We start from the raw sequence: 55,432 nt of genomic DNA on the forward strand, positions 1-55,432 counted from the left end.
ATCGGAGGTCAATCGGTGTTGAGCGATGAACCCAAATTTGGGGGGATTTTGCCCAATTTTGCCCCAATTCCAACCAATTTTTGAGCCTAAAAGACCCAAATTTGGTCAATCTTTCCTCCTGACCTCAAATCTGCCCTAAAAGTGGAGGTCAAAGGTGATTTTGGGGCAAAAAAGGGCGAATTTTGGTCATTTGGATGCGTTTGCGTTGGCCCTTCCAGTCTTCAAAGCCATTCTGTAGAAAAAAGGGTGAAATTCGGGGTGATTTCGCCCCTTTTTGGTGTAAATCAGGGTTGGGATTCGGAGGTCAATCGGTGTTGAGCCATGAACCCAAATTTGGGGGGATTTTGCCCATTTTTGCCCCAATTCCAACCAATTTTTGAGCCTAAAAGACCCAATTTTGGTCAATCTTTCCCCTTCATGTCAACTCTGCCCTACAAGTGGAGGTCAAAGGTGATTTTGGGGCCAAAAAGGGCGATTTTGGGGCATTTGGATGCGTTGCGTTGGCCCTTCCAGTCTTCAAAGCCATTCTGTAGAAAAAAGGGTGAAATTTTGGGGTGATTTCGGCCCTTTTTGGTGTAAATCAGGGTTGGGATTCGGAGGTCAATCGGTGTTGAGCAACGAACCCAAATTTGGGGGGATTTTGCCCATTTTTGCCCCAATTCCAACCAATTTTTGAGCCTAAAAGACCCAATTTTGGTCAATCTTTCCTCCTGACATCAAATCTGCCCTACAAGTGGAGGTCAAAGGTGATTTTGGGGTTTGATTTGGGGTGAAATCCGAAGATTTTGGGGCAAAATGGGGCAAAATGGGGAAAAAACGTGATTTTTTGTCATTTTTTGAAGGGAGGTGGGGGGAAAATTGGGGTAAATTCAGCCAAAATTGGGCAATGTTGGGGATTCAGATGTCTGGGGTTCTTGGTTGTTCGTAAGGATCGGATTTTGGTCGATTTTTGGGGTGAAATCCCAAGATTTTGGGGCAAAATGGGGGGAAAATGGGGGAAAAATGCGATTTTTTATCGTTTTTTGATGGAGGGGGGTGAAAATTGGGGTAAATTGACCCAAAATTGGCCAAATTTGGGTTTTCTGAGGCCTGCAGTCCATCGGTTGAAGCCAAGATTCGAATGAGGCCCAAATTTTGGGTTGAAATCCCAACATTTTGGGAACAAGGTTGGAAAATGGGTGGAAAATCCCAACTTCCATCACTCAGAATCACAAAAATCATCGAATCCACCCAAAATTTGCCCAAAATTGGTCAAATTTGGGTTTTTTGAGGCCTGTAGTCATCGGTTGAACCTAAGAGTGAAATCAGGCCCAAGTTTTGGGGGTGAAATCCCAACATTTTGGGAAAAAGGCTGGAAAAATGGGTGGAAAATCCCAACTTTCATCACTCAGAATCACAAAAATCAACGAAATCCACCCAAAATTGACCCAAAATTGACCCAAAATTGACCCAAAATGGCCAAATTTGGGTTTTCTGAGGCCTGCAGTCATCGGTTGAGCCTAAGAGTCAAATCAGGCCCAAATTTTGGGGTGAAATCCCAACATTTTGGGAACAAGGTTGGAAAATGAGTGGAAAATCCCCAATTTCATCACTCAGAATCACAAAAATCACCAAAATCCACCCAAAATTGACCCAAAATTGACCCAAATTGGCCAAATTTGGGATTTTTGAGGCCCTGTAGTCATTGGTTGAACCTAAGAGGCGAATGAGGCCCAAATTTTGGGTTGAAATCCCAACATTTTGGGAACAAGGTTGGAAAATGGGTGGAAAATCCCAACTTTCATCATCAGAATCACAAAAATCATCGAAATCCATCCAAAATTGACCCAAAATTGACCCAAAATTGGACAAATTTCGGATTTTTGAGGCCTGCAGTCATCGGTTGAAGCCAAGACTCAATGAGGCCCAAATTTTGGGTTGAAATCCCAACATTTTGGGAAAAAGGGTTGGAAAATGGGTGGAAAATCCCAACTTTCATCACCCAGAATCACAAAAATCACCGAAATCCACCCAAAATGACCCAAAATTGACCCAAAATTGGCCAAATTTGGGATTTTTGAGGCCTGCAGTCATCGGTTGAAGCCAAGACTCAAATCAGGCCCAAATTTTGGGGTGAAATCCCAACATTTTGGGAAAAAGGTGGGAAAATGGGTGGAAAATCCCAACTTTCAGCACTCAGAATCACAAAAATCACTGAAATCCACCCAAAATTGACCCAAAATCGGCCAAATTTGGGATTTCTGAGGCCTTCTGTCATCGGTTGAAGCCAAGACTCAAATCAGGCCCAAATTTTGGGTTGAAATCCCAACATTTTGAGGAAAAGGTTGGAAAATGGGTGGAAAATCCCAACTTTCATCACCCAGAATCACAAAAATCACCGAAATCCACCCAAAATTGACCCAAAATTGACCCAAAATTGGCCAAATTTGGGATTTTTGAGGCCTGTAGTCATTGGTTGACACTAAGAGGCAAATCAGGCCCAAATTTTGGGGTGAAATCCGAACATTTTGGGAACAAGGTTGGAAAATGGGTGGAAAATCCCAACTTTCATCACTCAGAATCACAAAAATCACCAAAATCCACCCAAAATTGACCCAAAATTGGCCAAATTTGGCCAAATTTGAGTTTTTTGAGGCCTGTAGTCATCGGTTGAAGCCAAGACTCAAATCAGGCTCAAATTTTGGGGTGAAATCCCAACATTTTGGGGAAAAAGGTTGGAAAATGGGTGGAAAATCCCAACTTTCATCACTCAGAATCACAAAAATCACCAAAATCCACCCAAAATTGACTCAAAATTGGCCAAATTTGGGTTTTCCGAGGCCTGTAGTCATCGGTTGTCATCGGTTGAACCTAAGAGCCAAATGAGGCCCAAATTTTGGGTTGAAATCCCATGATTTTGGGGAAAAGGTTGGAAAATGGGGTGGAAAATCCCAACTTTCATCACTCAGGATCACAAAAATCACCAAAATTGACCCAAAATTTGCCCAAAATTGGCCAAATTTGGGATTTTTGAGGCCTGCAGTCATCGGTTGACACTAAGAGCCGAATCAGGCCCAAATTTTGGGTTGAAATCCCAACATTTTGGGAACAAGGTTGGAAAATGGGTGGAAATCCCTACTTTCATCACCCAGAATCACAAAAATCACCCAAATCCACCCAAAATTGACCCAAAATTGACCCAAAATTGGCCAAATTTGGGATTTTGTGGCCTGCAGTCATCGGTTGAACCTAAGAGTGAAATCAGGCCCAAATTTTGGGGTAAAATCCCAACATTTTGGGAAAAAGGTTGGAAAATGGGTGGAAAATCCCAACTTTCATCACCCAGAATCACAAAAATCATCGAAATCCCCACCCAAAATTTGCCCAAAATTGGCCAAATTTGGGTTTTTTTGAGGCCTGCAGTCATCGGTTGAACCTAAGAGTCAAATCAGGCCCAAATTTTGGGGTGAAATCCCAACATTTTGGGAACAAGGTTGGAAAATGGGTGGAAAATCCCAACTTTCATCACTCAGGATCACAAAAATCACCCAAATCCACCAAAATTGACCCAAAATTGACCCAAAATTGGCCAAAATTTAGTTTTTCTGAGGCCTGTAGTCATCGGTTGACCTAAGAGTGAAATCAGGCCCAAATTTTGGGGTAAAATCCCAACATTTTGGGAACAAGGTTGGAAAATGTTTGGAAAATCCCAACTTTCGTCACAAAAATCACAAAAATCACCGAAATCCACCCAAAATTGACCCAAAATTGGCCAAATTTGGCCAAATTTGAGTTTTTTGAGGCCTGTAGTCATCGGTTGAAGCAAGACTCAATCAGGCTCAAATTTTGGGGTGAAATCCCAACATTTTGGGGAAAAAGGTTGGAAAATGGGTGGAAAATCCCAACTTTCATCACTCAGAATCACAAAAATCACCGAAATCCACCCAAAATTGACCCAAAATGACCAAATTGTGATTTCTGAGGCCTGCAGTCATCGGTTGAACCTAAGAGCCAAATGAGGCCCAAATTTTGGGGTGAAATCCCAACATTTTCGGAACAAGGTTGGAAAATGGGTGGAAAAATCCCAACTTTCATCACTCAGAATCACAAAAATCACCAAAATCCACCCAAAATTGACCCAAAATTGACCCAAATTGGTCAAATTTGAGATTTTTGAGGCCTGCAGTCATTGGTTGAACCTAAGAGGCGAATGAGGCCCAAATTTTGGGGTGAAATCCGAACATTTTGGGAACAAGGTTGGAAAATGGGTGGAAAATCCCAACTTTCATCACCCAGAATCACAAAAATCACCAAAATCCACCCAAAATTGACCCAAAATTGACCCAAAATTGACCCAAAATTGGCCAAATTTGGGTTTTTTGAGGCCTGTAGTCATCGGTTGAACTTGAGGTGAAATCAGGCCCAAATTTTGGGGTGAAACCCCATGATTTTGGAAAAAAGTGGAAAAATGGATGGAAAATCCCAACTTTCATCACCCAGAATCACAAAAATCATCGAAATTCACCCAAAATTGACCCAAAATTGACCCAAAATCGGCCAAATTTTGGGGCTAAAATCCATCATTTTTGGTTTCTTCCAGCCCTCCCCATCCGCCCCACGCTTCTGCTGGACCCCCCATCCGGGGTATTATGGGATGGCCAAGGGGTGACGTTGACCTGTGAGGCCAATGGGAGCGTCGCTGGGCGGAGTTTTCCTTCTATCGCGACGGAGAGCCGCTATTGGTCGACGGGTCGGACGGCGACATGTCGCGATATCGGGTGGACAAAGGAGGGGGGAATTTCAGCTGCAGTTACCAGGAGGAGGTGGGGGGGACGTGGGTGACGTCGCCCCACAGCGCCAGGAGGGAGGTGGTGATGAAGGGTGAGATGGGGGGGGAAAGGGGGATTTGGGGGGAGAAAGGGGGATTTTGGGGTCAGAAAGGGGGATTTTTGGGGTCAGAAAAGGGGATTTTGGGGCAAAAATGGGGGATTTTGGGGTCAGAAAGGGGGATTTGGAAGCTATGAAGGGGGATTTTTGGGTCAGAAATGGGATTTTGGGGATAAAAAGGGGATTTTGGGGGAGAAAAGGGGGGATTTTAGGAGCGGAAAGGGGGATTTGGGGGCTATAAAGGGGATTTTGGGGGTGAAAAATGGGGATTTTTGGGTCAGAAATGGGGGATTTTGGGGTAAAAAATGGGGATATGGGGGGGGAAATGGGGATTTGGGGGAGAATATGGGGATTTTGGGGTCAGAAAGGGGGATTTTGGGGCTATAAAGGGGGATCTTGGGGTCAGAAAGGGGGGTTTTGGGGCCATAAATGGGGATTTTTGGGGTAAGAAAGTGGGATTTTGGGGTCAGAAAGGGGGATTTTGGGGTCAGAAAGGGGGATTTTGGGGCCATAAAGGGGATTTTAGGGGCGGAAAGGGGGATTTTGGGGTGAAAAATGGGGATTTTTGGGGGAGAAAATGGGGATTATGGTGTCAGAAAGGGGGATTTTGGGGGTCAGAAAGGGGGATTTTGGGGCTATAAAGGGGATTTTGGGGTCAGAAAGGGGATTTTGGGGGGGAGAAAGGGGGATTGTGGGGCCATAAAGGGGATTTTGGGGAAAGAAATGGGGATTTTGGGGGAGAAAGAGGGATTTGGGGGCAAAAATGGGGATTTGGGGGTCAGAAAGGGGGATTTTGGGTGAAAAATGGGGATATGGGGGGACAAATGGGGATTTTGGGGCCAGAAATGGGGATTTTGGGGGAGAAAAGGGGGATTTTGGGGCAAAAATGGGGGATTTTGGGGCTATAAAGGGGGATTTTGGGGTCAGAAAGGGGATTTTGGGGTGAAAAATGGGGATTTTGGGGTCAGAAATGGGGATTTGGGGGAGAATATGGGGATTTTGGGGGAGAAAAGGGGGATTTTGGGGCAGAAAGGGGGATTTTTGGGGCTATAAAGGGCATTTTGGGGGAGAAAAGGGGATTTGGGGGCTATAAAGGGGGATTTTGGGGGGAGAAAGGGGGATTTTGGGGACAGAAATGGGGATATGGGGGGGAAAAAATGGGATTATGGGGCAAAAATGGAGATTTTGGGGGTGAAAAATGGGGATTTGGGGGCGGAAAGGAGGATTTTTGGGGTCAGAAATGGGGATTTTGGGGTAAAAAAATGGGGATATGGGGGGGTTTGGGGGGAAAAATTGGGGATTTTGGGGTGAAAAATGGGGATATGGGGGGGGGAAAATGGGGATTTGGGGGAGAAAAGGGGGATTTTGGGTCAGAAAGGGGATTTTGGGGCCAGAAAGGGGATTTTGGGGTCAGAAAGGGGGATTTTGGGGTCAGAAAGGGGATTTTGGGGGCAAAAATAGGGATATGGGGGGAGAAAATGGGGATTTTGGGGGAGAAATGAGGGTTTTGGGGCCATAAAGGGGGATTTTGGGTCAGAAAGGGGGATTTTGGGGATAACAAAGGGGATTTTGGGGGAGAAAAGGGGGATTTTGGGTCAGAATGGGGGATTTTGGGGGAGAAAAGGGGGATTATGGGGAGAAAAGGGGGATTTTGGGGTCAGAAAGGCGGATTATGGGGTGAAAAATAGGGATTTTGGGGTAAAAAATGGGGCTATAAAGGGGGGATTTTCGGAGGACAGAAAGGGGGATTTTGGGGGTCATAAAGGGGATTTTGGGGTCAGAAAGGGGGATTTTGGGGGCGGAAAGGGGGATTTTGGGGTCAGAAAGGGGGGATTTTGGGGGCGGAAAGGGGGATTTTGGGGCCAAAAATGGGGATTTTGGGGTCAGAAAGGGGGATTTTGGGGCCAAAAATGGGGATTTTGGGGTCCATAAAGGGGATTTTGGGGGCAGAAAGGGGGATTTTGGGGCTATAAAGGGGGATTGTGGGGGAGAAAGAGGGGATTTTTAGGGGCAAAAATGGGGATATGGGGGGGAAAAATTGGGATTTTGGGGAGAAAAATGGGGATTATGGTGTCAGAAAGGGGGATTTGGGGGTCAGAAAGGGGGATTTTGGGGTCAGAAAGGGGGATTTTGGGGTCAGAAAGGGGGATTTTGGGGGCAGAAATGAGGGTTTTGCGGCTATAAAGGGGGATTTTGGGGCCAGAAAGGGGATTTTGGGGTCAGAAAGGGGGATTTTGGGGTTATAAAGGGGGATTTTGGGGTCAGAAAGGGGGATTTTGGGGGGAGAAAAGGGGATTTGGGGGCTATAAAAAGGATTTTGGGTGAAAAATTGGGATATGGGGGGAGAAATGGGGATTTGGGGGAGGAAAGGAGGATTTTGGCGTGAAAAATGGGGCTATAAAGGGGGATTTTGGGGACAGAAAGGGAGATTTGGGGGCTATAAAGGGGATTTTGGGGTGAGAAAGGGGGATTTTAGGGGAGAAAATGGGGATTTTGGGGCCATAAAGGGGGATTTGGGGGGTCAGAAAGTGGGATTTTGGGGTCAGAAATGGGGATTTTGGGGGGAGAAATGGGGATTATGGTGTCATAAAGGGGGATTTTGGGGCCATAAAGGGGATTTTGGGGTCAGAAAGGGGATTTTGGGGTGAGAAATGGGGATTTTGGGGGAGAAAATGGGGATTTTGGGGGCAGAAAGGGGGATTTGGGGGAGAAAAGGGGGCTATAAAGGGGGATTTTGGGGTCAGAAAGTGGGATTTTGGGGCTATAAAGGGGATTTTGGGGTGAAAACTGTGGATTTTCGTGCTATAAAGGGGGATTTTGGGGGAGAAAAGGGGGATTTTGGGGGGAGAAATGGGGATATGTGGGGGAGAATTGGGATTTTGGGGCTATAAAGGGGGATTTTGGGGTCAGAAAGGAGGATTTTGGGGTCAGAAAGGGGGATTTTGGGGGCAGAAATGAGGGTTTTGCGGCTATAAAGGGGGATTTTGGGGCCAGAAAGGGGGATTTTGGGGCCATAAAGGGGATTTTGGGGTCAGAAAGGGGGATTTTGGGGTTATAAAGGGGGATTTTGGGGTCAGAAAGGGGGATTTTGGAGGTGAAAAATGGGGATTTGGGGGGAGAAATTGGGATTTTGGGGGAGGAAAGGGGGATTTTGGGGTGCAAAATGGGGCTATAAAGGGGATTTTGGGGCCATAAAGGGGATTTTGGGGTCAGAAAGGGGGATTTGGGGGTCATAAACGGGGGATTTTGGGGGAGAAAATGGGGATTTTGGGGTCAGAAAGGGGGATTTTGGGGCCATAAAGGGGGATTTTGGGGCAAAAATGGGGGATTTTGGGGTAAAAAATGGGGATTTTGGGGTGAAAAATTGGGGGTTTTGGGGCCAAAAATGGGGATTTTGGGGTCAAACATGGGGCAACCATGGGGATTTGGGGTGGAAAGTGGGGATTTTGGGGCCAGAAATGGGGATTTTGGGGCTATAAAGGGGGATTTTGGGGTGAAAAATAGGGATTTGGGGGCCAAAAATGGGGATTTTGGGGTGAAAAATGGGGATTTTTGGGGCAGTGGATGGTGGCTCTGATCCCGACTCCCTTTTTGAGGTAAAAAAGGCCGATTTCCATCCATCGCTTTGGGCTGTGGGGCGGCCGGAGCCGCTGTGCTGCTGTTGGTTTCCATCGGCCTCATTTCTTACTGCAAACGACGCCGAGGTGGGTGAGAATCAACCAAAGAGCCCCAAAAATCCCCAAATCCCCCCAAATTTACCCCAAATCCCCCCATTTCCACCCCCAAGACCCCAAATCCCCCCATATTTACCCCAAATCCCCCCAAATTTACCCCCAAAATCAACCAAAGACCCCCAAAGGACCCCAAATCCCCCCCAAATTCCCCCCCAAGACCCCCAAATCCCCCCATATTTACCCCAAAATCTCCCCAATTCCAACCCAAAAACAACAAATCCCCCCAAATTTACCACAAAAATCAACCAAAAACCCCAAAGGACCCCAAAATTTAACCCCAAAAGCCCCAAATCCCCCCAAATTTACCCCAAAAACCCCAAATCCCCCCATATTTACCCCAAAATCAACGAAAGACCCTCAAAGGACCCCAAATCCCCCCAAATTTACCCCAAATCCCCCCATATTTACCCCTAAATCCCCCCAATTCCCCCCCAAGACCCAAATCCCCCCAAATTTACCCCCAAAATCAACCAAAGACCCCCAAAGGACCCCAAAATCCCCCCAAATTTACCCCAAATCCCCCCATTTTACCCCAAATTTACCCCAAATCCCCCCAATTCCCCCCCCAAGACCCCAAATCCCCCCAAATTTACCCCAAAAATCAACCAAAAACCCCAAAGGACCCCAAAATCCCCCCATATTTACCCCCAAATTCCCCCAAACCCCCCTCAAGACCCCAAATCCCCCCAATTCCAACCCCAAAACCCCAAATCCCCCCAATTCCCCCCCCAAGACCCCAAATCCCCCCTATTTACTCCTAAATCAACCCAAGACCCCCAAATCCCCCCAAATTTACCCCAAATCTCCCCAATACAACCCCAAAACCCCACAATCCCCCCATATTTACCCCCAAAATCAACCAAAGACCCCCAGAGGACCCCAAATCCCCCCAAATTTACCCCTAAATCCCCCCAATTCCCCCCAAGACCCCAAAATCCCCCCAAATTTACCCCAAATCCCCCCATATTTACCCCAAAAAACCCCAAATCCCCCCATATTTACCCCCAATTCCCCCCAATTCCCTTTTAAGACCCCAAATCCCCCCATATTTACCCCAAAAATCAACCACAGACCCCAAAACCCAAAATCCCCCCATATTTACCCCAAATCCCCCCCAAATTTACCCCTAAATCCCCCACAAAAACCCCCAATCCCCCCATATTTACCCCAAAATCAACCAAAGACCCCAAAGGACCCCAAAATCCCCCCATATTTACCCCCAAATCCCCCCAATTCCACCCCAAGACCCCAAATCCCCCCATATTTACCCCAAAAATCAACCAAATCCCCCCAAAAACCCCAAATCCCCCCAAATTTACCCCAAATCCCCCCAATTCCACCCCAAGACCCCAAATCCCCCCAAATTTACCCCCAAATCCCCCCATATTTACCCCAAAAATCAACCAAAAACCCCAAATCCCCCCAAATTTACCCCAAAATCAACCAAAGACACCAAAGGACCCCAAATCCTCCCAAATTTACCCCAAATCCCCCCCAAAAACCCCAGATCCCCCCATATTTACCCCAAAAATCAACCAAAGACCCCCAAATCCCCCCAATTCCACCCATATTTAGCCCAAGTCCCCCCAAATTCACCCCCAATTCCCCCCATTTCCACCCCCAAGACCCCAAATCCCCCCATATTTACCCCCAAAATCAACCAAAGACCCCAAAGGACCCCAAATCCCCCCAAATTTACCCCAAAATCCCCCCATATTTACCCCCAAAACCCCAAATCCCCCCATATTTACCCCAAAATCAACCAAAGACCCCAAAGGACCCCCAAATCCCCCCCAAATTTACCCCAAAATCCCCCCCTAAAACCTCAAATCCCCCCATATTTACCCCAAAAATCAACCAAAAACCCCAAAGGACCCCAAATACCCCCCAAATTTACCCCTAAATCCCCCCAATTCCCCCCCAAGACCCCAATTCCCCCCCAGGACCCCCAAATTCCCCCCATATTTACCCCAAAAATCAACCAAAGACCCCCAAATTTACCCCAAATCCCCCCAGTTCCAACCCCAAGACCCCAAATCCCCCCAAAAACCCCAAATCCCCCCAAATTTACCCCCAAATCCCCCCAATTCCCCCCCTAAGACCCCAAATCCCCCCATTTTACCCCAAAATCAACCACAGACCCCCAAAGGACCCCAAATCCCCCCCAAATTCCCCCCCAAGACCCCAAAATCCCCCCAAATTTACCCCAAATCCCCCCATATTTACCCCAAAAAAACCCCAAATCCCCCCATATTTACCCCAAAATTCAACCAAAAACCCCCAAAGGACCCCAAAATCCCCCCAAATTTACCCCCAAATCTCCCCAATTCCCCCTCAAGACCCCAAATCCCCCCATATTTACCCCAAAATCAACCAAATCCCCCCAAATTTACCCCTAAATCCCCCCAATTCCACCTCAAAAACTCCTAAATCCCCCCATATTTACCCCTAAATCCCCCCAATTCCCCCCCAAGACCCCAAAATCCCCCTAAATTTACCCCCAAATCCCCCATTTCCCCCCTCAAGACCCCAAATCCCCCCATATTTACCCCCAAAACCAACCAAAGACCCCCAAAGGACCCCAAAATCCCCCCAAATTTACCCCTAAATCCCCTCAATTCCACCCCCAAAACCCCAAATCCCCCCATATTTACTCCAAAATCAACCAAAGACCCCCAAAGGACCCCAAATCCCCCCCATATTTACCCCTAAATCCCCCCAAATCCACCCCAAGACCCCAAAATGCCCCCATATTTACCCCAAAAATCAACCAAAAACCCCCAAAGGACCCCAAAATCCCCCCAAATTTACCCCAAAATCCCCCCCAAAAACCTCAAATCCCCCCATATTTACCCCAAAAATCAACCAAAGACCCCAAAGGACCCCAAATCCCCCCCAAATCCCCCCCAAAAACCCCAAATCCCCCCATATTTACCCCCAAATCCCCCGAAATCCGCCCCAAAACCCCAAATCCCCCCATATTTACCCCAAAAATCAACCAAAGACCCCCCCAAAACCCCAAATCCCCCCAAATTTACCCCAAATCCCCCCTAAATTTACCCCTAAATCCCCCCATTTCCCCCCCAAAATCCCAAATCCCCCCATATTTACCCCAAAATCAACCACAGACCCCCAAAGGACCCCAAAATCCCCCTAAATTTACCCCAAATCCCCCCCCAAAACCCCAAATCCCCCCAAATTTACCCCAAATCCCCCCCCAAAACCCCAAATCCCCCCAAATTTACCCCCAATTCCACCCCAAGATCCCAAAATCCCCCCATATTTACCCCCAAAATCAACCAAAGACCCCCAAAGGACCCCAAATCCCCCCAAATTTACCCCAAAATCCCCCGAAATCCCCCCCAAAAACCCCAAATCCCCCCAAATTTACCCCAAATTTACCCCAAATCCCCCCAATTCCACCCCCAGGACCCCAAATCCCCCCATATTTACCCCCAAAATCAACCAACGACCCCCAAATCCCCCCAATTCCACCCATATTTAGCCCAAATCCCCCCAAATTCACCCCCAATTCCCCCCATTTCCACCCCCAAGACCCCAAATCCCCCCAAATTTACCCCAAATCCCCCCATATTTACCCCAAATCCCCCCAAATTTACCCCAAAATCCCCCCAAATTTCTCCCCAAATCCCCCCAATTCCCCCCCAAAACCCCAAATCCCCCCATATTTACCCCCCAAAGCCCCCCAATTCCCTCCCAAAAACCCCAAATCCCCCCAAATTTACCCCAAATCCCCCCATTTCCACCCCCAAGACCCCAAATCCCTCCCATATTTACCCCAAATGCCCCCAAATTTACCCCCAAAATCAACTAAAGACCCCCAAATCCCCCCATATTTACCCCTAAATCCCCCCAATTCCCCCCCAAGACCCCAAAATCCCCCCAAATTTACCCCAAATGCCCCCAAATTTACCCCCAAAATCAACCAAAGACCCCCAAAGGACCCCAAATCCCCCCCAAATTTACCCCTAAATCCCCCCAAAAACCCCCAATCCCCCCAAATTTACCCCCAAATCCCCCCATTTCCACCCCCAAGACCCCAAAATCCCCCCATATTTACCCCCAAATCCCCCCATTTCCCCCCTCAAGACCCCAAATCCCCCCATATTTACCCCCAAATCCCCCCATATTTACCCCAAAATCAACCAAAGAACCCCCCAAAAACCCCAAATGCCCCCAAATTCACCCCCAATTCCCCCCCAAAACCCCAAAATCCCCCCATATTTACCCCAAAAATCAACCAAGGACCCCCAAATCCCCCCATATTTACCCCTAAATCCCCCCAATTCCCCCCCAAGACCCCAAATCCCCCCATATTTACCCCAAAATTCAACCAAAGACCCCAAAAGACCCCAAATCCCCCCCCAAAACCCCAAATCCCCCCAATTCCACCCCAAAAACCCCAAATCCCCCCATATTTACCCCAAAAATCAACCAAAGACCCCCCAAAAACCCCAAAATCCCCCCAGATTTACCCCCAAACCCCCCATATTTACCCCAAAAATCAACCACAGACCCCCAAAGGACCCCAAATCCCCCCAAATTCACCCCTAAATCCCCCCCAAGACCCCAAATCCCCCCCAAAATCCCCAAATCCCCCCATATTTACCCCAAAAAAACCCCAAATCCCCCCATATTTACCCCAAATCCCCCCAATTTTACCCCCAAATCCCCCCAATTCCCCCCCAAAAACCCCAAATCCCCCCATATTTACCCCCAAAATCAACCAAAGACCCCCAAAGGACCCCAAATCCCCCCCAAATTCCCCCCCAAGACCCCAAAATCCCCCCAAATTTACCCCAAATCCCCCCATATTTACCCCAAAATCCCCCGAAATTCCCCCCAAAAACCCCAAAATCCCCCCAAATTTACCCCAAATCCCCCCAATTCCAACCCCAAAACCCCAAATCCCCCCAATTCCCCCCCTCAAGACCCCAAATCCCCCCATATTTACCCCAAATCCCCCCAAATTTACCCCAAAAATCCCATTTTAAGGGCCAGAATCATCCCCAAAATGGTGATTTTTGTTAACAGGGGGGGTTAACGAAGGGGTTAATTAATTAATTTGCATTCATGAAGGGGTTAATGAATTAATTTGCATTCATAGGAGGCGTTAATTGGAAGGGATTGGGGGAGAAGGACGAAGGCGGCGCTTTGCCCATGGTGGGGATGGAAGCTTGAGAGCAAAACGGCGGCGATTTTGGGGGGAAAAAGGGGATTTTGGGGGCATTTCTGGGTTTTTTGGGGTTTTTAATCAGTTTCCCCCCAATTTTTGCCTTTTTTTGAGTGGTTTTTTGTATATCGAGGCCAAAAATGCCCCAAAAATGGCGTTTCTGACCTCAAAATGGAGACTTTGACCCCAAAAATGACAATTTTTGCCCCAAAATGGACATTTTTGGACCCAAAATGGGATTCTAGGCCCCCAAAATGGCCATTTTTGCCCCAAAATTGGCATTTCTGACCCAAAAATGGGATTCTGGACTCAAAAAAGGGACAAAATGACCCCAAAAATGAGATTTTTGGACCCAAAATTGGCATTTTTGGACCCAAAATGGGATTCTAGGCCCCAAAAATGGCCATTTTTGCCCCAAAATTGGCATTTCTGACCCCAAAATGGGATTCTGGACTCAAAAAAGGGACAAAATGACCCCAAAAATGAGATTTTGGGACCCAAAATTGGCATTTCTGACCCCAAAATGGAGACTTTGACCCCAAAATGGGATTCTGGACTCAAGAAATGGGAGCAAATGACCCCAAAATCGCCATTTTTGGACCCAAAATGGGATTCTAGGCCCCAAAAATGGCCATTTTTGCCCCAAAATTGGCATTTCTGACCCCAAAATGGGATTCTGGACTCAAAAAAGGGACAAAATGACCCCAAAAATGAGATTTTTGGACCCAAAATTGGCATTTCTGACCCCAAAATGGAGACTTTGACCCCAAAATGGGATTCTGGACCCAAAAAAGGGAGAAAATGACCCCAAAAATGAGATTTTTGGACCCAAAATTGGCATTTCTGACCCCAAAATGGAGACTTTGACCCCAAAATGGGATTCTGGACTCAAGAAATGGGAGGAAATGACCCAAAAATGGCATTTCTGACCCCAAAATGGGATTCTAGGCCCCCAAAATGGCCATTTTTGCCCCAAAATTGGCATTTCTGACCCCAAAATGGGATTCTGGACTCAAAAAAGGGACAAAATGACCCCAAAAATGAGATTTTTGGACCCAAAATTGGCATTTCTGACCCCAAAATGGAGACTTTGACCCCAAAATGGGATTCTGGACTCAAGAAATGGGGGCAAATGACCCAAAAACGGCATTTTTGGACCCAAAATAGAGACTTTGACCCCAAAAATGGCCATTTTTTGCCCCAAAATTGGCATTTCTGACCCCAAAATTGGATTCTAGGCCCCAAAAATGGCCATTTTTGCCCCAAAATTGGCATTTCTGACCCCAAAATGGGATTCTGGACTCAAAAAAGGGACAAAATGAGCCCAAAAATGAGATTTTTGGACCCAAAATTGGCATTTCTGACCCCAAAATGGAGACTTTGACCCCAAAATGGGATTCTGGACTCAAGAAATGGGAGCAAATGACCCAAAAATGGCATTTTTGGACCCAAAATGGGATTCTAAGCCCCAAAATGGCCATTTTTGCCCCAAAATTGGCATTTTTGGACCCAAAATGGGATTCTGGACTCAAAAAAGGGACAAAATGACCCCAAAAATGAGATTTTTGGACCCAAAATTGGCATTTCTGACCCCAAAATGGATTCTAGGAACCCAAAATTGTAATTTTTGCCCCAAAATTGGCATTTTTGGACCCAAAATGGGATTCCAGGCCCCAAAAATGGCCATTTTTGCCCCAAAATTGGCATTTCTGACCCCAAAATGGGATTCTGGACTCCAAAAAGGGACAAAATGAGCCCAAAAATGAGATTTTTGGACCCAAAATTGGCATTTCTGACCCCAAAATGGAGACTTTGACCCCAAAATGGGATTCTGGACTCAAGAAATGGGAGCAAATGACCCAAAAATGGCATTTTTGGACCCAAAAATGGGATTCCAGGCCCCAAAAATGACCATTTTTGCCCCAAAATTGGCATTTCTGACCCCAAAATGGGATTCTGGACTCAAAAAAGGGACAAAATGACCCCAAAAATGAGATTTTTGGACCCAAAATTGGCATTTCTGACCCCAAAATGGAGACTTTGACCCCAAAATGGGATTCTGGACTCAAGAAATGGGGGCAAATGACCCAAAATTGGCATTTTTGGACCCAAAATGGGATTCTAGGCCCCCAAAATGGCCATTTTTGCCCCAAAATTGGCATTTCTGACCCCAAAATGGGATTCTGGACTCAAAAAAGGGACAAAATGACCCCAAAAATGAGATTTTTGGACCCAAAATTGGCATTTCTGACCCTAAAATGGAGACTTTGACCCCAAAATGGGATTCTGGACTCAAGAAATGGGGGCAAATGACCCAAAAATGGCATTTTTAGACCCAAAATTGGCATTTTTGGACCCAAAATGGGATTCTAGGCCCCAAAAATGGCCATTTTTGGCCCAAAATTGGCATTTCTGACCCCAAAATGGGATTCTGGACTCAAAAAAGGGACAAAATGACCCCAAAAATGAGATTTTTGGACCCAAAATTGGCATTTCTGACCCCAAAATGGAGACTTTGACCCCAAAATGGGATTCTGGACTCAAGAAATGGGAGGAAATGACCCAAAATTGGCATTTTTGGACCCAAAATGGGATTCTAGGCCCCAAAAATGGCCATTTTTGACCCAAAATTGGCATTTCAGACCCCAAAATGGGATTCTGGACTCCAAAAAGGGGCAAAATGACCCCAAAAATGAGATTTTTGGACCCAAAATTGGCATTTCTGACCCCAAAATGGAGACTTTGACCCCAAAATGGGATTCTGGACTCAAGAAATGGGGGCAAATGACCCAAAATCGGCATTTTTGGACCCAAAATGGGATTCTAGGCCCCAAAAATGGACATTTTAGACCCAAAATTGGAATTTCTGACCCCAAAATGGAGACTTTGACCCCAAAATGGGATTCTGGACTCAAGAAATGGGGGCAAATGACCCAAAATTGGCATTTTTGGACCCAAAATGGGATTCTAGGCCCCATAAATGGCCATTTTTGCCCCAAACTTGGCATTTTTGGACCCAAAATGGATTCTAGGCACCAAAAATGGCCATTTTAGACCCAAAATTGGCATTTTTGGACCCAAAATTGGCATCTCTGACCCCAAAATGGAGACTTTGACCCCAAAATGGGATTCTGGACTCAAGAAATGGGAGGAAATGACCCAAAATTGGCATTTTTGGACCCAAAATGGGATCCCAGCTCCCAAAAATGGCCATTTTTGCCCCAAAATTGGCATTTCTGACCCCAAAATGGGATTCTGGACTCAAATAAGGGACAAAATGACCCCAAAAATGAGATTTTTGGACCCAAAATTGGCATTTCTGACCCCAAAATGGAGACTTTGACCCCAAAATGGGATTCTGGACTCAAGAAATGGGGGCAAATGACCCAAAATTGGCATTTTTGGACCCAAAATGGGATTCCAGGCCCCAAAAATGGCCATTTTTGCCCCAAAATTGGCATTTCTGACCCCAAAATGGGATTCTGGACTCAAAAAAGGGGCAAAATGACCCCAAAAATGAGATTTTGGGACCCAAAATTGGCATTTCTGACCCAAAAATGGAGACTTTGACCCCAAAATGGGATTCTGGACTCAAGAAATGGGAGCAAATGACCCAAAAATGGCATTTTTGGACCCAAAATGGGATTCTAGGCCCCAAAAATGGTCATTTTTGCCCCAAAATTGGCATTTCTGACCCCAAAATGGGATTCTGGACTCCAAAAAGGGACAAAATGACCCCAAAAATGAGATTTTTGGACCCAAAACTGGCATTTCTGACCCTAAAATGGAGACTTTGACCCCAAAATGGGATTCTGGACTCAAGAAATGGGAGGAAATGACCAAAAATTGGCATTTTTGGACCCAAAATTGGATTCTAGGCCCCAAAAATGGCCATTTTTGCCCCAAAATTGGCATTTCTGACCCCAAAATGGGATTCTGGACTCAAAAAAGGGACAAAATGACCCCAAAAATGAGATTTTTGGACCCAAAATTGGCATTTCTGACCCCAAAATGGAGACTTTGACCCCAAAATGGGATTCTGGACTCAAGAAATGGGGGCAAATGACCCAAAATTGGCATTTTTGGACCCAAAATGGGATTCCAGGCACCAAAAATGGCCTTTTTTGCCCCAAAATTGGCATTTCTGACTCCAAAATGGGATTCTGGACTCAAATAAGGGATGAAATGACCCCAAAAATGAGGTTTTTGGACCCAAAATTGGCATTTCTGACCCCAAAATGGAGACTTTGACCCCAAAATGGGATTCTGGACTCAAGAAATGGGGGCAAATGACCCAAAATTGGCATTTTTGGACCCAAAATAGGATTCCAGCTCCCAAAAATGGCCATTTTTGCCCCAAAATTGGCATTTCTGACCCCAAAATGGGAATCTGGACTCCAAAATTGGGGGCAAATGACCCAAAATTGGCATTTCTGACCCCAAAATGGGATTCTGGACTCAAATAAGGGACAAAATGACCCCAAAAATGAGATTTTTGGACCCAAAATTGGCATTTCTGACCCGAAAATGGAGACTTTGACCCCAAAATGGGATTCTGGACTCAAGAAATGGGTGGAAATGACCCAAAAATGGCATTTTTGGAACCAAAATATGGTTTCTAGGCCCCCAAAATGGCCATTTTTGCCCCAAAATTGGCATTTCTGACCCCAAAATGGGATTCTGGACTCAAAAAAGGGACAAAATGACCCCAAAAATGAGATTTTTGGACCCAAAATTGGCATTTCTGACCCCAAAATGGAGACTTTGACCCCAAAATGGGATTCTGGACTCAAGAAATGGGGGCAAATGACCCAAAAACGGCATTTTTGGACCCAAAATAGAGACTTTGACCCCAAAAATGGCCATTTTTGCCCCAAAATTGGCATTTCTGACCCCAAAATTGGATTCTAGGCCCCAAAAATGGCCATTTTTGAGCCAAAATTGGCATTTCTGACCCCAAAATTGGATTCTAGGCCCCAAAAATGGCCATTTTTGCCCCAAAATTGGCATTTCTGACCCCAAAATGGGATTCTGGACTCAAAAAAGGGACAAAATGACCCCAAAAATGAGATTTTTGGACCCAAAATTGGCAGTTCTGACCCCAAAATGGAGACTTTGACCCCAAAATGGGATTCTGGACTCAAGAAATGGGAGGAAATGACCCAAAAATGGCATTTTTGGACCCAAAATGGGATTCTAAGCCCCAAAATGGCCATTTTTGCCCCAAAATTGGCATTTTTGGACCCAAAATGGGATTCTGGACTCAAAAAAGGGACAAAATGACCCCAAAAATGAGATTTTTGGACCCAAAATTGGCATTTCTGACCCTAAAATGGAGACTTTGACCCCAAAATGGGATTCTGGACTCAAGAAATGGGAGCAAATGACCCAAAAATGGTATTTTTGGACCCAAAATGGGATTCCAGGCCCCAAAAATGGCCATTTTTGCCCCAAAATTGGCATTTCTGACCCCAAAATGGGATTCTGGACTCAAGAAATGGGGGCAAATGATCCAAAATTGGCATTTTTGGACCCAAAATGGGATTCTAGGCCCCAAAAATGGCCATTTTTGCCCCAAAATTGGCATTTCTGACCCCAAAATGGGATTCTGAACGCAAAAAAGGGACAAAATGACCCCAAAAATGAGATTTTTGGACCCAAAATTGGCCTTTCTGACCCCAAAATGGAGACTTTGACCCCAAAATGGGATTCTGGACTCAAGAAATGGGAGGAAATGACCCAAAATTGGCCATTTTTGGACCCAAAATTGGATTCTAGGCCCCAAAAATGGCCATTTTTGCCCCAAAATTGGCATTTCTGACCCCAAAATGGGATTCTGGACTCAAAAAAGGCACAAAATGACCCCAAAAATGAGATTTTTGGACCCAAAATTGGCATTTTTGGACCTAAAATGGAGACTTTGACCCCAAAATGGGATTCTGGACTCAAGAAATGGGGGCAAATGACCCAAAATTGGAATTTTTGGACCCAAAATGGGATTCCAGCTCCCAAAAATGGCCATTTTTGACCCAAAATTGGCATTTCTGACCCCAAAATGGGATTCTGGACTCAAAAAAGGCACAAAATGACCCCAAAAATGAGATTTTTGGACCCAAAATTGGCATTTCTGACCCCAAAATGGAGACTTTGACCCAAAAATGGCCATTTTTGCCCCAAAATTGGCATTTCTGACCCCAAAATGGGATTCTGGACTCAAAAAAGGGACAAAATGACCCCAAAAATGAGATTTTTGGACCCAAAATTGGCATTTCTGACCCCAAAATGGAGACTTTGACCCCAAAATGGGATTCTGGACTCAAGAAATGGGGGCAAATGACCCAAAATTGGCATTTTTGGACCCAAAATGGGATTCCAGGCCCCAAAAATGGCCATTTTTGCCCCAAAATTGGCATTTCTGACCCCAAAATGGGATTCTGGACTCCAAAAAGGGACAAAATGAGCCCAAAAATGAGATTTTTGGACCCAAAATTGGCATTTCTGACCCCAAAATGGAGACTTTGACCCCAAAATGGGATTCTGGACTCAAGAAATGGGAGCAAATGACCCAAAAATGGCATTTTTGGACCCAAAAATGGGATTCCAGGCCCCAAAAATGACCATTTTTGCCCCAAAATTGGCATTTCTGACCCCAAAATGGGATTCTGGACTCAAAAAAGGGACAAAATGACCCCAAAAATGAGATTTTTGGACCCAAAATTGGCATTTTTGGACCTAAAATGGAGACTTTGACCCCAAAATGGGATTCTGGACTCAAGAAATGGGGGCAAATGACCCAAAATTGGCATTTTTGGACCCAAAATGGGATTCCAGCTCCCAAAAATGGCCATTTTTGACCCAAAATTGGCATTTCTGACCCCAAAATGGGATTCTGGACTCAAAAAAGGCACAAAATGACCCCAAAAATGAGATTTTTGGACCCAAAATTGGCATTTCTGACCCTAAAATGGAGACTTTGACCCCAAAATGGGATTCTGGACTCAAGAAATGGGAGGAAATGACCCAAAAAAGGCATTTTTGGACCCAAAATGGGATTCCAGCCACCAAAAATGGCCATTTTTGAGCCAAAATTGGCATTTCTGACCCCAAAATGGGATTCTGGACTCAAAAAAGGGACAAAATGACCCCAAAAATGAGATTTTTGGACCCAAAATTGGCATTTCTGACCCCAAAATGGAGACTTTGACCCCAAAATGGGATTCTGGACTCAAGAAATGGGAGGAAATGACCCAAAATTGGCATTTTTGGACCCAAAATGGGATTCTAGGCCCCAAAAATGGCCATTTTTGCCCCAAAATTGGCATTTCTGACCCCAAAATGGGATTCTGGACTCAAAAAAGGGACAAAATGACCCCAAAAATGAGATTTTTGGGCCCAAAATTGGCATTTTTGGACCCAAAATGGAGACTTTGACCCCAAAATGGGATTCTGGACTCAAGAAATGGGAGGAAATGACCCAAAATTGGCATTTTTGGACCCAAAATGGGATTCTAGGCCCCAAAAATGGCCATTTTTGCCCCAAAATTGGCATTTCTGACCCCAAAATGGGATTCTGGACTCAAAAAAGGGACAAAATGACCCCAAAAATGAGATTTTTGGACCCAAAATTGGCATTTCTGACCCCAAAATGGAGACTTTGACCCCAAAATGGGATTCTGGACTCAAGAAATGGGAGGAAATGACCCAAAATTGGCATTTTTGGACCCAAAATGGGATTCTAAGCCCCCAAAATGGCCATTTTAGACCCAAAAATGGTATTTCTGAACCTAAAATGGAGACTTTGACCCCAAAATGGGATTCTGGACTCAAGAAATGGGGGCAAATGACCCAAAATTGGCATTTTTGGACCCAAAATGGGATTCCAGCTCCCAAAAATGGCCATTTTTGACCCAAAATTGGCATTTCTGACCCCAAAATGGGATTCTGGACTCAAAAAAGGGATGAAATGACCCCAAAAATGAGATTTTTGGACCCATAATTGGCATTTCTGACCCCAAAATGGAGACTTTGACCCCAAAAATGGCCATTTTGGCCCCAAAATTGGCATTTCTGACCCCAAAATGGTGACTTTGACCCCAAAAATGGCCATTTTTGCCCCAAAATTGGCATTTTTGGACCCAAAATGGGATTCTGGACTCAAAAAAGGGACAAAATGACCCCAAAAATGAGATTTTTGGACCCAAAATTGGCATTTCTGACCCCAAAATGGAGACTTTGACCCCAAAAATGGCCATTTTTGCCCCAAAATTGGCATTTCTGACCCCAAAATGGGATTCTGGACTCAAGAAATGGGGGCAAATGACCCAAAATTGGCATTTTTGGACCCAAAATGGGATTCTAGGCCCCAAAAATGGCCATTTTTGCCCCAAAATTGGCATTTCTGACCCCAAAATGGGATTCTGGACTCAAAAAAGGGACAAAATGACCCCAAAAATGGGATTTTTGGACCCAAAATTGGCATTTCTGACCCCAAAATGGAGAGTTTGACCCCAAAATGGGATTCTGGACTCAAGAAATGGGGGCAAATGACCCAAAATTGGCATTTTTGGACCCAAAATGGGATTCCAGCCCCCAAAAATGGCCATTTTTGCCCCAAAATGCGCATTTTTGGACCCAAAATGGGATTCTGGACTCAAAAAAGGGACAAAATGACCCCAAAAATGAGATTTTGGGACCCAAAATTGGCATTTCTGACCCCAAAATGGGATTCTGGAGTCAAAAAAGGGACAAAATGACCCCAAAAATGAGATTTTTGGACCCAAAATTGGCATTTCTGACCCCAAAATGGAGACTTTGACCCCAAAAATGGTCATTTTTGACCCAAAATTGGCATTTTTGGACCCAAAATGGGATTCTAGGACCCCAAAATTGGCATTTTTGCCCCCAAATTGGCATTTCTGACCCCAAAATGGGATTCTGGACTCAAATAAGGGACAAAATGACCCCAAAAATGAGATTTTTGGACCCAAAATTGGCATTTCTGACCCCAAAATGGAGACTTTGATCCCAAAAATGGACATTTTTGACCCAAAATTGGCATTTTTGGACCCAAAATGGGATTCTAGGCCCCAAAAATGGCCGTTTTAGACCCAAAATTGGCATTTTTGAACCCAAAATTGGATTCTAGGACCCCAAAATGGCCATTTTTGGACCCAAAATGGGATTCTAGGCCCCAAAAATGGCCATTTTTGCCCCAAAATTGGCATTTCTGACCCCAAAATGGGATTCTGGACTCAAAAAAGGGACAAAATGACCCCAAAAATGAGATTTTTGGACCCAAAATTGGCATTTCTGACCCCAAAATGGAGACTTTGACCCCAAAATGGGATTCTGGACTCAAGAAATGGGGGCAAATGATTCAAAATTGGCATTTTTGGACCCCAAAATGGGATTCTAGGCCCCAAAAATGGCCATTTTTGCCCCAAAATTGGCATTTCTGACCCCAAAATGGGATTCTGGACTCAAAAAAGGGACAAAATGACCCCAAAAATGAGATTTTTGGACCCAAAATTGGCATTTCTGACCCCAAAATGGAGACTTTGACCCCAAAATGGGATTCTGGACTCAAGAAATGGGGGCAAATGACCCAAAATTGGCATTTTTGGACCCAAAATGGGATTCTAGGCCCCAAAAATGGCCATTTTTGCCCCAAAATTGGCATTTCTGACCCCAAAATGGGATTCTGGACTCAAAAAAGGGACAAAATGACCCCAAAAATGAGATTTTTGGACCCAAAATGGGAGTCAAGTCCCCAAAAATGGCCATTTTTGCCCCAAAATTGGCATTTCTGACCCCAAAATGGGATTCTGGACTCAAAAAAGGGACAAAATGACCCCAAAAATGAGATTTTTGGACCCAAAATTGGCATTTCTGACCCCAAAATGGAGACTTTGACCCCAAAATGGGATTCTGGACTCAAGAAATGGGAGGAAATGACCCAAAATTGGCATTTTTTGACCCAAAATGGGATTCTAGACCCCAAAAATGGCCATTTTTGCCCCAAAATTGGCATTTCTGACCCCAAAATGGGATTCTGGACTGAAAAAAGGGACAAAATGACCCCAAAAATGAGATTTTTGGACCCAAAATTGGCATTTCTGACCCCAAAATGGAGACTTTGACCCCAAAATGGGATTCTGGACTCAAGACATGGGGGCAAATGACCCAAAATTGGCATTTTTGGACCCAAAATGGGATTCTAGGCCCCAAAAATGGTCATTTTAGACCCAAAATTGACATTTCTGACCCCAAAATAGGATTCTGGACTCAGAAAAGGGACAAAATGACCCCAAAAATGAGATTTTTGGACCCAAAAATGGCATTTCTGACCCCAAAATGGAGACTTTGACCCCAAAAATGGTCATTTTTGACCCAAAATTGGCATTTTTAGACCCAAATTGGGATTCTAGGCCCCAAAAATGGCCATTTTTGCCCCAAAATTGGCATTTCTGACCCCAAAATGGGATTCTGGACTCAAATAAGGGACAAAATGACCCCAAAAATGAGATTTTTGGACCCAAAATTGGTGTTTTTGGACCTAAAATGGAGACTTTGACCCCAAAATGGGATTCTGGACTCAAGAAATGGGAGGAAATGACCCAAAAATGGCATTTTTGGACCCAAAATGGGATTCTAGGCCCCAAAATGGCCATTTTTGCCCCAAAATTGGCATTTCTGACCCCAAAATGGAGACTTTGACCCCAAAAATGGCCATTTTTGCCCCAAAATTGGCATTTCTGACCCCAAAATGGAGACTTTGACCCCAAAAATGGCCATTTTTGGACCCAAAAGTGATATTTCTGACCCCAAAATAGGATTCTAGGCCCCAAAAATGGCCATTTTTGCCCCAAAATTGGCATTTTTGGACCCAAAATTGGCATTTCTGACCCCAAAATGGAGACTTTGACCCCAAAAATGACAATTTTTGCCCCCAAAATGGCCATTTTTGGACCCAAAATGGGATTCTGGACTCAAATAAGGGACAAAATGACCCCAAAAATGAGATTTTTGGTCCCAAAATTGGCATTTCTGACCCCAAAATGGAGACTTTGACCCCAAAAATGACAATTTTTGCCCCCAAAATTGGCATTTTTGGACCCAAAATGGGATTCTAGGCCCCAAAAATGGCCATTTTTGCCCCAAAATTGGCATTTCTGACCCCAAAATGGGATTCTGGACTCAAAAAAGGGACAAAATGACCCCAAAAATGAGATTTTTGAACCCAAAATTGGCATTTCTGACCCCAAAATGGGATTCTGGACTCAAAGAAGGGACAAAATGACCCCAAAAATGAGATTTTTGGACCCAAAATTGGCATTTCTGACCCCAAAATGGAGACTTTGACCCCAAAAATGACAATTTTTGCCCCAAAATTGGCATTTTTGGACCCAAAATGGGATTCTAGGCCCCAAAAATGGCCATTTTATACCCAAAATTGGCATTTCTGACCCCAAAATGGGATTCTGGACTCAAAAAAGGGGCAAAATGACCCCAAAAATGGCATTTTTTGCCCCAAAATTGGCCTTTCTGACCCTAAAATGGAGACTTTGACCCCAAAATGGGATTCTGGACTCAAGAAATGGGGGCAAATGACCCAAAATTGGCATTTTTGGACCCAAAATGGGATTCTAGGCCCCAAAAATGGCCATTTTTGCCCCAAAATTGGCATTTCTGACACCAAAATGGGATTCTGGACTCCAAAAAGGGACAAAATGACCCCAAAAATGAGATTTTTGGACCCAAAATTGGCATTTCTGACCCCAAAATGGAGACTTTGACCCCAAAATGGGATTCTGGACTCAAGAAATGGGGGCAAATGACCCAAAATTGGCATTTTTGGACCCAAAATGGGATTCTAGGCCCCAAAAATGGGCATTTTTGCCCCAAAATTGGCATTTCTGACCCCAAAATGGGATTCTGGACTCCAAAAAGGGACAAAATGACCCCAAAAATGAGATTTTTGGACCCAAAAATGGCATTTCTGACCCTAAAATGGAGACTTTGACCCCAAAAATGGACATTTTTGACCAAAAATTGGCATTTTTGGACCCAAAATGGGATTCTAGGCCCCAAAAATGGCCATTTTATACCCAAAATTGGCATTTCTGACCCCAAAATGGGATTCTGGACTCAAAAAAGGGGCAAAATGACCCCAAAAATGGCATTTTTTGCCCCAAAATTGGCCTTTCTGACCCTAAAATGGAGACTTTGACCCCAAAATGGGATTCTGGACTCAAGAAATGGGGGCAAATGACCCAAAATTGGCATTTTTGGACCCAAAATGGGATTCTAGGCCCCAAAAATGGCCATTTTTGCCCCAAAATTGGCATTTCTGACACCAAAATGGGATTCTGGACTCCAAAAAGGGACAAAATGACCCCAAAAATGAGATTTTTGGACCCAAAATTGGCATTTCTGACCCCAAAATGGAGACTTTGACCCCAAAATGGGATTCTGGACTCAAGAAATGGGGGCAAATGACCCAAAATTGGCATTTTTGGACCCAAAATGGGATTCTAGGCCCCAAAAATGGGCATTTTTGCCCCAAAATTGGCATTTCTGACCCCAAAATGGGATTCTGGACTCCAAAAAGGGACAAAATGACCCCAAAAATGAGATTTTTGGACCCAAAAATGGCATTTCTGACCCTAAAATGGAGACTTTGACCCCAAAAATGGACATTTTTGACCAAAAATTGGCATTTTTGGACCCAAAATGGGATTCTAGGCCCCAAAAATGGCCATTTTTGCCCCAAAATTGGCATTTCTGTCCCCAAAATGGGATTCTGGACTCCAAAAAGGGACAAAATGACCCCAAAAATGAGATTTTTGGACCAAAATTGGCATTTCTGACCCCAAAATGGAGACTTTGATCCCAAAATGGGATTCTGGACTCAAGAAATGGGGGGAAATGACCCAAAATTGGCATTTTTGGACCCAAAATGGGATTCTAGGCCCCCAAAATGGCCATTTTTTGCCCCAAAATTGGCATTTCTGACCCCAAAATGGGATTCTGGACTCAAAAAAGGGACAAAATGACCCCAAAAATGAGATTTTTGGACCCAAAATTGGCATTTCTGACCCCAAAATGGAGACTTTGACCCCAAAATGGGATTCTGGACTCAAGAAATGGGAGGAAATGACCCAAAATTGGCATTTTTGGACCCAAAATTGGATTCTAAGCCCCAAAAATGGCCATTTTTGCCCCAAAATTGGCATTTCTGACCCCAAAATGGGATTCTAGACTCAAAAAAGGGACAAAATGACCCCAAAAATGAGATTTTTGGACCCAAAATTGGGATTGCTGACCCCAAAATGGAGACTTTGACCCCAAAATGGGATTCTGGACTCAAGAAATGGGAGCAAATGACCCAAAATTGGCATTTTTGGACCCAAAATGGGATTCTAGACCCCCAAAATGGCCATTATTGCCCCAAAATTGACATTTCTGACCCCAAAATGGGATTCTGGACTCAAAAAAGGGACAAAATGACCCCAAAAATGAGATTTTTGGACCCAAAATTGGCATTTCTGACCCCAAAATGGAGACTTTGACCCCAAAATGGGATTCTGGACTCAAGAAATGGGGGCAAATGACCCAAAAATGGCATTTTTGGACCCAAAATGGGATTCTAGGCCCCAAAATTGGCCATTTTTGCCCCAAAATTGGCATTTCTGACCCCAAAATGGGATTCTGGACACAAAAAAGGGACAAAATGACCCCAAAAATGAGATTTTTGGACACAAAATTGGCATTTCTGACCCCAAAATGGAGACTTTGACCCCAAAATGGGATTCTGGAGTCCAAAATTGGGAGCAAATGACCCAAAATTGGCATTTTTGGACCCAAAATGGGATTCTAGGCCCCAAAAATGGTCATTTTTGCCCCAAAATTGGCATTTCTGACCCCAAAATGGGATTCTGGACTCAAGAAATGGGAGGAAATGACCCAAAATTGGCATTTTTGGACCCAAAATGGGATTCTAGGCCCCAAAAATGGCCATTTTTGCCCCAAAATTGGCATTTCTGACCCCAAAATGGGATTCTGGACTCAAAAAAGGGACAAAATGACCCCAAAAATGAGATTTTTGGACCCAAAATTGGCATTTCTGACCCCAAAATTGGATTCTGGACTCAAGAAATGGGGGCAAATGACCCAAAATTGGCATTTTTGGACCCAAAATGGGATTCTAGGCCCCAAAAATGGCCATTATTGCCCCAAAATTGGCATTTCTGACCCCAAAATGGGATTCTGGACCCAAAAAAGGGACAAAATGACCCCAAAAATGAGATTTTTGGACCCAAAATTGGCATTTCTGACCCCAAAATGGAGACTTTGACCCCAAAATGGGATTCTGGACTCAAGAAATGGGAGGAAATGACCCAAAAATGGCATTTCTGACCCCAAAATGGGATTCTAGGCCCCCAAAATGGCCATTTTTGCCCCAAAATTGGCATTTCTGACCCCAAAATGGGATTCTGGACTCAAAAAAGGGACAAAATGAGCCCAAAAATGAGATTTTTGGACCCAAAATTGGCATTTCTGACCCCAAAATGGAGACTTTGACCCCAAAATGGGATTCTGGACTCAAGAAATGGGAGGAAATGACCCAAAAATGGCATTTTTGGACCCAAAATGGGATTCTAAGCCCCAAAATGGCCATTTTTGCCCCAAAATTGGCATTTTTGGACCCAAAATGGGATTCTGGACTCAAAAAAGGGACAAAATGACCCCAAAAATGAGATTTTTGGACCCAAAATTGGCATTTCTGACCCCAAAATGGATTCTAGGAACCCAAAATTGTAATTTTTGCCCCAAAATTGGCATTTTTGGACCCAAAATGGGATTCCAGGCCCCAAAAATGGCCATTTTTGCCCCAAAATTGGCATTTCTGACCCCAAAATGGGATTCTGGACTCCAAAAAGGGACAAAATGAGCCCAAAAATGAGATTTTTGGACCCAAAATTGGCATTTTTGGACCTAAAATGGAGACTTTGACCCCAAAATGGGATTCTGGACTCAAGAAATGGGAGCAAATGACCCAAAAATGGCATTTTTGGACCCAAAAATGGGATTCCAGGCCCCAAAAATGACCATTTTTGCCCCAAAATTGGCATTTCTGACCCCAAAATGGGATTCTGGACTCAAAAAAGGGACAAAATGACCCCAAAAATGAGATTTTTGGACCCAAAATTGGCATTTCTGACCCCAAAATGGAGACTTTGACCCCAAAATGGGATTCTGGACTCAAGAAATGGGGGCAAATGACCCAAAATTGGCATTTTTGGACCCAAAATGGGATTCTAGGCCCCCAAAATGGCCATTTTTGCCCCAAAATTGGCATTTCTGACCCCAAAATGGGATTCTGGACTCAAAAAAGGGACAAAATGACCCCAAAAATGAGATTTTTGGACCCAAAATTGGCATTTCTGACCCTAAAATGGAGACTTTGACCCCAAAATGGGATTCTGGACTCAAGAAATGGGGGCAAATGACCCAAAAATGGCATTTTTAGACCCAAAATTGGCATTTTTGGACCCAAAATGGGATTCTAGGCCCCAAAAATGGCCATTTTTGGCCCAAAATTGGCATTTCTGACCCCAAAATGGGATTCTGGACTCAAAAAAGGGACAAAATGACCCCAAAAATGAGATTTTTGGACCCAAAATTGGCATTTCTGACCCCAAAATGGAGACTTTGACCCCAAAATGGGATTCTGGACTCAAGAAATGGGAGGAAATGACCCAAAATTGGCATTTTTGGACCCAAAATGGGATTCTAGGCCCCAAAAATGGCCATTTTTGACCCAAAATTGGCATTTCAGACCCCAAAATGGGATTCTGGACTCCAAAAAGGGGCAAAATGACCCCAAAAATGAGATTTTTGGACCCAAAATTGGCATTTCTGACCCCAAAATGGAGACTTTGACCCCAAAATGTGATTCTGGACTCAAGAAATGGGGGCAAATGACCCAAAATCGGCATTTTTGGACCCAAAATGGGATTCTAGGCCCCAAAAATGGACATTTTAGACCCAAAATTGGAATTTCTGACCCCAAAATGGAGACTTTGACCCCAAAATGGGATTCTGGACTCAAGAAATGGGGGCAAATGACCCAAAATTGGCATTTTTGGACCCAAAATGGGATTCTAGGCCCCATAAATGGCCATTTTTGCCCCAAACTTGGCATTTTTGGACCCAAAATGGATTCTAGGCACCAAAAATGGCCATTTTAGACCCAAAATTGGCATTTTTGGACCCAAAATTGGCATCTCTGACCCCAAAATGGAGACTTTGACCCCAAAATGGGATTCTGGACTCAAGAAATGGGAGGAAATGACCCAAAATTGGCATTTTTGGACCCAAAATGGGATCCCAGCTCCCAAAAATGGCCATTTTTGCCCCAAAATTGGCATTTCTGACCCCAAAATGGGATTCTGGACTCAAATAAGGGACAAAATGACCCCAAAAATGAGATTTTTGGACCCAAAATTGGCATTTCTGACCCCAAAATGGAGACTTTGACCCCAAAATGGGATTCTGGACTCAAGAAATGGGGGCAAATGACCCAAAATTGGCATTTTTGGACCCAAAATGGGATTCCAGGCCCCAAAAATGGCCATTTTTGCCCCAAAATTGGCATTTCTGACCCCAAAATGGGATTCTGGACTCAAAAAAGGGGCAAAATGACCCCAAAAATGAGATTTTGGGACCCAAAATTGGCATTTCTGACCCAAAAATGGAGACTTTGACCCCAAAATGGGATTCTGGACTCAAGAAATGGGAGCAAATGACCCAAAAATGGCATTTTTGGACCCAAAATGGGATTCTAGGCCCCAAAAATGGTCATTTTTGCCCCAAAATTGGCATTTCTGACCCCAAAATGGGATTCTGGACTCCAAAAAGGGACAAAATGACCCCAAAAATGAGATTTTTGGACCCAAAACTGGCATTTCTGACCCTAAAATGGAGACTTTGACCCCAAAATGGGATTCTGGACTCAAGAAATGGGAGGAAATGACCAAAAATTGGCATTTTTGGACCCAAAATTGGATTCTAGGCCCCAAAAATGGCCATTTTTGCCCCAAAATTGGCATTTCTGACCCCAAAATGGGATTCTGGACTCAAAAAAGGGACAAAATGACCCCAAAAATGAGATTTTTGGACCCAAAATTGGCATTTCTGACCCCAAAATGGAGACTTTGACCCCAAAATGGGATTCTGGACTCAAGAAATGGGGGCAAATGACCCAAAATTGGCATTTTTGGACCCAAAATGGGATTCCAGGCACCAAAAATGGCCTTTTTTGCCCCAAAATTGGCATTTCTGACCCCAAAATGGGATTCTGGACTCAAAGAAGGGACAAAATGACCACCAAAATGAGATTTTTGGACCCAAAATTGGCATTTCTGACCCCAAAATGGAGACTTTGACCCCAAAAATGGCAATTTTTGCCCCAAAATTGGCATTTTTGGACCCAAAATGGGATTCTAGGCCCCAAAAATGGCCATTTTTGCCCCAAAATTGGCATTTCTGACCCCAAAATGGGATTCTGGACTCAAAAAAGGGACAAAATGACCCCAAAAATGAGATTTTTGGACCCAAAATTGGCATTTCTGACCCCAAAATGGAGACTTTGACCCCAAAATGGGATTCTGGACTCAAGAAATGGGAGGAAATGACCCAAAATTGGCATTTTTGGACCCAAAATTGGATTCTAAGCCCCAAAAATGGCCATTTTTGCCCCAAAATTGGCATTTCTGACCCCAAAATGGGATTCTAGACTCAAAAAAGGGACAAAATGACCCCAAAAATGAGATTTTTGGACCCAAAATTGGCATTTCTGACCCCAAAATGGAGACTTTGACCCCAAAATGGGATTCTGGACTCAAGAAATGGGAGGAAATGACCCAAAATTGGCATTTTTGGACCCAAAATGGGATTCTAGGCCCCAAAAATGGCCATTTTTGACCCAAAATTGGCATTTCAGACCCCAAAATGGGATTCTGGACTCCAAAAAGGGGCAAAATGACCCCAAAAATGAGATTTTTGGACCCAAAATTGGCATTTCTGACCCCAAAATGGAGACTTTGACCCCAAAATGTGATTCTGGACTCAAGAAATGGGGGCAAATGACCCAAAATCGGCATTTTTGGACCCAAAATGGGATTCTAGGCCCCAAAAATGGACATTTTAGACCCAAAATTGGAATTTCTGACCCCAAAATGGAGACTTTGACCCCAAAATGGGATTCTGGACTCAAGAAATGGGGGCAAATGACCCAAAATTGGCATTTTTGGACCCAAAATGGGATTCTAGGCCCCATAAATGGCCATTTTTGCCCCAAACTTGGCATTTTTGGACCCAAAATGGATTCTAGGCACCAAAAATGGCCATTTTAGACCCAAAATTGGCATTTTTGGACCCAAAATTGGCATCTCTGACCCCAAAATGGAGACTTTGACCCCAAAATGGGATTCTGGACTCAAGAAATGGGAGGAAATGACCCAAAATTGGCATTTTTGGACCCAAAATGGGATCCCAGCTCCCAAAAATGGCCATTTTTTGCCCCAAAATTGGCATTTCTGACCCCAAAATGGGATTCTGGACTCAAATAAGGGACAAAATGACCCCAAAAATGAGATTTTTGGACCCAAAATTGGCATTTCTGACCCCAAAATGGAGACTTTGACCCCAAAATGGGATTCTGGACTCAAGAAATGGGGGCAAATGACCCAAAATTGGCATTTTTGGACCCAAAATGGGATTCCAGGCCCCAAAAATGGCCATTTTTGCCCCAAAATTGGCATTTCTGACCCCAAAATGGGATTCTGGACTCAAAAAAGGGGCAAAATGACCCCAAAAATGAGATTTTGGGACCCAAAATTGGCATTTCTGACCCAAAAATGGAGACTTTGACCCCAAAATGGGATTCTGGACTCAAGAAATGGGAGCAAATGACCCAAAAATGGCATTTTTGGACCCAAAATGGGATTCTAGGCCCCAAAAATGGTCATTTTTGCCCCAAAATTGGCATTTCTGACCCCAAAATGGGATTCTGGACTCCAAAAAGGGACAAAATGACCCCAAAAATGAGATTTTTGGACCCAAAACTGGCATTTCTGACCCTAAAATGGAGACTTTGACCCCAAAATGGGATTCTGGACTCAAGAAATGGGAGGAAATGACCAAAAATTGGCATTTTTGGACCCAAAATTGGATTCTAGGCCCCAAAAATGGCCATTTTTGCCCCAAAATTGGCATTTCTGACCCCAAAATGGGATTCTGGACTCAAAAAAGGGACAAAATGACCCCAAAAATGAGATTTTTGGACCCAAAATTGGCATTTCTGACCCCAAAATGGAGACTTTGACCCCAAAATGGGATTCTGGACTCAAGAAATGGGGGCAAATGACCCAAAATTGGCATTTTTGGACCCAAAATGGGATTCCAGGCACCAAAAATGGCCTTTTTTGCCCCAAAATTGGCATTTCTGACCCCAAAATGGGATTCTGGACTCAAAGAAGGGACAAAATGACCACCAAAATGAGATTTTTGGACCCAAAATTGGCATTTCTGACCCCAAAATGGAGACTTTGACCCCAAAAATGGCAATTTTTGCCCCAAAATTGGCATTTTTGGACCCAAAATGGGATTCTAGGCCCCAAAAATGGCCATTTTTGCCCCAAAATTGGCATTTCTGACCCCAAAATGGGATTCTGGACTCAAAAAAGGGACAAAATGACCCCAAAAATGAGATTTTTGGACCCAAAATTGGCATTTCTGACCCCAAAATGGAGACTTTGACCCCAAAATGGGATTCTGGACTCAAGAAATGGGAGGAAATGACCCAAAATTGGCATTTTTGGACCCAAAATTGGATTCTAAGCCCCAAAAATGGCCATTTTTGCCCCAAAATTGGCATTTCTGACCCCAAAATGGGATTCTAGACTCAAAAAAGGGACAAAATGACCCCAAAAATGAGATTTTTGGACCCAAAATTGGGATTGCTGACCCCAAAATGGAGACTTTGACCCCAAAATGGGATTCTGGACTCAAGAAATGGGAGCAAATGACCCAAAATTGGCATTTTTGGACCCAAAATGGGATTCTAGACCCCCAAAATGGCCATTATTGCCCCAAAATTGACATTTCTGACCCCAAAATGGGATTCTGGACTCAAAAAAGGGACAAAATGACCCCAAAAATGAGATTTTTGGACCCAAAATTGGCATTTCTGACCCCAAAATGGAGACTTTGACCCCAAAATGGGATTCTGGACTCAAGAAATGGGGGCAAATGACCCAAAAATGGCATTTTTGGACCCAAAATGGGATTCTAGGCCCCAAAATTGGCCATTTTTGCCCCAAAATTGGCATTTCTGACCCCAAAATGGGATTCTGGACACAAAAAAGGGACAAAATGACCCCAAAAATGAGATTTTTGGACACAAAATTGGCATTTCTGACCCCAAAATGGAGACTTTGACCCCAAAATGGGATTCTGGAGTCCAAAATTGGGAGCAAATGACCCAAAATTGGCATTTTTGGACCCAAAATGGGATTCTAGGCCCCAAAAATGGTCATTTTTGCCCCAAAATTGGCATTTCTGACCCCAAAATGGGATTCTGGACTCAAGAAATGGGAGGAAATGACCCAAAATTGGCATTTTTGGACCCAAAATGGGATTCTAGGCCCCAAAAATGGCCATTTTTGCCCCAAAATTGGCATTTCTGACCCCAAAATGGGATTCTGGACTCAAAAAAGGGACAAAATGACCCCAAAAATGAGATTTTTGGACCCAAAAATGGCATTTCTGACCCCAAAATGGAGACTTTGACCCCAAAAATGGTCATTTTTGCCCCAAAATTGGCATTTTTAGACCCAAATTGGGATTCTAGGCCCCAAAAATGGCCATTTTTGCCCCAAAATTGGCATTTCTGACCCCAAAATGGGATTCTGGACTCAAAAAAGGGACAAAATGACCCCAAAAATGAGATTTTTGGACCCAAAATTGGCATTTCTGACCCCAAAATTGGATTCTGGACTCAAGAAATGGGGGCAAATGACCCAAAATTGGCATTTTTGGACCCAAAATGGGATTCTAGGCCCCAAAAATGGCCATTATTGCCCCAAAATTGGCATTTCTGACCCCAAAATGGGATTCTGGACCCAAAAAAGGGACAAAATGACCCCAAAAATGAGATTTTTGGACCCAAAATTGGCATTTCTGACCCCAAAATGGAGACTTTGACCCCAAAATGGGATTCTGGACTCAAGAAATGGGAGGAAATGACCCAAAAATGGCATTTCTGACCCCAAAATGGGATTCTAGGCCCCCAAAATGGCCATTTTTGCCCCAAAATTGGCATTTCTGACCCCAAAATGGGATTCTGGACTCAAAAAAGGGACAAAATGAGCCCAAAAATGAGATTTTTGGACCCAAAATTGGCATTTCTGACCCCAAAATGGAGACTTTGACCCCAAAATGGGATTCTGGACTCAAGAAATGGGAGGAAATGACCCAAAAATGGCATTTTTGGACCCAAAATGGGATTCTAAGCCCCAAAATGGCCATTTTTGCCCCAAAATTGGCATTTTTGGACCCAAAATGGGATTCTGGACTCAAAAAAGGGACAAAATGACCCCAAAAATGAGATTTTTGGACCCAAAATTGGCATTTCTGACCCCAAAATGGATTCTAGGAACCCAAAATTGTAATTTTTGCCCCAAAATTGGCATTTTTGGACCCAAAATGGGATTCCAGGCCCCAAAAATGGCCATTTTTGCCCCAAAATTGGCATTTCTGACCCCAAAATGGGATTCTGGACTCCAAAAAGGGACAAAATGAGCCCAAAAATGAGATTTTTGGACCCAAAATTGGCATTTCTGACCCCAAAATGGAGACTTTGACCCCAAAATGGGATTCTGGACTCAAGAAATGGGAGCAAATGACCCAAAAATGGCATTTTTGGACCCAAAAATGGGATTCCAGGCCCCAAAAATGACCATTTTTGCCCCAAAATTGGCATTTCTGACCCCAAAATGGGATTCTGGACTCAAAAAAGGGACAAAATGACCCCAAAAATGAGATTTTTGGACCCAAAATTGGCATTTCTGACCCCAAAATGGAGACTTTGACCCCAAAATGGGATTCTGGACTCAAGAAATGGGGGCAAATGACCCAAAATTGGCATTTTTGGACCCAAAATGGGATTCTAGGCCCCCAAAATGGCCATTTTTGCCCCAAAATTGGCATTTCTGACCCCAAAATGGGATTCTGGACTCAAAAAAGGGACAAAATGACCCCAAAAATGAGATTTTTGGACCCAAAATTGGCATTTCTGACCCTAAAATGGAGACTTTGACCCCAAAATGGGATTCTGGACTCAAGAAATGGGGGCAAATGACCCAAAAATGGCATTTTTAGACCCAAAATTGGCATTTTTGGACCCAAAATGGGATTCTAGGCCCCAAAAATGGCCATTTTTGGCCCAAAATTGGCATTTCTGACCCCAAAATGGGATTCTGGACTCAAAAAAGGGACAAAATGACCCCAAAAATGAGATTTTTGGACCCAAAATTGGCATTTCTGACCCCAAAATGGAGACTTTGACCCCAAAATGGGATTCTGGACTCAAGAAATGGGAGGAAATGACCCAAAATTGGCATTTTTGGACCCAAAATGGGATTCTAGGCCCCAAAAATGGCCATTTTTGACCCAAAATTGGCATTTCAGACCCCAAAATGGGATTCTGGACTCCAAAAAGGGGCAAAATGACCCCAAAAATGAGATTTTTGGACCCAAAATTGGCATTTCTGACCCCAAAATGGAGACTTTGACCCCAAAATGTGATTCTGGACTCAAGAAATGGGGGCAAATGACCCAAAATCGGCATTTTTGGACCCAAAATGGGATTCTAGGCCCCAAAAATGGACATTTTAGACCCAAAATTGGAATTTCTGACCCCAAAATGGAGACTTTGACCCCAAAATGGGATTCTGGACTCAAGAAATGGGGGCAAATGACCCAAAATTGGCATTTTTGGACCCAAAATGGGATTCTAGGCCCCATAAATGGCCATTTTTGCCCCAAACTTGGCATTTTTGGACCCAAAATGGATTCTAGGCACCAAAAATGGCCATTTTAGACCCAAAATTGGCATTTTTGGACCCAAAATTGGCATCTCTGACCCCAAAATGGAGACTTTGACCCCAAAATGGGATTCTGGACTCAAGAAATGGGAGGAAATGACCCAAAATTGGCATTTTTGGACCCAAAATGGGATCCCAGCTCCCAAAAATGGCCATTTTTGCCCCAAAATTGGCATTTCTGACCCCAAAATGGGATTCTGGACTCAAATAAGGGACAAAATGACCCCAAAAATGAGATTTTTGGACCCAAAATTGGCATTTCTGACCCCAAAATGGAGACTTTGACCCCAAAATGGGATTCTGGACTCAAGAAATGGGGGCAAATGACCCAAAATTGGCATTTTTGGACCCAAAATGGGATTCCAGGCCCCAAAAATGGCCATTTTTGCCCCAAAATTGGCATTTCTGACCCCAAAATGGGATTCTGGACTCAAAAAAGGGGCAAAATGACCCCAAAAATGAGATTTTGGGACCCAAAATTGGCATTTCTGACCCAAAAATGGAGACTTTGACCCCAAAATGGGATTCTGGACTCAAGAAATGGGAGCAAATGACCCAAAAATGGCATTTTTGGACCCAAAATGGGATTCTAGGCCCCAAAAATGGTCATTTTTGCCCCAAAATTGGCATTTCTGACCCCAAAATGGGATTCTGGACTCCAAAAAGGGACAAAATGACCCCAAAAATGAGATTTTTGGACCCAAAACTGGCATTTCTGACCCTAAAATGGAGACTTTGACCCCAAAATGGGATTCTGGACTCAAGAAATGGGAGGAAATGACCAAAAATTGGCATTTTTGGACCCAAAATTGGATTCTAGGCCCCAAAAATGGCCATTTTTGCCCCAAAATTGGCATTTCTGACCCCAAAATGGGATTCTGGACTCAAAAAAGGGACAAAATGACCCCAAAAATGAGATTTTTGGACCCAAAATTGGCATTTCTGACCCCAAAATGGAGACTTTGACCCCAAAATGGGATTCTGGACTCAAGAAATGGGGGCAAATGACCCAAAATTGGCATTTTTGGACCCAAAATGGGATTCCAGGCACCAAAAATGGCCTTTTTTGCCCCAAAATTGGCATTTCTGACCCCAAAATGGGATTCTGGACTCAAAGAAGGGACAAAATGACCACCAAAATGAGATTTTTGGACCCAAAATTGGCATTTCTGACCCCAAAATGGAGACTTTGACCCCAAAAATGGCAATTTTTGCCCCAAAATTGGCATTTTTGGACCCAAAATGGGATTCTAGGCCCCAAAAATGGCCATTTTTGCCCCAAAATTGGCATTTCTGACCCCAAAATGGGATTCTGGACTCAAAAAAGGGACAAAATGACCCCAAAAATGAGATTTTTGGACCCAAAATTGGCATTTCTGACCCCAAAATGGAGACTTTGACCCCAAAATGGGATTCTGGACTCAAGAAATGGGAGGAAATGACCCAAAATTGGCATTTTTGGACCCAAAATTGGATTCTAAGCCCCAAAAATGGCCATTTTTGCCCCAAAATTGGCATTTCTGACCCCAAAATGGGATTCTAGACTCAAAAAAGGGACAAAATGACCCCAAAAATGAGATTTTTGGACCCAAAATTGGGATTGCTGACCCCAAAATGGAGACTTTGACCCCAAAATGGGATTCTGGACTCAAGAAATGGGAGCAAATGACCCAAAATTGGCATTTTTGGACCCAAAATGGGATTCTAGACCCCCAAAATGGCCATTATTGCCCCAAAATTGACATTTCTGACCCCAAAATGGGATTCTGGACTCAAAAAAGGGACAAAATGACCCCAAAAATGAGATTTTTGGACCCAAAATTGGCATTTCTGACCCCAAAATGGAGACTTTGACCCCAAAATGGGATTCTGGACTCAAGAAATGGGGGCAAATGACCCAAAAATGGCATTTTTGGACCCAAAATGGGATTCCAGCTCCCAAAAATGGCCATTTTTGACCCAAAATTGGCATTTCTGACCCCAAAATGGAGACTTTGACCCCAAGAATGGACATTTTTGCCCCAAAATTGGCATTTCTGACCCCAAAATGGGATTCTGGACTCCAAAAAGGGACAAAATGACCCCAAAAATGAGATTTTTGGACCCAAAATTGGCATTTCTGACCCCAAAATGGAGACTTTGACCCCAAAATGGGATTCTGGACTCAAGAAATGGGGGCAAATGACCCAAAATTGGCATTTTTGGACCCAAAATGGGATTCTAGGCCCCAAAAATGGCCATTTTTGCCCCAAAATTGGCATTTCTGACCCCAAAATGGGATTCTGGACTCAAAAAAGGGACAAAATGACCCCAAAAATGAGATTTTTGGACCAAAATTGGCATTTCTGACCCCAAAATGGAGACTTTGACCCCAAAATGGGATTCTGGACTCAAGAAATGGGAGGAAATGACCCAAAAATGGCATTTCTGACCCCAAAATGGGATTCTAGGCCCCCAAAATGGCCATTTTTGCCCCAAAATTGGCATTTCTGACCCCAAAATGGGATTCTGGACTCAAAAAAGGGACAAAATGACCCCAAAAATGAGATTTTTGGACCCAAAATTGGCATTTCTGACCCCAAAATGGAGACTTTGACCCCAAAATGGGATTCTGGACTCAAGAAATGGGGGCAAATGACCCAAAAACGGCATTTTTGGACCCAAAATAGAGACTTTGACCCCAAAAATGGCCATTTTTGCCCCAAAATTGGCATTTCTGACCCCAAAATTGGATTCTAGGCCCCAAAAATGGCCATTTTTGAGCCAAAATTGGCATTTCTGACCCCAAAATTGGATTCTAGGCCCCAAAAATGGCCATTTTTGCCCCAAAATTGGCATTTCTGACCCCAAAATGGGATTCTGGACTCAAAAAAGGGACAAAATGACCCCAAAAATGAGATTTTTGGACCCAAAATTGGCATTTCTGACCCCAAAATGGAGACTTTGACCCCAAAATGGGATTCTGGACTCAAGAAATGGGAGCAAATGACCCAAAAATGGCATTTTTGGACCCAAAATGGGATTCTAGGCCCCAAAAATGGTCATTTTTGCCCCAAAATTGGCATTTCTGACCCCAAAATGGGATTCTGGACTCCAAAAAGGGACAAAATGACCCCAAAAATGAGATTTTTGGACCCAAAACTGGCATTTCTGACCCTAAAATGGAGACTTTGACCCCAAAATGGGATTCTGGACTCAAGAAATGGGAGGAAATGACCAAAAATTGGCATTTTTGGACCCAAAATTGGATTCTAGGCCCCAAAAATGGCCATTTTTGCCCCAAAATTGGCATTTCTGACCCCAAAATGGGATTCTGGACTCAAAAAAGGGACAAAATGACCCCAAAAATGAGATTTTTGGACCCAAAATTGGCATTTCTGACCCCAAAATGGAGACTTTGACCCCAAAATGGGATTCTGGACTCAAGAAATGGGGGCAAATGACCCAAAATTGGCATTTTTGGACCCAAAATGGGATTCCAGGCACCAAAAATGGCCTTTTTTTGCCCCAAAATTGGCATTTCTGACTCCAAAATGGGATTCTGGACTCAAATAAGGGATGAAATGACCCCAAAAATGAGGTTTTTGGACCCAAAATTGGCATTTCTGACCCCAAAATGGAGACTTTGACCCCAAAATGGGATTCTGGACTCAAGAAATGGGGGCAAATGACCCAAAATTGGCATTTTTGGACCCAAAATAGGATTCCAGCTCCCAAAAATGGCCATTTTTGCCCCAAAATTGGCATTTCTGACCCCAAAATGGGAATCTGGACTCCAAAATTGGGGGCAAATGACCCAAAATTGGCATTTCTGACCCCAAAATGGGATTCTGGACTCAAATAAGGGACAAAATGACCCCAAAAATGAGATTTTTGGACCCAAAATTGGCATTTCTGACCCGAAAATGGAGACTTTGACCCCAAAATGGGATTCTGGACTCAAGAAATGGGTGGAAATGACCCAAAAATGGCATTTTTGGAACCAAAATATGGTTTCTAGGCCCCCAAAATGGCCATTTTTGCCCCAAAATTGGCATTTCTGACCCCAAAATGGGATTCTGGACTCAAAAAAGGGACAAAATGACCCCAAAAATGAGATTTTTGGACCCAAAATTGGCATTTCTGACCCCAAAATGGAGACTTTGACCCCAAAATGGGATTCTGGACTCAAGAAATGGGGGCAAATGACCCAAAAACGGCATTTTTGGACCCAAAATAGAGACTTTGACCCCAAAAATGGCCATTTTTGCCCCAAAATTGGCATTTCTGACCCCAAAATTGGATTCTAGGCCCCAAAAATGGCCATTTTTGAGCCAAAATTGGCATTTCTGACCCCAAAATTGGATTCTAGGCCCCAAAAATGGCCATTTTTGCCCCAAAATTGGCATTTCTGACCCCAAAATGGGATTCTGGACTCAAAAAAGGGACAAAATGACCCCAAAAATGAGATTTTTGGACCCAAAATTGGCATTTCTGACCCCAAAATGGAGACTTTGACCCCAAAATGGGATTCTGGACTCAAGAAATGGGAGGAAATGACCCAAAAATGGCATTTTTGGACCCAAAATGGGATTCTAAGCCCCAAAATGGCCATTTTTGCCCCAAAATTGGCATTTTTGGACCCAAAATGGGATTCTGGACTCAAAAAAGGGACAAAATGACCCCAAAAATGAGATTTTTGGACCCAAAACTGGCATTTCTGACCCTAAAATGGAGACTTTGACCCCAAAATGGGATTCTGGACTCAAGAAATGGGAGCAAATGACCCAAAAATGGTATTTTTGGACCCAAAATGGGATTCCAGGCCCCAAAAATGGCCATTTTTGCCCCAAAATTGGCATTTCTGACCCCAAAATGGGATTCTGGACTCAAGAAATGGGGGCAAATGATCCAAAATTGGCATTTTTGGACCCAAAATGGGATTCTAGGCCCCAAAAATGGCCATTTTTGCCCCAAAATTGGCATTTCTGACCCCAAAATGGGATTCTGAACGCAAAAAAGGGACAAAATGACCCCAAAAATGAGATTTTTGGACCCAAAATTGGCCTTTCTGACCCCAAAATGGAGACTTTGACCCCAAAATGGGATTCTGGACTCAAGAAATGGGAGGAAATGACCCAAAATTGGCCATTTTTGGACCCAAAATTGGATTCTAGGCCCCAAAAATGGCCATTTTTGCCCCAAAATTGGCATTTCTGACCCCAAAATGGGATTCTGGACTCAAAAAAGGCACAAAATGACCCCAAAAATGAGATTTTTGGACCCAAAATTGGCATTTTTGGACCTAAAATGGAGACTTTGACCCCAAAATGGGATTCTGGACTCAAGAAATGGGGGCAAATGACCCAAAATTGGCATTTTTGGACCCAAAATGGGATTCCAGCTCCCAAAAATGGCCATTTTTGACCCAAAATTGGCATTTCTGACCCCAAAATGGGATTCTGGACTCAAAAAAGGCACAAAATGACCCCAAAAATGAGATTTTTGGACCCAAAATTGGCATTTCTGACCCCAAAATGGAGACTTTGACCCAAAAATGGCCATTTTTGCCCCAAAATTGGCATTTCTGACCCCAAAATGGGATTCTGGACTCAAAAAAGGGACAAAATGACCCCAAAAATGAGATTTTTGGACCCAAAATTGGCATTTCTGACCCTAAAATGGAGACTTTGACCCCAAAATGGGATTCTGGACTCAAGAAATGGGGACAAATGACCCAAAAAAGGCATTTTTGGACCCAAAATGGGATTCCAGCCACCAAAAATGGCCATTTTTGAGCCAAAATTGGCATTTCTGACCCCAAAATGGGATTCTGGACTCAAAAAAGGGACAAAATGACCCCAAAAATGAGATTTTTGGACCCAAAATTGGCATTTCTGACCCCAAAATGGAGACTTTGACCCCAAAATGGGATTCTGGACTCAAGAAATGGGGGCAAATGACCCAAAATTGGCATTTTTGGACCCAAAATGGGATTCCAGGCCCCAAAAATGGCCATTTTTGCCCCAAAATTGGCATTTCTGACCCCAAAATGGGATTCTGGACTCCAAAAAGGGACAAAATGAGCCCAAAAATGAGATTTTTGGACCCAAAATTGGCATTTCTGACCCCAAAATGGAGACTTTGACCCCAAAATGGGATTCTGGACTCAAGAAATGGGAGCAAATGACCCAAAAATGGCATTTTTGGACCCAAAAATGGGATTCCAGGCCCCAAAAATGACCATTTTTGCCCCAAAATTGGCATTTCTGACCCCAAAATGGGATTCTGGACTCAAAAAAGGGACAAAATGACCCCCAAAATGAGATTTTTGGACCCAAAATTGGCATTTCTGACCCTAAAATGGAGACTTTGACCCCAAAATGGGATTCTGGACTCAAGAAATGGGGGCAAATGACCCAAAAATGGCATTTTTAGACCCAAAATTGGCATTTTTGGACCCAAAATGGGTTTCTAGGCCCCAAAAATGGCCATTTTTGGCCCAAAATTGGCATTTCTGACCCCAAAATGGGATTCTGGACTCAAAAAAGGGACAAAATGACCCCAAAAATGAGATTTTTGGACCCAAAATTGGCATTTCTGACCCCAAAATGGAGACTTTGACCCCAAAATGGGATTCTGGACTCAAGAAATGGGAGGAAATGACCCAAAATTGGCATTTTTGGACCCAAAATGGGATTCTAGGCCCCAAAAATGGCCATTTTTGACCCAAAATTGGCATTTCAGACCCCAAAATGGGATTCTGGAGTCCAAAAAGGGGCAAAATGACCCCAAAAATGAGATTTTTGGACCCAAAATTGGCATTTCTGACCCCAAAATGGAGACTTTGACCCCAAAATGTGATTCTGGACTCAAGAAATGGGGGCAAATGACCCAAAATCGGCATTTTTGGACCCAAAATGGGATTCTAGGCCCCAAAAATGGACATTTTAGACCCAAAATTGGAATTTCTGACCCCAAAATGGAGACTTTGACCCCAAAATGGGATTCTGGACTCAAGAAATGGGGGCAAATGACCCAAAATTGGCATTTTTGGACCCAAAATGGGATTCTAGGCCCCATAAATGGCCATTTTTGCCCCAAACTTGGCATTTTTGGACCCAAAATGGATTCTAGGCACCAAAAATGGCCATTTTAGACCCAAAATTGGCATTTTTGGACCCAAAATTGGCATCTCTGACCCCAAAATGGAGACTTTGACCCCAAAATGGGATTCTGGACTCAAGAAATGGGAGGAAATGACCCAAAATTGGCATTTTTGGACCCAAAATGGGATCCCAGCTCCCAAAAATGGCCATTTTTTGCCCCAAAATTGGCATTTCTGACCCCAAAATGGGATTCTGGACTCAAATAAGGGACAAAATGACCCCAAAAATGAGATTTTTGGACCCAAAATTGGCATTTCTGACCCCAAAATGGAGACTTTGACCCCAAAATGGGATTCTGGACTCAAGAAATGGGGGCAAATGACCCAAAATTGGCATTTTTGGACCCAAAATGGGATTCCAGGCCCCAAAAATGGCCATTTTTGCCCCAAAATTGGCATTTCTGACCCCAAAATGGGATTCTGGACTCAAAAAAGGGGCAAAATGACCCCAAAAATGAGATTTTGGGACCCAAAATTGGCATTTCTGACCCAAAAATGGAGACTTTGACCCCAAAATGGGATTCTGGACTCAAGAAATGGGAGCAAATGACCCAAAAATGGCATTTTTGGACCCAAAATGGGATTCTAGGCCCCAAAAATGGTCATTTTTGCCCCAAAATTGGCATTTCTGACCCCAAAATGGGATTCTGGACTCCAAAAAGGGACAAAATGACCCCAAAAATGAGATTTTTGGACCCAAAACTGGCATTTCTGACCCTAAAATGGAGACTTTGACCCCAAAATGGGATTCTGGACTCAAGAAATGGGAGGAAATGACCCAAAATTGGCATTTTTGGACCCAAAATGGGATTCTAGGCCCCAAAAATGGCCATTTTTGCCCCAAAATTGGCATTTCTGACCCCAAAATGGGATTCTGGACTCAAAAAAGGGACAAAATGACCCCAAAAATGAGATTTTTGGACCCAAAATTGGCATTTCTGACCCCAAAATGGAGACTTTGACCCCAAAATGGGATTCTGGACTCAAGAAATGGGGGCAAATGACCCAAAATTGGCATTTTTGGACCCAAAATTGGATTCCAGCTCCCAAAAATGGCCATTTTTGCCCCAAAATTGGCATTTCTGACCCCAAAATGGGATTCTGGACTCTAAAAAGGGACAAAATGACCCCAAAAATGAGATTTTTGGACCCAAAATTGGCATTTCTGACCCTAAAATGGAGACTTTGACCCTAAAAATGGCCATTTTTGCCCCAAAATTGGCATTTCTGACCCCAAAATGGGATTCTGGACTCAAAAAAGGGACAAAATGACCCCAAAAATGAGATTTTTGGACCCAAAATTGGCATTTCTGACCCCAAAATGGAGACTTTGACCCCAAAATTGGCATTTTTGGACCCAAAATGGGATTCTAGGCCCCCAAAATGGCCATTTTTGCCCCAAAATTGGCATTTCTGACCCCAAAATGGGATTCTGGACTCAAATAAGGGACAAAATGACTCCAAAAATGAGATTTTTTGACCCAAAATTGGCATTTCTGACCCCAAAATGGAGACTTTGACCCCAAAATGGGATTCTGGACTCAAGAAATGGGGGCAAATGACCCAAAATTGGCATTTTTGGACCCAAAATGGGATTCTAGGCCCCAAAAATGGCATTTTTAGACCCAAAATTGGCATTTCTGACCCCAAAATGGGATTCTGGACTCAAAAAAGGGACAAAATGACCCCAAAAATGAGATTTTTGGACCCAAAATTGGCATTTCTGACCCCAAAATGGGATTCTGGACTCAAAAAAGGGACAAAATGACCCCAAAAATGAGATTTTGGGACCCAAAATTGGCATTTCTGACCCCAAAATGGAGACTTTGACCCCAAAATGGGATTCTGGACTCAAGAAATGGGGGCAAATGACCCAAAATTGGCATTTTTGGACCCAAAATGGGATTCTAGGCCCCAAAAATGGCCATTTTAGACCCAAAATTGGCATTTCTGACCCCAAAATGGGATTCTGGACTCAAAAAAGGGACAAAATGACCCCAAAAATGAGATTTTTGGACCCAAAATTGGCATTTCTGACCCCAAAATGGAGACTTTGACCCCAAAATGGGATTCTGGACTCAAGAAATGGGAGCAAATGACCCCAAATTGGCATTTTTGGACCCAAAATGGGATTCTAGGCCCCAAAAATGACCATTTTTGCCCCAAAATTGGCATTTCTGACCCCAAAATTGGATTCTGGACTCCAAAAAGGGACAAAATGACCCCAAAAATGAGATTTTTGGACCCAAAATTGGCATTTCTGACCCCAAAATGGAGACTTTGACCCCAAAATGGGATTCTGGACTCAAGAAATGGGAGGAAATGACCCAAAATTGGCATTTTTGGACCCAAAATGGGATTCCAGCTCCCAAAAATGGCCATTTTTTGCCCCAAAATTGGCATTTCTGACCCCAAAATGGGATTCTGGACTCCAAAAAGGGACAAAATGACCCAAAAATGAGATTTTTGGACCCAAAATTGGCATTTCTGACCCCAAAATGGGATTCTGGACTCAAGAAATGGGGGCAAATGACCCAAAATTGGCATTTTTGGACCCAAAATGGGATTCTAGGCCCCAAAAATAGGCATTTTTTGCCCCAAAATTGGCATTTCTGACCCCAAAATGGGATTCTGGACTCAAAAAAGGGACAAAATGACCCCAAAAATGAGATTTTTGGACCCAAAATTGGCATTTTTGGACCCAAAATGGAGACTTTGACCCCAAAAATGGCCATTTTTGCCCCAAAATTGGCATTTCTGACACCAAAATGGGATTCTGGACTCAAGAAATGGGAGCAAATGACCCCAAAATGGCATTTTTGGACCCAAAATGGGATTCTAGGCCCCAAAAATGGCCATTTTTGCCCCAAAATTGGCATTTCTGACCCCAAAATGGGATTCTGGACTCAAAAAAGGGACAAAATGACCCCAAAAATGAGATTTTTGGACCCAAAATTGGCATTTCTGACCCTAAAATGGAGACTTTGACCCCAAAATGGGATTCTGGACTCAAGAAATGGGGACAAATGACCCAAAAAAGGCATTTTTGGACCCAAAATGGGATTCCAGCCACCAAAAATGGCCATTTTTGAGCCAAAATTGGCATTTCTGACCCCAAAATGGGATTCTGGACTCAAAAAAGGGACAAAATGAGCCCAAAAATGAGATTTTTGGACCCAAAATTGGCATTTCTGACCCCAAAATGGAGACTTTGACCCCAAAATGGGATTCTGGACTCAAGAAATGGGAGCAAATGACCCAAAAATGGCATTTTTGGACCCAAAAATGGGATTCCAGGCCCCAAAAATGACCATTTTTGCCCCAAAATTGGCATTTCTGACCCCAAAATGGAGACTTTGACCCCAAAATGGGATTCTGGACTCAAGAAATGGGGGCAAATGACCCAAAATTGGCATTTTTGGACCCAAAATGGGATTCTAGGCCCCAAAAATGGCCATTTTTGCCCCAAAATTGGCATTTCTGACCCCAAAATGGGATTCTGGACTCAAAAAAGGGACAAAATGACCCCAAAAATGAGATTTTTGGACCCAAAATTGGCATTTCTGACCCTAAAATGGAGACTTTGACCCCAAAATGGGATTCTGGACTCAAGAAATGGGGGCAAATGACCCAAAAATGGCATTTTTAGACCCAAAATTGGCATTTTTGGACCCAAAATGGGTTTCTAGGCCCCAAAAATGGCCATTTTTGGCCCAAAATTGGCATTTCTGACCCCAAAATGGGATTCTGGACTCAAAAAAGGGACAAAATGACCCCAAAAATGAGATTTTTGGACCCAAAATTGGCATTTCTGACCCCAAAATGGAGACTTTGACCCCAAAATGGGATTCTGGACTCAAGAAATGGGAGGAAATGACCCAAAATTGGCATTTTTGGACCCAAAATGGGATTCTAGGCCCCAAAAATGGCCATTTTTGACCCAAAATTGGCATTTCAGACCCCAAAATGGGATTCTGGAGTCCAAAAAGGGGCAAAATGACCCCAAAAATGAGATTTTTGGACCCAAAATTGGCATTTCTGACCCCAAAATGGAGACTTTGACCCCAAAATGTGATTCTGGACTCAAGAAATGGGGGCAAATGACCCAAAATCGGCATTTTTGGACCCAAAATGGGATTCTAGGCCCCAAAAATGGACATTTTAGACCCAAAATTGGAATTTCTGACCCCAAAATGGAGACTTTGACCCCAAAATGGGATTCTGGACTCAAGAAATGGGGGCAAATGACCCAAAATTGGCATTTTTGGACCCAAAATGGGATTCTAGGCCCCATAAATGGCCATTTTTTGCCCCAAACTTGGCATTTTTGGACCCAAAATGGATTCTAGGCACCAAAAATGGCCATTTTAGACCCAAAATTGGCATTTTTGGACCCAAAATTGGCATCTCTGACCCCAAAATGGAGACTTTGACCCCAAAATGGGATTCTGGACTCAAGAAATGGGAGGAAATGACCCAAAATTGGCATTTTTGGACCCAAAATGGGATCCCAGCTCCCAAAAATGGCCATTTTTGCCCCAAAATTGGCATTTCTGACCCCAAAATGGGATTCTGGACTCAAATAAGGGACAAAATGACCCCAAAAATGAGATTTTTGGACCCAAAATTGGCATTTCTGACCCCAAAATGGAGACTTTGACCCCAAAATGGGATTCTGGACTCAAGAAATGGGGGCAAATGACCCAAAAACGGCATTTTTGGACCCAAAATAGAGACTTTGACCCCAAAAATGGCCATTTTTGCCCCAAAATTGGCATTTCTGACCCCAAAATGGGATTCTGGACTCAAGAAATGGGGGCAAATGACCCAAAATTGGCATTTTTGGACCCAAAATGGGATTCCAGGCCCCAAAAATGGCCATTTTTTGCCCCAAAATTGGCATTTCTGACCCCAAAATGGGATTCTGGACTCAAAAAAGGGGCAAAATGACCCCAAAAATGAGATTTTGGGACCCAAAATTGGCATTTCTGACCCAAAAATGGAGACTTTGACCCCAAAATGGGATTCTGGACTCAAGAAATGGGAGCAAATGACCCAAAAATGGCATTTTTGGACCCAAAATGGGATTCTAGGCCCCAAAAATGGTCATTTTTGCCCCAAAATTGGCATTTCTGACCCCAAAATGGGATTCTGGACTCCAAAAAGGGACAAAATGACCCCAAAAATGAGATTTTTGGACCCAAAACTGGCATTTCTGACCCTAAAATGGAGACTTTGACCCCAAAATGGGATTCTGGACTCAAGAAATGGGAGGAAATGACCAAAAATTGGCATTTTTGGACCCAAAATTGGATTCTAGGCCCCAAAAATGGCCATTTTTTGCCCCAAAATTGGCATTTCTGACCCCAAAATGGGATTCTGGACTCAAAAAAGGGACAAAATGACCCCAAAAATGAGATTTTTGGACCCAAAATTGGCATTTCTGACCCCAAAATGGAGACTTTGACCCCAAAATTGGCATTTTTGGACCCAAAATGGGATTCTAGGCCCCCAAAATGGCCATTTTTGCCCCAAAATTGGCATTTCTGACCCCAAAATGGGATTCTGGACTCAAATAAGGGACAAAATGACTCCAAAAATGAGATTTTTTGACCCAAAATTGGCATTTCTGACCCCAAAATGGAGACTTTGACCCCAAAATGGGATTCTGGACTCAAGAAATGGGGGCAAATGACCCAAAATTGGCATTTTTGGACCCAAAATGGGATTCTAGGCCCCAAAAATGGCATTTTTAGACCCAAAATTGGCATTTCTGACCCCAAAATGGGATTCTGGACTCAAAAAAGGGACAAAATGACCCCAAAAATGAGATTTTTGGACCCAAAATTGGCATTTCTGACCCCAAAATGGGATTCTGGACTCAAAAAAGGGACAAAATGACCCCAAAAATGAGATTTTGGGACCCAAAATTGGCATTTCTGACCCCAAAATGGAGACTTTGACCCCAAAATGGGATTCTGGACTCAAGAAATGGGGGCAAATGACCCAAAATTGGCATTTTTGGACCCAAAATGGGATTCTAGGCCCCAAAAATGGCCATTTTAGACCCAAAATTGGCATTTCTGACCCCAAAATGGGATTCTGGACTCAAAAAAGGGACAAAATGACCCCAAAAATGAGATTTTTGGACCCAAAATTGGCATTTCTGACCCCAAAATGGAGACTTTGACCCCAAAATGGGATTCTGGACTCAAGAAATGGGAGCAAATGACCCCAAATTGGCATTTTTGGACCCAAAATGGGATTCTAGGCCCCAAAAATGACCATTTTTGCCCCAAAATTGGCATTTCTGACCCCAAAATTGGATTCTGGACTCCAAAAAGGGACAAAATGACCCCAAAAATGAGATTTTTGGACCCAAAATTGGCATTTCTGACCCCAAAATGGAGACTTTGACCCCAAAATGGGATTCTGGACTCAAGAAATGGGAGGAAATGACCCAAAATTGGCATTTTTGGACCCAAAATGGGATTCCAGCTCCCAAAAATGGCCATTTTTGCCCCAAAATTGGCATTTCTGACCCCAAAATGGGATTCTGGACTCCAAAAAGGGACAAAATGACCCAAAAATGAGATTTTTGGACCCAAAATTGGCATTTCTGACCCCAAAATGGGATTCTGGACTCAAGAAATGGGGGCAAATGACCCAAAATTGGCATTTTTGGACCCAAAATGGGATTCTAGGCCCCAAAAATAGGCATTTTTGCCCCAAAATTGGCATTTCTGACCCCAAAATGGGATTCTGGACTCAAAAAAGGGACAAAATGACCCCAAAAATGAGATTTTTGGACCCAAAATTGGCATTTTTGGACCCAAAATGGAGACTTTGACCCCAAAAATGGCCATTTTTGCCCCAAAATTGGCATTTCTGACACCAAAATGGGATTCTGGACTCAAAAAAGGGACAAAATGACCCCAAAAATGAGATTTTTGGACCCAAAATTGGCATTTCTGACCCCAAAATGGAGACTTTGACCCCAAAAATGACAATTTTTGCCCCAAAATGGACATTTTTGGACCCAAAATGGGATTCTAGGCCCCAAAAATGGCCATTTTTGCCCCAAAATTGGCATTTCTGACCCCAAAATGGGATTCTGGACTCCAAAAAGGGACAAAATGACCCCAAAAATGAGATTTTTGGACCTAAAATTGGCATTTCTGACCCCAAAATGGAGACTTTGACCCCAAAAATGGCAATTTTTGCCCCAAAATTGGCATTTTTGGACCCCAAAATGGAGACTTTGACCCCAAAATTGGCATTTTTGGACCCAAAATGGGATTCTAGGCCCCAAAAATGGCCATTTTTGCCCCAAAATTGGCATTTCTGACCCCAAAATGGGATTCTGGACTCAAGAAATGGGGGCAAATGACCCAAAATTGGCATTTTTGGACCCAAAATTGGATTCTAGGCCCCAAAAATGGCCATTTTAGACCCAAAATTGGCATTTCTGACCCCAAAATGGGATTCTGGACTCAAAAAAGGGACAAAATGACCCCAAAAATGAGATTTTTGGGCCCAAAATTGGCATTTTTGGACCCAAAATGGAGACTTTGACCCCAAAATGGGATTCTGGACTCAAGAAATGGGAGGAAATGACCCAAAATTGGCATTTTTGGACCCAAAATGGGATTCTAGGCCCCAAAAATGGCCATTTTTTGCCCCAAAATTGGCATTTCTGACCCCAAAATGGGATTCTGGACTCAAAAAAGGGACAAAATGACCCCAAAAATGAGATTTTTGGACCCAAAATTGGCATTTCTGACCCCAAAATGGAGACTTTGACCCCAAAATGGGATTCTGGACTCAAGAAATGGGAGGAAATGACCCAAAATTGGCATTTTTGGACCCAAAATGGGATTCTAAGCCCCCAAAATGGCCATTTTAGACCCAAAAATGGTATTTCTGAACCTAAAATGGAGACTTTGACCCCAAAATGGGATTCTGGACTCAAGAAATGGGGGCAAATGACCCAAAATTGGCATTTTTGGACCCAAAATGGGATTCCAGCTCCCAAAAATGGCCATTTTTGACCCAAAATTGGCATTTCTGACCCCAAAATGGGATTCTGGACTCAAAAAAGGGATGAAATGACCCCAAAAATGAGATTTTTGGACCCATAATTGGCATTTCTGACCCCAAAATGGAGACTTTGACCCCAAAAATGGCCATTTTGGCCCCAAAATTGGCATTTCTGACCCCAAAATGGTGACTTTGACCCCAAAAATGGCCATTTTTTGCCCCAAAATTGGCATTTTTGGACCCAAAATGGGATTCTGGACTCAAAAAAGGGACAAAATGACCCCAAAAATGAGATTTTTGGACCCAAAATTGGCATTTCTGACCCCAAAATGGAGACTTTGACCCCAAAAATGGCCATTTTTGCCCCAAAATTGGCATTTCTGACCCCAAAATGGGATTCTGGACTCAAGAAATGGGGGCAAATGACCCAAAATTGGCATTTTTGGACCCAAAATGGGATTCTAGGCCCCAAAAATGGCCATTTTTTGCCCCAAAATTGGCATTTCTGACCCCAAAATGGGATTCTGGACTCAAAAAAGGGACAAAATGACCCCAAAAATGGGATTTTTGGACCCAAAATTGGCATTTCTGACCCCAAAATGGAGAGTTTGACCCCAAAATGGGATTCTGGACTCAAGAAATGGGGGCAAATGACCCAAAATTGGCATTTTTGGACCCAAAATGGGATTCTAGGCCCCAAAAATGGCCATTTTTTGCCCCAAAATTGGCATTTCTGACCCCAAAATGGGATTCTGGACTCAAAAAAGGGACAAAATGACCCCAAAAATGGGATTTTTGGACCCAAAATTGGCATTTCTGACCCCAAAATGGAGAGTTTGACCCCAAAATGGGATTCTGGACTCAAGAAATGGGGGCAAATGACCCAAAATTGGCATTTTTGGACCCAAAATGGGATTCCAGCCCCCAAAAATGGCCATTTTTGCCCCAAAATTCGCATTTTTGGACCCAAAATGGGATTCTGGACTCAAAAAAAGGGACAAAATGACCCCAAAAATGAGATTTTTGGAACCAAAATTGGCATTTCTGACCCCAAAATGGAGACTTTGACCCCAAAATGGGATTCTGGACTCAAGAAATGGGAGGAAATGACCCAAAAATGGCATTTTTGGACCCAAAATTGGATTCTAGGCCCCAAAAATGGCCATTTTTTGCCCCAAAATTGGCATTTCTGACCCCAAAATGGGATTCTGGACTCAAAAAAGGGACAAAATGACCCCAAAAATGAGATTTTGGGACCCAAAATTGGCATTTCTGACCCCAAAATGGGATTCTGGAGTCAAAAAAGGGACAAAATGACCCCAAAAATGAGATTTTTGGACCCAAAATTGGCATTTCTGACCCCAAAATGGAGACTTTGACCCCAAAAATGGTCATTTTTGACCCAAAATTGGCATTTTTGGACCCAAAATGGGATTCTAGGACCCCAAAATTGGCATTTTTGCCCCCAAATTGGCATTTCTGACCCCAAAATGGGATTCTGGACTCAAATAAGGGACAAAATGACCCCAAAAATGAGATTTTTGGACCCAAAATTGGCATTTCTGACCCCAAAATGGAGACTTTGATCCCAAAAATGGACATTTTTGACCCAAAATTGGCATTTTTGGACCCAAAATGGGATTCTAGGCCCCAAAAATGGCCGTTTTAGACCCAAAATTGGCATTTTTGAACCCAAAATTGGATTCTAGGACCCCAAAATGGCCATTTTTGGACCCAAAATGGGATTCTAGGCCCCAAAAATGGCCATTTTTGCCCCAAAATTGGCATTTCTGACCCCAAAATGGGATTCTGGACTCAAAAAAGGGACAAAATGACCCCAAAAATGAGATTTTTGGACCCAAAATTGGCATTTCTGACCCCAAAATGGAGACTTTGACCCCAAAATGGGATTCTGGACTCAAGAAATGGGGGCAAATGATTCAAAATTGGCATTTTTGGACCCCAAAATGGGATTCTAGGCCCCAAAAATGGCCATTTTTGCCCCAAAATTGGCATTTCTGACCCCAAAATGGGATTCTGGACTCAAAAAAGGGACAAAATGACCCCAAAAATGAGATTTTTGGACCCAAAATTGGCATTTTTGGACCTAAAATGGAGACTTTGACCCCAAAATGGGATTCTGGACTCAAGAAATGGGGGCAAATGACCCGAAATTGGCATTTTTGGACCCAAAATGGGATTCTAGGCCCCCAAAATGGCCATTTTTTGCCCCAAAATTGGCATTTCTGACCCCAAAATGGGATTCTGGACTCAAAAAAGGGACAAAATGACCCCAAAAATGAGATTTTTGGACCCAAAATTGGCATTTCTGACCCTAAAATGGAGACTTTGACCCCAAAATGGGATTCTGGATTCAAGAAATGGGAGGAAATGACCCAAAAATGGCATTTTTGGACCCAAAATGGGATTCTAGGCCCCAAAAATGGCCATTTTTGCCCCAAAATTGGCATTTCTGACCCCAAAATGGATCCTCTGACCCCAAAATGCCCTTTTTTACCCCAAAATGGATCCCTGTATCAAAATAACCCCAAAAATGAACGAATTCATCCCAAAGCGGATTTTTATTGCCCCAAAATCGGGAAGTTTACCAAAAATCGCATTTTTTGACCCAAAATTGTTTCCCGTACCCAAAAAGGCACCAAATCACCCCAAAATCGCTGCGATCGTCCCCAAAAAATCCCAACGCCCCCAAAACCCCCCCCATAATTCAGCTGTGCTGCCAAAATTCTCCTTTTTTTAAACCCAAAAAAAAACCCAAATCTGCCCGATTTCGCCCCAAAATGGCGGCGGGTTCTCAAAATGGCCGCCGGAGCGGCCACTGCGCATGCGCCGATCGCTATGGGGGACGGCGTGGTGTACGGTTGCTTAGCAACCGCGCATGCGCTTTGCGGCGTAATCAGAACGATCGAAGCATTGCGCATGCGTGAGATGTCGCCTAGCAACCGCGCATGCGCATTTAGCCTGACTGTGCCGTCGCTTAGCAACGGCGCATGCGTAGTTTCTAAAGGGACTGCAACAGCGTGGTTGCTTAGCAACAAGGGAAGCGGGCGCATGCGCAGTATGAAGGAGTGTGAAGCCTGCGCATGCGCACTGTGAGAGAGTGGGGTTTTGCGCATGCTCAGTGAGGGTGAAAAGGGACGCGTGCGCATGCGCAGTGCGGAGGGAACGGGGAGGGCGACCGCTGCCTTTATTGAACCCGGAATAACCCTCCCGGATGTTGCCGTCCTTCGTGACGTCACTTCCGGCGGACGGGGAGGGG

General features: G+C 43.7%; 1 protein-coding gene and 1 long non-coding RNA gene across 25 annotated transcripts; one reads left to right on the plus strand and one right to left on the minus strand.

The window, feature by feature from the left end:
• Positions 1 to 140: 140 nt before the first annotated feature.
• LOC125687681 (uncharacterized) lies at positions 141 to 13,969 on the plus strand. 3 transcript variants are annotated; one of them, XR_007374317.1, is made up of 4 exons: positions 141 to 154; positions 4,580 to 4,860; positions 8,472 to 8,570; positions 13,729 to 13,969. It is a non-coding gene; the product is annotated as an uncharacterized LOC125687681 (long non-coding RNA). The 3 variants fall into 3 exon arrangements; XR_007374318.1 differs by lacking the exon at positions 141 to 154 and adding an exon at positions 437 to 450; XR_007374316.1 differs by lacking the exon at positions 141 to 154 and adding an exon at positions 733 to 746.
• Positions 13,970 to 15,425: 1,456 nt separating this feature from the next.
• Positions 15,426 to 53,301, minus strand: LOC125687678 (uncharacterized). 22 transcript variants are annotated; one of them, XM_048932901.1, is made up of 3 exons: positions 52,042 to 53,301; positions 42,250 to 43,302; positions 15,426 to 20,753 (listed from the first exon to the last, which is right to left on the minus strand). In XM_048932901.1, the coding sequence occupies exon 1, from the start codon at positions 53,108 to 53,110 to the stop codon at positions 52,205 to 52,207; it is 906 nt and encodes a 301-aa protein (XP_048788858.1). In that variant the 5' UTR covers positions 53,111 to 53,301; the 3' UTR covers positions 15,426 to 20,753; positions 42,250 to 43,302; positions 52,042 to 52,204. The 22 variants fall into 22 exon arrangements, with proteins under 22 accessions (XP_048788858.1, XP_048788866.1, XP_048788862.1 ...); XM_048932909.1 differs by lacking the exon at positions 42,250 to 43,302 and adding an exon at positions 24,350 to 26,459 and having other exon boundaries at positions 15,426 to 16,047; positions 51,670 to 53,301; XM_048932905.1 differs by lacking the exon at positions 42,250 to 43,302 and adding an exon at positions 24,350 to 26,459 and having other exon boundaries at positions 15,426 to 19,121; positions 51,670 to 53,301.
• Between the last annotated feature and the right edge of the window lie 2,131 nt (positions 53,302 to 55,432).

Source organism: Lagopus muta, unplaced genomic scaffold (genome assembly GCF_023343835.1).
Source record: "Lagopus muta isolate bLagMut1 unplaced genomic scaffold, bLagMut1 primary scaffold_149, whole genome shotgun sequence".
Taxonomy (NCBI): Eukaryota; Metazoa; Chordata; class Aves; order Galliformes; family Phasianidae; genus Lagopus; species Lagopus muta.

Excerpts from the sequence above, each read along its gene's own strand:
- LOC125687678 (XM_048932889.1), bottom strand. The coding sequence starts at position 53,110 with ATGCGAATTTTGGGGCAAAAATGGCCATTTTTGGGGGCTGGAATCCCA. Across the intron at positions 44,572-52,383 it reads CCCATTTTGGGTCCAAAAAT|CTCATTTTTGGGGTCATTTT; the intron begins GCCAATTTTGGG and ends GGGTCCCAAAAT.